We start from the raw sequence: 72089 nt of genomic DNA on the forward strand, positions 1-72089 counted from the left end.
TCTTTTTATTAGTATTATTTCATTTGAGCTACATTTTACACTGATATGGCATGGTGGCAACATAAACACAGCTAGCAACAGGGTTGGGTAGTAACGGATTACATGTAATCTGGATTACGTAATCAGATTACAAAAATCAAGTAACTATAATCAGCCCAGATTACAATAAAAAAAATGTGGAATCAGATTACAGTTACATTGTTGGGGATTACCTGATTACATTTTATCATGCAAACAATGCAACTTTTTTATTATAGCCTAGCTATCTTTTAATTTGACAAGCTTCGGGCTTGCCGATTTGATCCCCGACCAGTAGAAAAAATGTGGGCGGGGGAAGTGGTTGAGCACTGCTCTCCCATGCCCACATCCACGGCTGAAGTGCCGTTGGTGTGTGCTTCACCTCACTGTGTGCTCATTGTGTGCTTCATCTCACTGTGTGTTCACTGTGTGCTTCACTAATTCACGGATTGGGAGACCAAATTTCCCTCACGGGATCAAAAGAGTATCTATACTTACGTACTAACTTATTTACTATTGGGGCAGGTCTCTTGGCACACTGCCTGATCTTTTCCTCCTAATCTTAATGTAGCCTCTTGTTTTAGTGTTACCGTTTACTTTGAGAAAGTCACCAGGTCCCCCTGGTTGAAAAACATCCCAAAGGAATCATTTTCTCACCCCCACAATAGAAATGGACATGGTGTCATTCTATCTCAGGCCAAAGGGTCAAAAAAATCCAGCGAAAGCTAAATGCATTGTCCAGGTGTGCCTTTATAAAGGTTAAGCTGAGTTGTGCATGTTTGGAGAATAGTGATCCATGATCACATCCATGATGACTAAGTGATCAATTTTGGGATGGGGTGAAAATTTCAACCACCAAAACACCACCCCCAAAGTGGAGAATAGGTTTAGAAATGTATAAGTTTTGGGTGTTTTTCAGACAATGGGACCTGGTGACCTCAAAGTAAATGGTAACACTAAAACAAGGGGCTACATTAAGATTTTTGGAAGAAAAGATCAGTTAATTCACACAGGAATGCTTTACTCAGAGCAAAGAGATTTCTTAGATGTAATGAAATAATAAAGAGAAAAATAAAATGAGAATTCTTTCATCAATTCAGTGGTGGTGTCTTTTTCTTAAGGGACATATTTATTGAAGCAATCTTAAAGTAATCCTAAAGTAATCAGATTACGTTACATGTTTTTGGTAATCCAACTGATTACGTTACTGATTACAAAAATTGCCGTGTAATTTGTAGTCAGTAATGGATTACATTTTAAAGTAATCTGACCCAACCCTGGCTAGCAATGGTATTAAATTGCAGTAGCTTATGATTAAATGTAATGCAATTCAACTAAGGTAGACTGCTGTTGTTCACAGCACTAAGATATTTATGGTTGATATACTCAGAGTCTCTGGCCCTCTCTTAGAGCCAGGCATAGTGAGCTGGCCCTCGGAAGAAAAAGTTTGGGGACCACTGATTTAGAACTAGTAACGTCAGTTTGTCCTGCAAGTTGAGAAATTAGTTAATATGTTGCGGAAAGAAGTATAGTTCTACAAACAAGACAGTTTTAGAGGTTAAAACGTTTACATTATAACGGGTAATAAACACAACGAAAGTAGCAACAGTGGAATAAGCGTGATGATGGACTACACGCCGTACGACTATACAAAGTTAATACACTTTAATCCGCTTCGCGTCAGGCCGCTTTACCATCTAGAATGTGAAACTTTGTATAGACAAACAACGTTTCGTCCACTATCCCTTACATATACTTCACTGCCAAATCCAGATCCGTTCACATTCGTTCAGCCAAGCAGTGGTGACATGTCCACGTACAGTATGTAAACTGTGGTTGTAATTATTTCTTCATATTGATATGACATGGAAAAAGAGTTACTGCAAAGACAAACGAAGGTCACACAGTTCACTGAGATACTCGTCATTGTTAAAATCAAACTGCAGAGCTTTCTCGTAGCACTCCAATGCCCGGCGCTTCTCTCCCTTTGCCCTGTGGACGAATCCCAGGATTCCAAAGGCTTCTCCATCTCTGGGGTCTCTGGCCAGACGTTTCTCAGCCATATTCTTCAGGGAACGGGCACTCTCCCTCCCTGCAGTTGTATCCAGCCCAAGTGTCAAACACTCCTTGTAGTGCTTGGCAGCTAGTGTTTCGGATTTGTTCTGGTGCTGCTGGAACTCACCATAGTAAAGGTGTACTACCTGCACATTGTCGTGTTTCTCCTTTGCTGCTTTGAAGGTGTCCTGGAACATCTCTTCGGCCCGGGCAAATTCTTTATTCTGACCGTAGTGCAAGGCAAGATCAGCCATGGCTAATATGAAGTTAGACTTCAGTGTCGTGGCCAATTGCAGGTGATTGATGCACTGAGCGATAAGCTGTCTGACCTCACGTCCTTTGCCCCTGGCACCTTCTGTATGGAACAGGTTCGTCTTCTTCTTCTTGTAGCACAGAGCTAGCTGATGATGAAGGAAGGCCGAATTATTGGTACGCTCCACAGCTCTCCTGAGCAGTGCAATGGCGCGGTCAACATAGCCACTATTGCGTAAATATTTCACAATGTAGCGAATTACATGGGGGTTGCTAGAATCCATCTTGTCTGCTTCTTCGATCAGCCTCTTAGCCTCCTCGTGCTTTTTGAATACTATAGCCAGTCTCAGGCCAAGCAACACCTTTAGAACTACATCTTCTGGGTTAATCTCAATGGCTCGTCGGAGTTGCTTTACCGCCAGCGAGTCTTCTAATCTTGACATGTCATTTTCTGTGCGATAGAGAACAATGGCATAGCCAGTGTTCCAGTCACTATCATCTGGCTCCTGCTCTAAGGCTTTTTCAAAACACTGCTTTGCTCTCTCGTAGTACTTGTAGGCGAACTTGAGGTAGGTCCAGCCTTTCTGACCATAGACTTCTGGGTGAAGCACGGTCGAGGACCCAGTGGGGAACTTCTCTTTTATAGCCACAAGCTTTTCCAAGTAGCTCTCACACTGGGAGTATGATCCTAGGTGATGGTGTAGCCAGGCCAGGTTTCCATAAGTGACAATGAGAAACCACTCACAATCGTCACCATGGTATTCCCTTCCCTTCTCTTCTGATTTGAGCAGGTTTGTGAGGGCATCATCTGGGAAACCTTGCAGGTACCTGACATAGGCCAAAAAACAATATGATCGGATTGCCCCAGCTTTCTTGCCCAGGTCCAGCTCTATTTGTTCCTCCAGCCTGGTCTGAAGATCTGACAGGTCTGCACTTTCTTTGGTCAGATTCCAGGTGAAGTGACACTCCAGCTGCAGCAGCTTGGTTCTCAGAGCTATGTCAGAAGGGCTGAAAACAGACAGGACATGAGTGTGTTAATATATGAAATTCCTTCATCACTGTGAAAGACCAAGGTGGCTATCCCATGTTCCAGAGAGGTCTGCCACTAGATGAGATGGTGGTGGGACAAGAAAGTACAGGGGATGGCTTTTGGATGTCCCATTCAAAAACAGTTTTTCATTATTACAGGTTTTACTGAATGCTTAAAAACAGTGATTGTAGCACAATTACTGAAAATGTTGACACTTGTAGCCAATCCATTCACCAAGTTTTCCAAACCAAAAGCACATTCACTGCTTGAGACTCAGTTTGTAATTTTGTAGCACATCTTTTTGCAAAATTGCAAACAGAACTTAGCCTGGGTTTTCCCATGCTGCCTTACGCGCACAATTGTATTCACGCTGCTAGGCAGCCTGGATTCCATGTAGCAAATTTTAGCAGTTAGGGGACCAATCACAGAACGGAGGAAGGGCAGCAAGACGATGACGACACACCGAAGCCGTTATGAGCTTAGTACAGACTCATTTGATAGACATTCGTAGCGCCCAATAACCGGTTCTGGGCATTCGTAAACCACGTTTCAAATACGAGAAAATGAATGTCTAGTTCCCAGACCCCATCTCAATGAGATGAGGTCTGACGTTAGCCAGGCTAAACAGAACTAGTAGCAAAACTGTATGTATTCGTGTGAGTTCACTCGGCAATTGGAGCTTGAGCACTATAAATAAGCCATAGGTGAGCAGTTGGTCTGGATTACAATGTAGGACAATATTTGACAGAGAGTAAGAGGGGTGAGACTTAGAGGAGGGGTGGAGGACAGGAAGGTGAAGAGGCAAGAGAAGGAGAAAGACAAGGACCAGGAAATTAATACTGTAAGTAAGAGGAGGAGGACAACGACACCGCAATTCCACGGTGCTGGTCACTATAGTCAGTGGCGCCTGCAGGTGTACAGCCATACACATGGTGCGTACCATCAGGCTACTCAGCAACGAGTAGAGAGAGAATTTCCCCTGTGTGTGTACTCCAAGTTGGCCTTTCAGAACTTCCCAACTCTAAACAGTAGCACATTAACTGCATGATAGTTGTAAGTTATTTACATTTTTCTGTAAAATAAACAAATTTCTACCAAAATAAACTTAATGCAACAGAACTACGCACACATTTCGTTTCAGGAAAGAGAATGAGTGATTGAATAACTTGTACTTGTTGCTGGTTACTGGTATGGTGGTTGCTGGTTACTGATTGTTGCTGGTTGATAGTATAGTGCCACGTTTGCGTACCATCACATTTATTCCTGCAGGCACCCCTAAATATAGTAAGTATAGTAAGTAAATATGCCATTGTTGTTTGAACCCCCTTGTTTGTATTGAAACTAGATGTACCGCAGAGCGGTACAAAATATGACCGCCGCCCAGTCCAGCACATTTTTTCCACAAAAATAAATCGCGCTGAAAGGCCTATATGATTCTAACTGTCTCACTAAATTGCATTATCCACACGTACTCAATTCTCACTGATATCTGCTAAAACATGATTAGTTCATAGATTTCACATGTAAAATTCATTTTATACAACCCCACCTCCATCTTGCCTGTTCATAATTCTGAGAAATTCTTGAATTGTGTGCATGTGTGCATGTTCATGTTTATGTTTACGTGTATACGTATGATTACTGTGAATTTATGTGTGTGTGTGTGTGTATCTGTTTGTGCACATGTGTGTACATAAAATGGGTTAACATGACCCCTGGAGGCAAACATACGGAAAAAAATGGTCATCCTAGTCCCTACAGTTCTCAAGATATTCACAGAGAACAGTGTCTGCCCTACCCTCCTTTCGGGGGTCCAGTCCAGCGGGGGGGCTACAGATCAAAACGAAAAACGACGGTTCCATGCTATCCATGTGGGGTTACATGCCCACCAAGTTTTGTGTACCCCGGTCTTTCAGTGTCCCGGGAATCATTGTTGGTGTACGTCACTAAATGTACACATAAATTATTTTATTGTAAAGCCCCCCATGAATGAAAGTACACAAAACTTGTCTTTCAGTGTCCCGGGACTCATTGACGGAAATTTGGGCATGCGAAAAAGAAGAAAAAAAAAAAAAAAAAAAATATGACTAAACCTATATGACCGCCGCTTCGCTGCGCGGCGGTCATAATAAGCAGATACACAGAGAAACCAAAAGACATAAGTGCTTTTCATTTATTGTGTAGCTGGTGCTTGGTATTCACTTGAAGGTTGTGTGAACTGTTTTGACATAATGTTGGTATAGAGTTTTGTGATTGGTAACCTATGTTTTGCAAAGATATTTTTTTTTGCCAACAGTCAATACACAAAGGTCAAAAAAAGCAAATCGGGAATTCTGTACTGCCTTCTTCACCAAATATCCAATGCAACTTTCATCATTACCCTACGTGTGCCTCTTGCCGCTTTAATCTATGCTTGCAAATAGCAACAGAGATGGCATCTTTTTTAGACAAAGAGTGATTGTTGATTGAAGAGTCTTGCAAAGGAGTTTCACACAGAGACATTTCATATCAATAATTATGCAAACAATATCTGATAGCTATTTGTACATTTGTACAACACAGTTGAATAGAGTCTTTCTATGAGTGCTACTGTAGGTTTTGAAAAAAAGGTGTAAAAAATGTGTGAAGTACATTGGGAAGAGAACTTCTGCTAAGAAGGTGAAGATGAAGACCAAATTGATCCCAGTTTTATTAAATGCATCTTAGAAATTGAGAAAAACTGTAATTGTGCAAATTACAGTTTGCACCATCTGTCCCTTCTCTCCTGAGGTAGCTAGGACTAGTGTACTGACGTTTTTCTCGATTTCCAAAGATCGCTCACAAATATAACACTTTTTCATTGATTTCATACGTTTTCATAGACAGACTGCAGGTAATAGATATTACCTGCACCATGAAATTCACTGTGTGAAGCTCCTTTGCACAATGCTTCACTCAGCAATCATTGATTATCCATCTCTGTTCTGTGTTATAATTTGGTAGCAAGGATCAAAGAGGCCACATGCAGAAACTACTATATCAGCTCTTTGGTAAACGAGGCAGTAGGCTACAAGCTGACAAGTACAGGTGCTTACTGTAGGTCAGATCTATATTCAAAACTATGTTATGCATTTCATTCTCGGTTGTATAATGATTGATTCAAAGCACACACTGATGATTTGACCACAAGTTCTGTTGTTTGAAGACAGGATATGCTTTTTTTGTATGTTTTAAATGTCACTGTCACTCACTGTGCAAAGAAAATGTGCCATTTTGGCTATAGTGCTTCTAGCCAGTGTGTTAGTAGGCCTAATAATTGTTTTGAAAGAGTGATGTCAGAGTTGACAGAAGCAAGAAGGGACTTAGCAAGAGCAACCAGGTACACTTTTGCCAACTGGCAACTGAACTTTGATAAAATCACTAAGAGACATTTTCATATATTTTACAGTTAAATGTAAACTGCTAACATACCCTCCCATAGGGCATGTTCGTATGATGACTGATGTCAAACAAAAAGGCCACAACAGAATTCCAAAACTGAACATCATCCCATTAGTTCAACAGTGGTTGCAGCTGACAACTCACATGCGATTCTATTCCGCTCAAATAGTATGCCTTGTCAGCGCACGGGATGGAATGTTGTAACGAGGCTCAAGCGCACTAACTTTAAAATGAATGATAAATTGCAGTGCAAATAGCCTACATGTAGACTACCATTCCACCCCTGTTACAAACATTGATTTAAACACTGCTTTTAACTTCACTCTATAGTAGGTCTACTGTATGTATACTCACTTCATCCTGGAAATTCAGTTCAGTATAAGCTGTATCTCCGTTTCGTTGGTTGCACTTTCAAAGGATAGGCTACTGATATTCTATGCCTTCCAAAAATTGACAGGCATTCAGGTTCTGGTGTTTGGTGAAATGAAACCTAAACTGTTGCGTGTGAGTGACTAGCTCTCCGCGCTGTCCTGGTGCCATGGGGGAGGGCGGAGGTCGGAACCTAACAATAATTCTTGTCATGTCATGTCTGTGGTTGAATAGGTTAAACTTTAGTCTGAACTCCATCTGCTATGCCTATGTAGGCTATGTAAATTTGACCGACAGACCCAGAGCGGGGACTAGTAATTTAATCTAAAAACCTTTAATCTATAATGTGTATTTCATAACAAATCAGAAACATGAGCTCAGAACTTAAAGGATTTGGTTAGTAGACTATAAGAAGAGTAAATGCTTGAATCAGGGTTTAGGACCAGCTGTAGGCCTAGAACACTTCTGTGTGTGCACCAACCATGGTTAGCCTGCCTGTTGCTGACAAATAGAAGATGTATCTCACCTCGTTTTGTCTTGCTCTTGTAGCAGGCAGACCTTGCTCTTTCTTCCTGGTCTCTCCTGGCCCCTCTGCTAATGAGTGGGTGGGGCCAATCATTCAATTAGGCCCACCATGTGCTACTTTAGGAGCTCTACAGCAAGAGGCTCGGTAGGTTCCACTGTTTGTCCCTCGGCTGACACTGGGGTCTACCGGCCATCAGGTATGTTGCTGCCCTAATGCTGTAGACTAAAATGTGCTTGGTTTAGCTAAACTCCATTTCTCTGTAGCCCTAGATGGATGGATATGCTATCCTCATCTGCTGTCAGTGGAAAATTGCCATAGAGAAGAATATGGGTATGTATAGCTCTAAAATAAATTGATGTTTGGGGAAATGGTATCAGGTTTGATGTATTTTGTTTGTCTTCCAGGTAGCACAGCTTTTCCATCCGCGTTGCCCTCAGCGTAGGTCGTGCTGCTGTCTTGTTGTCTTAGTTTTGTTTGGTTTCTGTTTAGCTTTGCTCGCACTTGGCAACTGCTTGCATTGTACTTGTACCCTTTTGTTTTACTTTACTTTATTATCTTAGTTATACAGTGTCTGTTTATTGCATAGTCTGGGAGCAACAACTTTTAACTGTTTTGTTAATTTGGCAGGCAGGGTTCTCGCTGGCGGGAGGCTAGTCCGTCACCTAGTGGTGGTGCAGTAAAGATGCACATTTTGGTGTGAATTATCAGAATGTTTGCTGTGGTCTGCGGTGTCATGATTTGATCTTTCTTGCTGTGCGTGTGCATGTGTGTGGGCTCTAGGGCACGTTATCAGTAGTCTGCCTCCCCCAGGTAAGCCCCTGCCTTGCTCATCCTGCTCCATCGTGCCTCCCCTATGGAACCTGTGTTAGTTGTGATCATTTTAAATAACAAAAGTGCAACAAGAAAACATAATAAATATTTTTGTACTTTCCTAACCCAGACTAGTCTTCATGTCTTTTTGCAGCTCTCCCCCCTTCCTTTTCCCTGGCTTTAGTTAAATAAACGTGGTCATGTTTCCACTGGAATTCACGTCTCTGCCTCGTGTATACGAACCTGTGTGCTATGGTGCAATTATGTGTTCTCTTAACTCATTTCCCTGGGTGCTAGGCCCAGGGTGGCGTAGTCTGGCTAAAGTGATTGGCTGTTAGTGCCGCTTTCCCTCTTCGAAAACCTTACCCTGCTACACTCTGTTTAATATTTATGTTGTTTGGATATAGTTAGACCACTTGGGGTGAAATACAGAAAATTATTGTTTCTTTCGGAATCCTATAGAATTTTTTTGATAAGGCCCATTTAAAAACCTTGGAAATGTGTGTTCACAGTTCTTTTTTATTCTCCCTCTTGGGGCATCAGTAGCCTAGGCATAGGCCATTATTAACAAGGAGTTTCTAAACCTTTTTGGGGTCAAGGCACACTAATTTATAGTTGGTATTTACTGATAGCCTACTAAAGACCAACTGTAAAAAAGGTGAAAATCCCTGAGTCCCTAAAACGACTTTAATTAAGAAGTTGTGTCAATGATGCATTTAAATTTTATCCATTTATCCGATTTCATGCACCTATAGAAAAACATGGTTCCTCAAAATCCCTCCTTACAGTGGTGCAACTCATTGTAGCTTGGATATTTCATTTATGTCTGCATTCCACCATTTTTGTCAAATGAGACAAAAGTGTTTACCTATGTGGGAAGTTCACATAGGAATTATCATATGATCATATAAGTTCTTGACTTCATTTTAAAAATCACAATCACTTTAATGCATGTATAGAATAATCAATGGAATAGAAAAAAAAAACAGAATATGATTTCACATAGCCAAATCATTCAAGAGCACTATTGACCCTTTCAACAAGGCCAGACTCTGGGCACTCATATTTCCCTGCAGGAGAGCTCAGGCTGTAGGTGTACACGTTCTTCTCTGTGGAGACTTCAGACTCCACCTGGACCCAGTGGCTGGAGTCTGGAGCTTGAACACAGAAAAAGCAGCATAATGAGAAGTTTCTCCCTCCAAATATATGCAGAGTAAACAGATGCAAGGCGGCAGGTCCCAGAACATGTCCTCAGTCTATGTGCCGCAGAACTGATGGAAGTAGCGACAGACATTTTCCCTCACGCTCTTCACAGTCCCATCCTGTTTTTTGTTTTTGTTTTTATGCCTTTAATCGGAGAGGACAGTGAAGGGAGTAATAGGAAACGAGCGAGAGAGAGATGGGGTGGGACCAGGAAATGACCCGGGCTGGACTCAAACCCGGTTTCCTGTGGGAATATGGTACGGGCGCTGTGACCAGTTGCACCACAGTACATCCATTCCCATCCGTTTTAAAGTCCACTACCATCATACCTGTACCAAAGAAAGTGGTGGTCTCATGCCTTATTGACTACAGGCCAGTGGCCCTAACGCCAGCCGTGATGAAGTGTGACACATCCTGACCATCGTTCCAGCAAACCTGGATCGCAGTTTGCGTACAGGTCAAACAGATCCACACGCCATCTCACTTGCTTTTGATCCTGACTCACCTGGAGAATACAGCTCAGCTTGACTACCATCATCCCCCACTAAACTCATAAACAAACTGCACAACCTGGGTCTCTCTCCTGCATTGCTTAACTGGATACTGAGCTTCCTCACTGGCAGGCCACAGCATGGTCGCCGTGGAAACCACTCCTTCAGCACCCTAATCATGAACAATGGAACAGCGCAAGGCCACATACTCAGCCCTATGCTGTACACCCTCTTCACACATGACTGTGTTGCTGCCCAACAACATCATGATCAAGTTGGCGTACAACACCACAGTCACACACACACACACACACACACACACGCTATGTCATCATCCTCTCCACCCATTTTATCCTCAACCCTCTGCCTGATAACCTCATGCTCTGTGTGTTATCATGGTTACTGTTGTCATAATCAAGACATCCCAACCAATGTCAACTTGACATGAACATAATATTCATAAACACTCATACAGGCTCCTTAATGTTCATGACAGGTGTCATGTCATGGTTATGATGGTGTCTTGTCAGTCTTATACACACCTCTTCAAATAAAATGTTATCAAAAAGTCTAGCGTAAAGTGTTACAAAAAGTGTAGCGTAACCTCTTTTGTTTGTGTGTGTGTGTGTGTGTGTGATTTTGAAGGTGAAGGATTTTTAAGGCTTCTATTATGGAGCTGTCTCTCCTGAAGTATCTCCCAGCATTCCTGGTTACATGGGGTACATCTGGACACACTGTCAGGGCCTTGCTGATCAGCTCCCTACATTTTGAAGAGTCAAAGCCTTGGAGTTTCAGGGCTAAGAGGACCATCACTTCAGCATCTGTGGGGTCGAGATCCAAGGCTCTCTGTAGTTGTCTGGCTGCAGGGCTGTCCTCAGGCATGTCTTTAACATCCTTTCTGACAAGCTCCTCCAACCGATAAAGGACTATGGCATAGCCCACATTGTAGGACACGCTGCCCTTCAAGTCATTGATGTCTGTCATCTTTGTCCACGTTCCATGTGAAGAGGCACTCCAGATTCTTTAGCTTATCATCTCTTGTCATTTTGTCTGCACTAGGGCAAAATGAAAACACATGTAATTACATCGGTTACACTTTCCTTGACAGTATCGACATAAGACATAACAGGCAGGGCAGGACAGGACATAAGAGTGGCATGACGTCATGAACATGTCATAAACAAGTCATGAACATTTATGACATAACACTTCTGTTATTAAGTGACATTCGTTTTTTGTCATAACAAGTTAGGTTTAGGATTAGGGTTAGGGTTAAGGTTAGGGGTAACACTTTACTTGATGGGTAAGTTCATAACACATTCATAGCAGCTGTCATAAACTGCACATAAAGCATTCATGACTGTTTCATGAGACATGACTCAACATTCATATCAAACATTTCATGAATGTGGAAGACAGAATGGCGACAACTTTTCAAAATAAAAGTCCAACAATCGCAAAGCAGCATTGCCATTTTTGTTCCAAACCTCTTACCTGATCACGTCACATCTGAGTCAATGGGCTACTTCAGTGCCAAAAAGACAGAACATGGTCAGGCAAATCATTTTTGTTTCATAAAAATGTATTTGTTTTATGATGTAACTTTTGCAGATGATTTCTAATCTTTTGCTACTGGGAATGTCCAACCGTTCCAGGTTACACAAATACGGGTCAGCTGAATGTAGGCTAGGGTTTACTTCCCAGTGTTAAACTCAGTGATTATGAATACTTCACAACTTGTAGTAAAGTGACATTCAATGTAGACTTCATAAGATATTCATGAAATATTTACAAAGGCTGGAGAGATTAAATCAATGGTATCCAGGTTACACAAATACGGGTCAGTTGAATGTAGGCTACTTTACAAAAACGGCAATGCTGCTTTGTGATTGTTGGACTTTTATTTGGACAAGTTGTCATCGTTCTGTCTTCCACATTCATGAAAGGTTTGGTATGAATGTTGAGTCATGTCTCATGAAACAGTCATGTATGCTTTATGTGCAGTTTATGACAGCTGCTATGAATGTGTTATGAACTCACACGTCAAGTAAAGTGTTACCAGCAGGTTGGGGTTAAAGTTAGGGTTAGGGTTAGATGTTAGGGTTAGGGTTAGGGTTCATGTGACATGACAGTGTCATGTCACTGTTATGTCGATACTGTCAAGTAAAGTGCTACCATTACATCTAGTAAAGACATGCAGAGATTTAAGCTATTACTATTACATTTACATTTAGCAGACACTTTTATTCAAAGTGACTTACAGCAAGAAAACAACATTCAAGGAACATTGCAGAGGAGACCTTAGCTAGGAATTACTTCTGCATCTGTCAATACTAGTACTAGAGGATAAGAGTGGCAACATTATAAGTACTAGTCAAAGTGTGGTAGGAGGAGAAAGAAGGAGGTAGAGGAGGGAAGTGCATGGGAAGTGTATGGTAAGTGTCCATCAAGGGTGTCAGGTTGTCAGAAGCGTTAGGAGAGGAAGAGTTAGGTCTTTGGAAGAGTTAGGTCTTCAGGAGTTTTTTTGAAGACAAAGAAGGATACCCAGGCAGCGGCGGTTCCTCATATGGGCAATATGGGCAGCCCCCACCCCGCAGGGCAGCATCTTGTCGAGGGCGGCACGAGCGCCCGCCAATTTTTTTTTTTTTTACGCAAATCGGAATATTTGTTACCTTTCATTTGCGACAATCGGTTTTTCTATTGCTCATTTGCACGTCAAGTCAATAATATGTCACAGTACTCTTTAACAACATAACAACAACTAAATTAAATGATTTACCCCACCCCACCCCCCACCAATAATAATCATAACATCATAACATCAGAAACAGACTGTCACTGTCACTGTCAGTGCTCACTGTGGCTGCAGATGATGACTAGTCTAGTTCTACGGCAACAAACAGGTTGCCCAAAACAACTAAACATTAGTCTTGCTTAGTCTAGAGATTGCTGAATATTACAAAAAGTTGCATATTAAAAATCGCTTAGCATCACTTATCCTACCATTCATTTATTAAAATTGCTTTACTGAACTACTTGTAATTTATGAAGAGAATGCATGTTTGATCATCAAACAGTGGAGAAATAATCTCTAATACGCAAACAAACAGCAGGCTACACTTTCCCTTTATGAAAGTAAAATTTGCTGATTTAAGTTTTCTAGTGCATGTTTTAACAGCTGCAAGAAATAAAGGTTTCAACTGTATCACCCATGTTCTGGTTCATAATGTACTTTCACAAAAACTCACTGATCACTGCAAAAGGATGCGAACAGTGTTTTATTCAGGGCAAACATATCTGACGGTTTCAGCAGCCAAGCAACAATGGCTCAATCAAGTGTCTTTGTTATGGAGGGGAAGACAAAACGAAAATGTCGAAAAAGCAACCTCCCCCCCCCTTTTTTTCTTTGCAAATCACACCCTGCATGACCATCCTGTATGTATTTGTGTGTGTGTGTGTTTGCGTGTGTGTGTGTGTGTGTGTGCGTGTGTGTGTGTGTGTGTGTGTGTGTGTGTGTGTGTGACTGTGTGTTTGTGCGTGTGTGTGTGTGTGTGTGTGTGTGTGTGTGTGTGTGTGTGTGTGTGTGCATGTATGTGATTAAGCAGAAGTATAATTGGGGCCTACCTCATTTTGTCTTGTGTTTGGGGTTCAGCTCAAACAGTATTCTGACGTGATGCAGTGGCACAGTGGGGAGCTGCTCACACGTCCGTCCAGACCACCAGCCTACGCAGGAAATCATAACCGAAACTTAACATCAATGCTTTGCATTCACCTTGTGGGGCTTAGTATTGCTTCACCACCACATATGCGTGTCTGGTCTTGCATAGACTTTGCACTGCACCATTTGGTTTAGTAGGCCTATCCGAAATGCAAAGACGAAAATAAGGGGGGGAAACAGGTTTTAGTCTGCATGAATGCATGAATGTGTTTTTCTAAATCATGTTTTGATATCATTTCTAAATCATGAGGTAAACAAATATTTAGTTATTGCTTTCATCTGTGGTTGTTGAAATTTAGATCACTGTCAACTAAGACCACAAGGTTTTTAACAGTGTCCTTTTGGGTCACAGAGAGTGGCAAGTCTTTCCTCCTTTTTTTACCATATATATTACTTCAGTTTTTCCATTGTCCAGCTTAACACACACACACACACACACACACACACACACACACACACACACACACACACACACACACACACACACACACACACACACACACACACACACACACACACACACACACACACACACACATACACACACTGTACACTCACACAGTGGGCAGCCGTGGCCTACTGGTTAGCGCTTCGGACTTGGAACCGGAGGGTTGCCGGTTTGAACCCCGACCAGTAGGAAGCGGCTGAAGTGCCCTTGAGCAAGGCACCTAACCCCTCACTGCTCCCCGAGCGCCACTGTTGTTGCAGGCAGCTCACTGCGCCGGGATTAGTGTCTGCTTCACCGTGTGTACACTGTGTGCTGTGTGTTTCACTAATTCACGGATTGGGATAAATGCAGAGATCAAATTTCCCTCACGGGATTAAAAGAGTATATATACTTATACTTATATTCGTCCACTTAGTTCGACCACTTAGTCATCAGGGCGGTTTGGGTGCTGGGCTAACAGTGACTTTGAAGGTGACTCATCATGCCAATTTGAGCTTGAAAGGTCCTGGGATAATGGGGGTAGGGGATGATTAGCTCACAGTTTATGTGAGCACCTACAGTGAAACTGAATGAAAGGAGCTGATGTTGCACATACATATTGATATTAGCAAGCAGGCAAAGACATTTGTGGAGCACAACATAGATTCCTGTTTGCTCAACTACAAGTTTTTTTTGTGCTCGAGTTTCATTTTTCCTCAAAATAGAATTTGTGTGCTCGCTCAAAATATTTTTCTGCGCTCAAATTGTGCTATTGCTCGCTCATAATAGTGGAACAAATGTAACTCCATATTTCTTGGCTTTCCTCCGCTTTTCTGCTGCCTGTGCCCTGGCCATTTCAAAGGCTGCTGCTCCAATCTTTCCTAAGTGATGATCGCCACAGTGTACAGTCCTGGGCAGTGGCCTCTCAGGTGTCAGGGCTAGGGCTAATGTTAAAGTGTAAAAGTGTTTTGAGTGAGCACTTTAGAGAGTCTTTGAAGCATCTGAGCAGGAAAAGCCTATAGGATGAAAACCATTTAAGGAAACAAAGAGGGCCCTAGCCCTAGCAGAGCCTATCATTTTACATTTACTGATTTTATCCAAAGTGACTTACAGAAATAGAATAACATTTAAGCTCCAGTGCAGAGGAGACCTTAGCTAGGAATTACCACCGCATCTGTCAATACTAGTACTATAGGAGTGCCTACATTAGAAGTGCTAGTCAAAGTGTGGTGGGAGGAGAAAGTGGTAGAAGGAGGAGGTAGAGGAGAGAAGAGAGGGAGATAGAGGAGGGAAGAGAGGGAGGAGGATAGGAGGGAAGAGAGGGAGGTGGAGAAAAGAGAGGTAGAGAAGGAGGTGGAGAGGGAGGAGTGGGAGGTAGAAGGAGGAGGTAGAGAAGGAAAGAGAGGGAGGTGGAGGAGAGAAAAGCATGGTAAGTACGCATCAGGTGTGTCATGTTGTCAGAAGAGCTAGGAGAGGAGGCACATGCTAGCGACACGTTAAATAATCTCTTTATCTGTCCCACATACACCAACACGCACACACACACCATGAACCAAACAGGAAATTCTGTCCCACAGGATGTAAGCCTTATAAGGAAATGGGGGGGCCGGCTATAGGAAAAAACACTCTAGCTGCATGCTCACGCTGAGAGAGCTTCATACTTCTTTCGTGCACCGACACGAACAGTCATGTCTACACGGCTGCTCCAGAGTCTCTGGGACTGGGTCCTGACGCACGACGCATGGCTGCACTCCCCCTTCTTCCCCGTGCTCTTCTCCCTGGGCACCTACCTGCTCTGCTGCCTGCCCTACGTGGCCCTGGACCTCCTGTCGCCACATGCGGGGCTTCTTGTTCCGTGTGGGCGCACGCTGCACTGTGGTGTCCTAGATTACAAGGTTCACCACATGTTGCACAAGGTGCAAATTCAGCAAGACTTCAACTGAGTCGCAATTTCGTTTTTTGCATTTATTTTGAAGGGTAGTAATGTTTCTTTTTATTTATAAAAAAGACCCTGTGTGTTATTCCTTTGTGAAACATTATTCCTTTGTGGAACATCCCCCCATTGGTTATACCTTATCTGATTTCTTCCCTAAGTGTGTGTATACATTTCCTTGTCACAAGGGATCACACTCCATAAATCAAGCAGGGAGATCTGCCTGACAGGATGAAGGCCATTTAAGGAGACAAATATAGGGCTGGTCTTAGCAGAGCCACCCTCTATCTCCATGCCCTGACTGGCGTAAGGTGCCCTGGCTGTACTGCACGTTCCACACGGTGCAAATTCAGCTAGGCTGCCATTCTGTCTCCATGTCGGTTCTAGCTGTACTGCATGTTCCACATAGCTGTAATTGTGTTTCTATGTCACAGAAACAGAAGCACTCCACTAACATTGAGAGATGCCTATTTGTACAGTACCTCCTGCGGATGATGTTTGGCTAAATGAAACTGAAACCGGTGTGTGACTTTAGGTTTGTATTCTCTCTCTCTGTTTACACGTACTGTAGGTTTCAATTCTCTCTCCCTGTTTACACTGCAGCACAGTCATAAGGGTGAGGCATTTTACTCCTAAATCCTTTACTACAGTTTAATCATGCCCTTTAGTCACTGAGAAACTAAAATACTATTTTTTATAATTTCAAAAGTACATAATTGGATTGAATTGCAATGTTATCCTTAATTTTACACAGTAGATGACTGTATGTCCAGTCCATGAAACATAATTAATGCAATGGAAAAATAAATGTGTTTATTAAAATACAATAATAAATGTGTGGGAGAGAATACATTTTTTGAATACTATAGTACTATTTCTATATGCACTTCTGTATTAGAAATATATAACTTGTATGTTTTTAATTTGGTAGTCGTTCAGCATGTGCAGTCAGAACATCTCTGTTGTAGGTTATTTGATACAATGACGTTAACAGTGTTTCATTTCACTTAGGCTTATACGTATATATATCCTCACTGTAAAGCATGTTGTGGGTTGTTGTTGACATTAGCTATGGATCTTGCAACTTCACATAACTGTTTTATCCACTGATAATACAATGTAATACAATGTTGATGTAATTCAAAGTATTCAGAATACGTTATTCACTTTGAGTAATATACCGGAATATGTTACGAATTACATTTTAGGGGATGTATTCTGTGATCTGTAGTGGAATACATTTTAAAAGTACTACCCAACACGGATGGGGAAAAATTATGGGAGTGACATGATTTCCAAGCTAGGAAGGCCTGTTGGTAAAATTTAGACAATTTTAGAAGCAGTTTAGTAATATTGAAATACTGAATATTGAAACGAAGTGAAGACTGGCCAGTTTTCTAAATATTGTATGGGATAAAATACCAAATAGAATGTAGAGGGGTGCACGTGGGTGTGGGGGCAAGTGGCTACAGCATGCATACCATAATCAGGTCCAAGTGCCCTTGGGGAGACAGGTTCGCATCCGACCTGCGGTCATTTCCCAATCCCACCCCATCCTTCTCTCGCATTCCTGTCGATCTTCACTGTCCTATCTAAATAAAGGCAAACATCCCAACAATGTACTTTTAAATTGAGTGTGGATCTTTGAGGCATTCCTTCATCCATTTGATCTAAAATGTGTTATTTAAGTTAATACAATTTAATAACTCAAAACTGGCTTCTTTCCTGGATCCTGAAAGAATATAATTTTTTTTCGTGTTTTTTCTTTGTGTGTGTGTGTGTGTGTGTGTGTGTGTGTGTGTGTGTGTTAGCCTGGTGCAGCCAACTCAATTCTATTCAGAGGTGTCTTTCCCAAAAGCATAGTTGCTGACTAAGTTAAAAAAAACGAATGTCACTTAATAACAGAAGTGTTATGTCATAAATGTTTATGACTTGTGTAATAAGTGCAATTTTCCATTGCCAACCAACTCAGTTGCTAACAGGTTAGCAACTATGCTTTTGAGAAACGCACAGGGATGGATTACTGCACGGGCCTACCGGGCCCAGGACCAGGGGCCCAAGGGGTCAGGGGGCCCTGGAGCCCAAGCCTTTGCATGAAATCATTGCCTCAATATCAACAAATCAGGATGAAGGCTATGAATCTGATTAAATTTAGTATTGGCCATCCCCAAAATGCACCAGAATACAGGAAATCAAAAAAATTGAAAAATTTCTGGGGGAGGACCCCCAAACCCCCCCTCCCACATATACGACAATTAGTGGGGGGCCTTTAATACATCTGGGCCCAGGGGCCCGAAAGTTCATAATCCGTAAGTGCAAAATGCCTAACAAAGACCATTTTAGATGTCTCACACTGGTCCAGGGTTACTCACTGAGTGGTTAGCAAGCCTCACTAAAAAACGAATACTTTTTACTGTGTGATAACAAAACACATATGAAAAACATACGTTACTGACAGTCAAAATAGTCCATGAGCTATTAAGACTGTATTCTCCCATACGTCATCATGGTAGGCACATTCTTCTGGTATTTTTTGACTATGGATATAAATATATAGTTCACATGTTTGTATGATTACCATTGTGATAACCATTGTGAACTAGTAGCTTTATGGTAGTGCACAGAATAGACCCCTAGCAGAAGATGATTGTGTACAGTGCATTTCAGTATTAGGAGGCTTGATGACAACAGAGGGTTGTCTAAATCCATTCGATGTACATGTTTTCTTGTATCCAGATTCCAAAATTCAGACAAACCTCATTTGAGATTGAGAGTGGGTCTGGGAAGGCTTCATTTAGCAAATCCAAATATGCTAACAGGTTCGTCTGTGACTGGGTTCTGGCTAATGGTTTTCCATTGTGACTGTCAAAAAAAGGGTAAGGAGAAGACTGAAAGTAACTTTGAATGCTAGTCTGCAACTACAACTTCTCAGGAGCAATATCACTGATATTATGCATATAATAGTAAAATAAATAATATTTATTTAGGTCATTATGCTGACAGAGTTGTAACACACATGACATAATATCAGTTTATTTCTCTCCTTCTTAATCAAGTTCTCTCTCTTGCTCTCTATCTCTCTCTCTCAAAATGAACTAATGAGTTTTTTCCCTTATGTCCCAGAGAATTGACATATAAAGAATTTCCGCTGTGCGTCTGGGGCCTGTTTGTGTTGAGTCATTATGACCTTGCCTATCATTCAAATTAGGGCTATATACAGTAACAGTCTAATGTCTTTGAAAATCTTTGCTGTACAGGACACCGATATTACACATCAGCAGTTGCTTGGGTATTCAATGCTGAAACATTAATTAGGCATAAACAAAACTTAAGGCTTAAAGCATTAATGTGAATAAAGTTGAAATCATAATGCTTTTTTATTTCATACAGAGCACCCATCATTATTACAGTAACAGTCAAAATCAAAGATTAAGCTGATGCAAAAAAGGCCTGTAGACATTGTGGGCAAGACCTTAACTGCAAACATTCATCCAACAAGCCACACGATAGCTAGAGTTGCATTCACAAGAACTTTGCTTGTTGATACTTTGCCTACCATTGAAATTAGGGCCCTGTGAGTGTATTTTTGAGCTGGCTTGATATTGCCATCTTTCTTTTGAAGCTGTCATTAAGGTCATTAAGATCACTTTCTGCAGCTGTTGCAGCTCTGGTTAGCTGTCTGTCCTGCTGGTCAACTTCAGACAGAAAAGCCAAAATGCCGTCATCCTCCCGGGCTCTCCATGATTTAGCCATGTCGATCCCAATCTGCCGGAGATTCTCTCGAGCCTCCTGCCGGTCTCTGCTGTCGATCCTGATCCTGTACGCCATCTTAAACTGATCCACTGCCTGGGTGTTGCTCTTCATCTGGTGCCTCAGGAAACTGCCGTACTTGTTGTGGCAGTGCTGTCGCTCCGTGTCGCTCAGGGAGTCATCTGAAAGCAGCTTGGTGAAAATGGCCTTGGCGTCCTCCAGCTGTCGGTTTTCTGCGTAGGCTATTGCCAAGTGCACCCAAGCATATGTGTTAGACGGCTTCAGCTCCACGGTCTTGATGAAGTTGCGGATGCTTTCAGTGATGGCGGCCTTGACCTGCGCGGAGTCTGCCCTCCACTTTCCAGACTTCTTCATCGTAACCACTTCCTGCCAATGGCATTGTCCCATCTGGTGATATAGGAAAGAGGAATTGGGAGCTCTCTTGACAGCCTCTTCAAGGATTTTTAAGGCTTCTATTATGGAGCTGTCTCTCCTGAAGTATCTCCCAGCATTCCTGGTTACATGGGGTACATCTGGACACACTGTCAGGGCCTTGCTGATCAGCTCCCTACATTTTGAAGAGTCAAAGCCTTGGAGTTTCAGGGCTAAGAGGACCATCACTTCAGCATCTGTGGGGTCGAGATCCAAGGCTCTCTGTAGTTGTCTGGCTGCAGGGCTGTCCTCAGGCATGTCTTTAACATCCTTTCTGACAAGCTCCTCCAACCGATAAAGGACTATGGCATAGCCCACATTGTAGGACACGCTGTCAGGCTTGGCATCCAGAGCCTTCTGGAAGCTCTCCTTGGCTCGTTGATAGAACTTAGCCCCCATCCTTAAGAAGCTCCATCCTTTCTCTGCTTCCACGGCGGTCTCTCCACCCTCACCTACTCTCTTCACCTTGCCCAAGTAAGTCTCCATGTCTTCCATGTTACCCAGGTGATGGTGCAGCCATGCAAAGCTGGAGTAGGTGACCAGGAAGTCCGCCACGTCTTGCTTCTCCTCCTTCAGCACAGCTTCGGACTTGGCCAGGTATTCAAGGGCAGTGTCGTTCCTACCCTGCAGGTGACTCACAAAGGCCAGGATGTTGAAGTAGGTGGCGTGGTACCTGCGGGGACAGTACTTGACGCGGTCCAGGAGCTTCTCTGGGATGCCCTTCAAGTCATTGATGTCATCTTTGTCCACGTCCCATGTGAAGAGGCACTCCAGATTCTTTAGCTTATCATCTCTTGTCATTTTGTCTGCACTAGGGCAAAATGAAAACACATGTAATTACATCAGTTACACTTTCCTTGACAGTATTGACATAAGAGTGACATGACGTCATGAACGTGTCATAAACAAGTCATAAACATTTATGACAAAACACTTCTGTTATTAAGTGACATTCGTTTTTTGTCATAACAAGTTAGGTTAAGGTTAAGGTTAGGGTTAAAGTTAGGGTTAGGGTTAGATGTTAGGGTTAGGGTTCATGTGTCATGACAGTGTCATGTGTTCATGACAGTGTCATGTCACTGTTATGTCGATACTGTCAAGTAAAGTGTTACCATTACATGTAATAAAGACATGCAGAGATTTAAGCTATTTACTATTACATTTACATTTAGCAGACACTTTTATTCAAAGTGACTTACAGCAAGAGAACAACATTCAAGGAACATTGCAGAGGAGACCTTAGCTAGGAATTACTTCTGCATCTGTCAATACTAGTACTAGAGGATAGGAGTGGCAACATTATAAGTACTAGTCAAAGTGTGGTAGGAGGAGAAAGAAGGAGGTAGAGGAGGGAAGTGCATGGGAAGTGTACGGTAAGTGTCCATCAAGGGTGTCAGGTTGTCAGAAGCGTTAGGAGAGGAGGTGTCTTTGGAAGAGTTAGGTCTTCAGGAGTTTTTTTGAAGACAAAGAAGGATACCCAGGCAGCGGCGGCTCCTCATATTGGCAATATGGGCAGCCATGTGGGGAGTGGGCGATCAATATTCTTTGCAGGTGCGTGTGCTTTGGCTAGGGGCTGGGGGACGCTGAGGGAGGTGGTTGCCATGCCCAGGGCGTCATACATGCTCTGGTGGCACTTGGCAGGTCATTCTGGCTATAAATGCATAATTTATACTGTATACACAGACAGTATTGTACAAAAGCTTTAGACACCTGTCTGAACACAGTTACAGTATAAATAACTGTGTTCAGAAGGTGTCTAAAGCTTTTGTACAATACTGTCGGAATAAATATGTTGACAAGCTATGGTAGAATAGCTTGTCAACATATTTATTCCGATGTTTATGAATTATTTCTCAATGTATTTTGTATGCTATTTCATAATTAAACAGTACTCTTTAACAACATAACAACAACTAAATCAAATGATTTACCCCACCCCCACCCCCACCCCCACCAATAATAATCATAACATCTAGTTATAGTCTAGTCTAGTCTAGTCTATGACAACAAACAAACAGGTTGCCCAAAACAACTAGACATTAGTGAGGAGATTGCTGAATATTACAAAAAGTTGCATATTAAAAATCGCTTAGCATCATTTATCCTACCATTAATTTATTAAAATTGCTTTACTGAACTACTTGTAATTTACGAAGAGAATGCATGTTTGATTATTAAACAGCCAACAGTGGAGAAATAATCTCTAATACGCAAACAGCAGGCTACACTTTCCCTTTATGAAAGTAAAATATGCTGATTTAAGTTTTCTAGTGCATGTTTTAACAGCTGCAAGAAATAAAGGTTTCAACTGTATCACCCATGTTCTGGTTCATAATGTACTTTCACAAAAACTCACTGATCACTGCATAGTGTTAGAAAAAAAGGATGCGAACGGTGTTTTATTCAGAGCAAACATATCTGACGGTTTCAGCAGCCAAGCAACAATGGCTCAATCAAGTGATCAAGTGTCTTTGTTATGGAGGAGAAGACAAAACGTTCGAAAAAACAACCCCCCCCCCTTTTTTCTTTGCAAATCACACCCTGCATGACCATCCTGTATGTATTTGTGTGTGTGTGTGTGTGTGTGTGTGTGTGTGTGTGTGTGTGTGTGTATGCATGTATGTGATTAAGCAGAGGTATAATTTGGGCCTACCTCATTTTGTCTTGTGTTTGGGGTTCAGCTCAAACAGTATTCTGACGTGATGCAGTGGCACAGTGGGGAGCTGCTCACACGTCCGTCCAGACCACCAGCCTACGCAGGAAATCATAACCGAAACTTAACATCAATGCTTTGCATTCACCTTGTGGGGCTTAGTATTGCTTCACCACCACATATGCGTGTCTGGTCTTGCATAGACTTTGCACTGCACCATTTGGTTTAGTAGGCCTATCCGAAATGCAAAGACGAAAATAAGGGGGGGAAACAGGTTTTAGTCTGCATGAATGCATGAATGTGTTTTTCTAAATCATGTTTTGATATCATTTCTAAATCATAAGGTAAACAAATATTTAGTTATTGCTTTCATCTGTGGTTGTTGAAATTTAGATCACTGTCAACTAAGACCACAAGGTTTTTAACAGTGTCCTTTCGTGTCACAGAGAGTGGCAAGTCTTTCCTCCTTTTTTTACCATATATATTACTTCAGTTTTTCCATTGTCCAGCTTTTCCATTCCATTTGTCCACACACACACACACACACACACACACACACACACACACACACACACACACACACACACACACACACACACACACACACACACACACACACACACACACACACACACACACACACACACACACACACACACACACACACACACACACACACACACTCACACAGTGGGCAGCCGTGGCCTACTGGTTAGCGCTTCGGACTTGGAACCGGAGGGTTGCCGGTTTGAACCCCGACCAGTAGGAAGCGGCTGAAGTGCCCTTGAGCAAGGCACCTAACCCCTCACTGCTCCCCGAGCGCCACTGTTGTTGCAGGCATCTCACTGCGCCGGGATTAGTGTCTGCTTCACCGTGTGTACACTGTGTGCTGAGTGTTTCACTAATTCACGGATTGGGATAAATGCAGAGATCAAATTTCCCTCACGGGATTAAAAGAGTATATATACTTATACTTATATTCGTCCACTTAGTTCGACCACTTACTCATCAGGGCGGTTTGGGTGCTGGTCTAACAGTGACTTTGAAGGTGACTCATCATGCCAATTTGAGCTTGGAAGGTCCTGGGATAATGGGGGTAGGGGGGGTAGGGGATGCTGCGCTCTATCTTGGCTTTCCTCCGCTTTTCTGCTGCCTATGCCCTGGCCATTTCAAAGGCTGCTGCTCCAATCTTTCCTAAGTGATGATCGCCACAGTGTACAGTCCTGGGCAGTGGCCTCTCAGGTGTCAGGGCTAATGTTAAAAAGTGTAAAAGTGTTTTGAGTGAGCACTTTAGAGAGTCTTTGAAGCATCTGAGCAGGAAAAGCCTACAGGATGAAAACCATTTAAGGAAACAAAGGGGGCCCTACTGTAGCCCTAGCAGAGCCTATCATTTTACATTTACTGATTTTATCCAAAGTGACTTACAGAAATATAACATTTAAGCTCCAGTGTAGAGGAGACCTTAGCTAGGAATTACCACTGCATCTGTTAATACTAGTACTATAGGAGTGCCTACATTAGAAGTGCTAGTCAAAGTGTGGTGGGAGGAGAAAGTGGTAGAAGGAGGAGGTAGAGGAGAGAAGAGAGGGAGATAGAGGAGGGAAGAGAGGGAGGTAGAGAAAAGAGAGGTAGAGAAGGAGGTGGAGAGGGAGGAGTGGGAGGTAGAAGGAGGAGGTAGAGAAGGAAAGAGGGAGGTGGAGGAGGGAAAAGCATGGTAAGTACGCATCAGGTCTGTCATGTTGTCAGAAGAGAGGAGGCACACGCTGTGCTAGCGACACGTTAAATAATATCTCTTTATCTGTCCCACATACACCAACCCACACACGCACACACACACACACACACACACCATGAACCAAACAGGAAATTCCGTCCCACAGGATGTAAGCCTTATAAGGAAATGATGGGGCCGGCTCTAGGAAAGCACACTCTAGTTGCATGCTCACGCTGAGAGAGCTTCATACTTCTCTCTTGCACCGACACGAACAGTCATGTCTACACGGCTGCTCCAGAGTCTCTGGGACTGGGTCCTGACGCACGACGCATGGCTGCACTCCCCCTTCTTCCCCGTGCTCTTCTCCCTGGGCACCTACCTGCTCTGCTGCCTGCCCTGCGTGGCCCTGGACCTCCTGTCGCCACATGCGGGGCTTCTTGTTCCGTGTGGGTGCACGCTGCACTGTGGTGTCCTAGATTACAAGGTTCACCACATGTTGCACAAGGTGCAAATTCAGCAAGACTTCAACTGAGTCGCAATTTAGTTTTTTGCATTTATTTTGAAGGGTAGTAATGTTTCTTTTTATTTATAAAAAAGACCCTATGTGTTATTCCTTTGTGAAACATTATTCCTTTGTGGAACATCCCCCCATTGGTTATACCTTATCTGATTTCTTCCCTAAGTGTGTATACATTTCCTTGTCACAAGGGATCACACTCCATAAATCAAGCAGGGAGATCTGCCTGACAGGATGAAGGCCATTTAAGGAGACAAATATAGGGCTGGTCTTAGCAGAGCCACCCTCTATCTCCATGCCCTGACTGGTGTAAGGTGCCCTGGTTGTACTGCAGGTTCCACATGTGCAAATTCAGCTAGGCTGCCATTCTGTCTCCATGTCAGTTCTGGCTGTACTGCATGTTCCACGTACTGTATGTTGGACGTGCAACATTCCACATAGCTGTAATTGTGTTTCAATGTCACAGAAGCAGAAGCACTCCACTAACATTGAGAGATGCCTATTTGTACAGTACCTCCTGCGGATGATGTTTGGCTAAATGAAACTGAAACCGGTGTGACTTTAGGTTTGTATTCTCTCTCTCTGTTTACACGTACTGTAGGTTTCTGTTCTCTCTCTGTTTACACTTAGCTTTCTATTCTCTCTCCCTGTTTACACTGCAGCACAGTCATAAGGGTGAGGCATTTTACTCCTAAATCCTTTACTACAGTTTAAATCCCACCATGGTTTTTTTGGTGGGGTCACACAAATGAACCATGAAGAAAGAATTTAGGGCACATATTTACATGGACTTAAACGAGTGCTTGATATAATTTGATTTGAATTTATTTCAAATGTGCCAGTTATAAACACATATGTCATCAATTGGCAGAAAATAAATAAATAGAATAATCTCTTTTTAAACACATTTGAAAGGGAGTGGGAAGAAGTGAACACTTATTTAATCCCACCCCTGTCAATAAATCCTACAACTAAAAAGTACCTGTTTCCTTTTGTTACAGTTTTACTCAGTCACTTTGGTGCTTTTCTCACATCACTATTAACATTTGCACAGCAGTTAGTGCATTTCTCAAAACAATTAGTGCAAACTGCAAAACCTAGTGGATAACCTGCAAAAGCACGTCACTTGCTCAAAATGGATAGTTCACTCCTCAAAAGCAAGTATTTATGTCAATGAAACTGCCAGTGTCATCAAAATGAGAAGTCTTGACACCATCGTTTATGAACAAGAGAGTCAAATGGCTTTGTCATTTTTTCATTACGACAGTTTATGCTCTCAGTGTTTTCCCATGCAAAAAAAGGTCAGAACTCGGTGACACTACCTGAAAATGCTCAAGACAGCAATATACAGTACTTGCAGCCATTTGAAAACTACAGTAAATTTACAAATTGCTGTAGTTAGGGGAGTAAGTGAGACATTGAATATGTACGTTTCACAGTTTTACTGTATATGCTCTTTGCAATTCTACAGCATTGTGACAGAATTTGATAACTAGTTCACCAATTTTGTATGTAATGACTCAAACAATGAAATGAAGACTATTAGTTTTATTGGGAACGACTATTCAGCATCCATAAGTATAGTTAATTTTGACTGACATGACAAAGCAACTGATACATGTTCAAAAGCATTTGCAATTTGTTCAGATGAAGGAGAAATGTGCACTAATGACTAAATGTTGTGGAGGTTGAACTAATAGTTATGAGAATTTTCATTCTGATCTGATAAAAGCACCAAAGCGACTGAGAAAAACTGTAAATGAAACATGAATGAATGCAATTTATACCTGACAATAATATTATTAAAGTTGTCCCCTGGGAAGCACAAAACACATTTCCTAACAGTACATGCGTCCACATGAATTTATACACATATAATACATGTACACACAGCCACATCACCACCCCCATTTATCATGGGAGTGGCATCATGCCACTGTAGCAACGCCCACTATGCAAGTTGGCGCCGTCCCCACAGCAAAGCTTGACTTAGCTTTAAAAATAATCACAAGTACCACCATTTTTTTTTTTTTTTAAATCAAAGTCACCACTAAGGATTTTTTTGTTTTGTTTTGCATAACATAATATGATTTCTCTTCACATAACCATTCAAACAGAGATATGATCTGAGACACCAAAATTACACACCAGCAGTCAGGTAATCAGACCAGATATATTTTCTGAGCATAAACAAAACAAAAAAGGGTGATATTCCACATACATATTAAATTGCTTAATGCGTATTAATTAGCTTAGCTAATTATATTCTGTTAAATTCACAATTGGTGAAAAAAAGATGTGCTGACCTAAAACATTAAATGAGTAAGTGTATTTTTATGACCCTTTTATAACGCCATCTTTGTTCTGAAGCTGTCAGCAAGCCCACTGATATTTGCAGCCTTGGTGGCGCTCTCCCGCCTGTCCTGGTCATCTACTTCGGACAGGAAAGCCGAGATGTCATCACTCTCCCGGCCTCTCCGCCCAGACCTGCGGTTCCCAATCTTCTTGAGTTTGTCCCGAGCCTGACTGCGGTCTTTTGTGTCGACCCTGATCCTGTAGGCATTCTTGAACTGCTCCACGGCCCGGGTGTCGTCCTTCCTGTGGTACATCAGGAAGACCCCGTACTTGGTGTGGCAGTGCTGCCGCTCCGCGTCGGTCAGGCGCGCATCCGAGACCAGCCGGGCGAAAATGGGCTCGGCCTTCTCCAGCTGCCGGCTCTCTGCGTACGCCTCTGCCAGGTGGACCCAGGCGTGTGTGTTGGACGGCTTCAGCTCCACGGTCTTGCGGAAGAGCTTGATGCTTTTGGCGGCGGCGTCCTTGACTTGCGCAGAGCCGGCCCGCCACTCACCGGATGTCTTCATGTTGATCATCTCTTGCCAGTGGCAGAGCCCCATCTGGTGGTAGAGGAAGGAGGAGTTGGGAGCTCTCTTAGCCGCCTCCTCAAGCATCTCTAATGACTCAGTGGTAGAGTTGTCTCTCCTGAAGTATGTACCAGCGTACCTGATGACCTGAGGCATGTCAGCACACTTCTCGAGGGCCGTGAGGACCAGTTCTCTGCTCTTCATTGCATTAAACCTTTGATTTTTCAGGGCTAAGAGGACCATCACTTCAGCATCTGTGGGGTCGAGATCCAAGGCTCTCTGTAGTTGTCTGGCTGCAGGGCTGTCCTTAGGCTGGACTCTAACATCCTTTCTGACAAGCTCCTCCAACCGATAAAGGACTATGGCATAGCCCACATTGTAGGACACACTGTCAGGCTTGGCTTCCAGAGCCTTCTGGAAGCTCTCCTTGGCCCTTGGATAGAGCTTAGCCCCCATCCTTAAGAAGCTCCACCCTTTCTCTGCTTCCACGGCAGTCTCTCCACCCTCACCTACTCTCTTCACCTTGCCCAGGTAAGTCTCCATGTCTTCCATGTTACCCAGGTGATGGTGCAGCCATGCAAAGCTGGAGTAGGTGACCAGGAAGTCCGCCTCGTCTTGCTTCTCCTCCTTCAGCACGGCTTCGGACTTGGCCAGGTATTCAAGGGCAGTGTCGTTCCTACCCTGCAGGTGGCTCACAAAGGCCAGGATGTTGAAGTAGGTGGCGTGGTACCTGCGGGGACAGTACTTGACACGGTCCAGGAGCTTTTCTGGGATGCCCTTCAAGTCATTGATGTCATCTTTGTCCACGTCCCATGTGAAGAGGCACTCCAGATTCTTTAGTTGTCCCTTACTTGTCACTTTGTCTGAACTACAGGGAAAAGTGAATGCATATATAATTACAGCAATAAAGTAAAAAAGATTAGGCATATATAATTACAGCAATAAAGTAAAGAAAATTAGGCTATACAAAACGAGCAATAGCCTACATAAATATAGTTTTGGCTTGATGCATAGACAGGCTTATGCTCCACACTATAGGCTTAGCATTACAGAAACATACAGTGAGATAATTAAAACCATAAGCAACTACACGAATTAATGATCATACATTACTATGATATATACTTATACTCTTAGTCTCTCTCTCTCTCTCTCTCTCTCTTTAGCCTACCTCATTTCGTCTTGTGAATGGTTTTCAGTGTTTTCAATGTGAAGGATATTCCAGAGTGACAGCAAAGACTGTAGCTAGGCAGGTATTTATACTCTTTGGTGATACCGACCTAGGCTAAAGTTGCATTTCCTCAACATCAATGGTCAGTTTACTGGGGAAATCAAAACCGAAACTTAGCCTAGGCCTACTTCACTTTCTGGCTCTGCGCCTCTTATGCAATCATAGAGGGTAACTGTTGCACCCTTCATGAGCTGAACCCACGGAAAAAGTGAAAGTTTTTTTAATTCTTATTATCTTGCTTGTTGTAGCCTAACGACCTGTGTGTTTGATGTGTGCATCAGTGCATGGTGTGTTCTTAATTGTGTCCGTTATGTCTGACTGACCAGCTGGCAGACTAGCCGGAAGACGGGGATGCAGAGTTACCTATAAGAATTGTTGCAGTCCAGTATGTAGGAAATAATGGAAAAAACTGTAACCATTCCAAAAATGATCACCATATGTTGTCAGAGAGTAAGGAAACACGATGAATTGAAGTAATGTCTTATTTGACAACATTACTCTAACCCGTAAAACCCCGTAAAACCCATGAAAAAAAATGAGTTACGGGGCGGAATGTCTTGGAATTTTCGTTTATGTTTTGAACGATTCATTCTAGAATAGCGTATTAATAATGGGCTAGCGCGTCCTCCTATTTGGGTTGCCAAATTAGCAAAGGCCAACTGTCAACAGCTGTCAGTTGTAGTCATGAATGCCTACGAGAGGCAGGCAAATTTCCAAAATTTAAACAAGAAACAAATTAAGTGGACATCGGAGGAGCTTCCTGAGATGGTGACGTCTTCGTCAAACGAAGAATATCAAGTCTGACGCAGAGCTGGCCATATTTATCCACAACAGGTAGCCTAGGCTAAATTTCATCTGCATCGCTAACTTCAGCTAAATATGTTACGTTGGTTAGAGCGGTATTTTTTGTTTTCACTGTTTCCGTAATGTGTAGCTGGGTCATGGTTGGAGAAACGTTAAAGTAGCTGCAGGTCAACTAACGTTAGCTAAGTCTTCAGTACATCTGGCAACGCAGAAGTGTCTCGCGTCTGGTAGTCTTGAGAATGTTTCTTTAATGTTTCTTTAATGTTCTGCAACAAATGTGCTATTTAAATAAAGCTTCTATGAGTTTGATGCCTGGGTGACATCGAACCGTTCAGTTATGCGAACCGTTCAATATGCGTCACTACCAATAGGCTACTACCAATCAAAGATTCTAGAACAGAGCAGAAAATCTTTGCTACCAATATTCAGAAGTGATCATGAAATATCATATTATTTGCTCTGACCAATGAGTAGGCCTATAGGCTACACCAAACGAAGCCCTATAGATAAATATGCTTACACACGAAGTGTGGAAAATGTCTTTATGAAAAATAGCCTCTAGGCCTGCTGCAATTTTGCGTTTACGACAACCTCTGCCAAGCACTAAGATGAAACGAAAGTAGCCTGGAAATTGATTATTAGGCCTTGGGCCAGAGGGGTTGGTCGGTACCATGTGAGGGGAATCATAGTGGTTTTTGGTAAGATATACCACCCTAGAGTTAGGAAAAAAGATAGCATTGAATAGGTAGTAGCTTTTTGTGTGTTATCATATCACCCTGAATGTCTAGGCTATTACAGCCTACAGGAGGCCTACCTCTATGCTCTACATTACTGACAGAAAACCGAGGGAGGCCAAACTATATTGCAGGCCTAGCATAATAAGTGGCATCATTTCACTTCTTTATTTATGTAGCCTATTGTTTGTTTGTTGAACACTTGCTCATTGTTCATTGTTAGCCTATGGTTGTGTTTTGTTTATGTGTTCATGACCCAGCAGAAAATAAAATGTAATTAAAAATATAGCCAGAAGATGGCAGCCTTACCTAAGGACCACATGAAGGCACAGATGAAGTGCTGGTAAAAGCTACAAAAGCATTGACTTTGGAAGTTGTTCAGTAGTGAGGGATTTTCATTGATATATTTGGACATTAAAAATAATGCAACTGGCAGTGATTTAAATTGAAATAAATACCGAACTTTCATTGGCCTGATCCTGCTGTGAATTTGGCCTCTTTAATAAAACAGTGTTTTGATTTAGGCTACAATTTACCATATGATAGTGCCTTGTAATTGTGAGGTTAATCGAGGAGATACTAATCAGGGGTAGGCTAGGCTACATAGAATAAAAGTAAAACTAATGGATTATAGCTAATACTGATGAACTACAGTAGAACTACAATATTTTTGCAAGCAATTCCTTTTGGCATACCAGTAGCCTACACTTGAGTATATTTATATACTAGTCATACGCATCAGACAAACTCTTCTGGGGTGGTTCAAGCAACAGTTTCAAACACTTTTGCTGCTCTTTATCCTTATTTCCTACATTCCTTTGATCTTTGTCACATTCAAATAATGTAACAGTAATATCTAAATAGACCATTAAATGCTTATTATTTACCTTATCATGCACAAATAAATTACCGGTCATTCAGATTTCTATGTCTTGGAAAGTGTTAAGATGCTTCATCTGCTTTCTTCATTGTTCTGATTATGAGGCCTACTTCTTTGGCTGCTTCCATTTACACTGTCATTCTTTCACTTGGGTTTTTGTTCACTGTGAGTACCTATAAACTTGTTGTATGTGTGTATGATCCAGTAGCGTAGCCAGCAATGTTTGAATGGGTGGGCAGAGAAAAAAGAACAGGTGGGCAAAGCCAATTTGATTGAACATAAGAGAAGCCTTGATGAGATACACCATACAAACATTAATCAGCATGTTATATTTATGACATAGTGGAATTGAACGCATTTGATCACAGCTGACAAATTAGGCCTACGCAGAAACATTTTCAACTGGAGCAAAACAATGCATGAATGTAGGCCTAGCTTCAGCGCGTCACATGAAACACAATTGAGACAATAGATTGACCTTATCGTTGCCTATGACTACGTGACTACGCCTATGGTATGATCTGTGTCTATGATCACAAAGCGATAGCTATTATCAGTTAAAACACCAACTTTGCCTAGGCAGGATTGCCATGCTCTATGCTAGTAGACGCCCCCCTTTGTTTAGAGGTCAAAAGGTTGCAGCTACTACAGAATTCTCTTTTTTTTTGGCACCAATGTGCCTTTTTTCTAGGAGCAGATTAATTTATAAGGAGACTATATGCAAACCATGACCGCATGTTATTTGTTTGTAGAATATGCCTGCAATTCTACCACTGGCAGATTGTTCACTTATTCCCTGCGTGTGTAAACATTCCCCTGTGCCAATGGGTCACGTGACTAGAGATAACAGAGAGCAACTCAGTCATTACCTATGAGAGCCATTAAGGGGGATTTCTAGGGCGTTGATGGTGTTACAGGATAGATGAGGACAATCTGCTGTGTCATGCTGATATTTGTTTATGGAAAAGCATACAAATGTGTAATGCGTAGAAATGTGAATCCTCTTCCTCATCTCTTTATAGGTCAGCTTGACCCCTGTGACCTCTTGATCTCTCAGTCCTCTTGATCTCTTTCAGTCCACACTCCCCCCTCTCTCATCTCAGCTGGACTCTCCTTATTACAGTAGTTTGGGTTTTATATTGTGTTCAGTTTGCTTGAAAAACAATTGTTTCAAATATAGTTGCATTGCTTTATTTGGTATTTCCACGTGTCACACTAGTTAGGTTCAGCATGTAGTTAGGTTCAGCATGTAGAAGCAAGAGGACAATCTCACTTCATAAGAGAATCGAACTTACAACGTTCTAGCCCTATCCAAGAATTCCTCCACTTTCTCCACTGTTCTAGTAGCAGATAACCTAACTTTCTCATTCTGCTGCAAATGATAATTGAGGAAGTAACTAAGGACCTGCTGTTTAGAAAGCAGCTTTGCTCCTGTAATATTATCCTGAGTGGTTATCAAATACAACTTACAGGAATACAGGAGTGACCACTGAACACTCGGTGAACAGTTGTCTGAGTCAGTATGCAATACTATTCATGTGCTCAACCATGCTTCTTCTTTAATGAGAAAGCTTAACATTTGTAACTCAGGTTAGGACTTCAGAAAGATACAAACCTTAAGAAGACTTGGTAGCCTAAACTACATGTTTCGGATACATCGCATTGCGCCTGGTATTCATAATTGAATGTCAGTCGTGCTATAATGTGGTTACCGCAACATATTCATAACTTCAATAATTGTTCACAATTAATACAGGCTAAAGACAACCACCGCCTCTCAAAAATAAAAGAACAGTCAGCTGCAAATACTGTACATTGAAAGCAGAATTTAAAGCCTTCTCTAGGTGACATATAGAGCTGCAGAGCCGGCTCTGGCCACCCTGGAGGAGGCGCTCTCCGAAAAGGTCTTCTGAAAACGACGCTCAGTAGCACTCAGGAACTTTAGATGGACTTACTTTGCCTACAACACTTTCGCTTTACAATCCTTTTTGTTAAAATAATGACATAACAAATCCAAACCATATTAAGATTTATTAAATTAACATCCACCCTCTTGAGGAGGCAGTGAAACTAAAAGGGCGAGGAACTTTGCATGCATGCTTTATGGAGATAAACGGTCACCAAGAATGCGTCCAAAGTGTATGCCTAACCTATTGGAACATCTAACGACAGATCCCCACCGACATCACCATTTGTCTGCTCGAAGAAACAAAGAATTAGACAAAAGACGGGCTAGTTTGACATTGTTAAGGTTAACTTCTCACTCCATTTTTGATACATCATGTTGTTGGTCATTATGAGAATCTGATGGGGCAAAAGTGTGTGTGTGTGTGTGTGGGGGGGGGCATTGGCCCCTTGGACCCCCTGCTCCCGGCGCCCATGTTCCTTGTACTTTAATGAGAGAGCTGCATAGTTCTCTCACGCACCGACACGGACATGTTTCCAGAGTCTTTAGGACTGGGTCCTGACGCACGATACATGGCTGCACTTGGCCGTGTATGCCGTGCACCTGGCCGTGTGGTCACACGCTGCACGCTGCAATAGCTGCCCTACATCACCTGTTGCACAAGGTGCAAATTCAGCAAGACTTCACCTGTATTCAGCAAATTCAGCAAGACTTCACATTTCTTTGCTGTTTTTAAAGGGTAGTAATGTTTTTGTTTGTTTTTTTTAATAAAAAAACTGTGTTATTCCTTTGTGAAACATACTGGTAATTGTAATCCCCCCCATTGGTTGTATATACCTCATGATATTTGATTTCGTCCCTATGTGTTTACATTTCCCTGTCACAAGGGATCACACAAATAAAGCAGGGAAATCTGCCTCACAGGATGAAAGCCGTTTAAGGAGACAAATAGTCTGAAACTGGTGTGTGACTTAAGGTCTGCTATTCTCTCTCTGTTTACAATGCAACTCAGGGTTAGACATTTTACTCCTAAAGCCTTTAGGTCCCATCATGTTTTTTGGTGAGGTCACACAAATGAACCGTGATAGAAACAATTTAGGGCACAAATTTACATGGACTTAAATGAGTGCTTGACTTAGCTTTTAAAATAACCACCAAAGTTTTTTTTTTAATCAAAACCACCAAGGATTTTTTTTTTTTTTTCATTACAGAATATGATTTTACTTCACATAACCATTGAAATAGAGTTTATGGTCTGAGACACCAAAATTAAACACCAGCAGTCAGTTAATTTTCTGAGCATAAACAAAACAAAAAAGGGTGATATCCCACATACATATACATATTAAATTACGTAATGCTGATTTATATAATTTCTAAACTGCCAAATATGATTTTAAAACATATCTACCTTACTTCAGTAACAAAGCTTACACCAGCTAATTATATTCTATAAAAAATCACAATTGGTGAAAAAAAGTTGTGCTGACCTAAAACTTTCAAAGTCAGATAGCTTATGAGTAAGTGTATTTTTATGACCCTTTTATAATGTCATCTTTGTTTTGAAGCTGTCAGCAAGTCCACTGACATTTGCTGCTGCTGCTGCAGCCTTGGTGGCGCTGTCCTGCCTGTCCTGGTCGTCTACTGCGGACAGGAAAGCCGAGATGTCATCACTCTTCCGGCCTCTCTGTCCAGACTTGCGTCTCCCAATCGTCTTGAGTTTGTCCCGAGCCTGACTGCGGTCTTGGCTGTCGACCCTGATCCTGTACGCCTTCTTGAACTGCACCACGGCCCGGGTGTCGTCCTTCCTGTGGTACATCAGGAAGACCCCGTACTTGGTGTGGCAGTGCTGCCGCTCCGCTTCAGTCAGGCGCGCATCCGAGACCAGCCGGGCAAAAATGGGCTCGGCCTTCTCCAGCTGCCGGCTCTCTGCGTACGCCATCGCTAGTTGGACCCAAGCGAGAGTGTGTGATGGCTTCAGCTCCACGGTCTTGCGGAAGAGGCGGATACTTTCAGCGCTGGCGGCTTTGACTTGCGCAGAGCCGGCCTGCCACTCTCCAGATGTCTTCATCTTGATCATCTCTTGCCAGTGGAGGAGCCCCATCCGGTGGTAGAGGAAGGAGGAGTTGGGAGCTCTCTTAGCCGCCTCCTCGAGTATCTTTAACGATTCTGCTTTGGAGTTGTCTATCCTGAAGTATATACCAGCGTACTTGATGACCTGAGGCATGTCAGCACACTTCTCAAGGGCCGTGAGGACCAGCTCTCTGCTCTTCGGCGGATTATACCTCTGATGTTTCAAGGCTAAGAGGACCATCACTTCAGCATCAGTGGGGTCGAGATCCAAGGCTCTTTGTAGCTGTTTGGCTGCAGGGCTGTCCTTTGGTTTGACTCTAACATCCTTCCTGACAAGCCCCTCCAACCGATAAAGGACTATGGCATAGCCCACATTGTAGGACACGCTGTCAGGCTTGGCTTCCAGAGCCTTCTGGAAGCTCTCCTTGGCCCGTTGATAGAACTTAGCCCCTAGTCTTATAAAGCTCCACCCTTTCTCTGCTTCCACGGCGGTCTCTCCACCCTCACCTACTCTCTTCACCTTGCCCAAGTAAGTCTCCATGTCTTCCATGTTACCCAGGTGATGGTGCAGCCATGCAAAGCTGGAGTAGGTGACCAGGAATTCCGCCTCATCTTGCTTCTCCTCCTTCAGCACGGCTTCGGACTTGGCCAGGTATTCAAGGGCAGTGTCGTTCCTACCCTGCAGGTGGCTCACAAAGGCCAGGATGTTGAAGTAGGTGGCGTGGTACCTGCGGGGACAGTACTTGACGCGGTCCAGGAGCTTCTCTGGGATGCCCTTCAAGTCATTGATGTCATCTTTGTCCACGTCCCATGTGAAGAGGCACTCCAGATTCTTTAGTTTGCCATCACTTGTCACTTTGTCTGCACTACAGGGATAAATAAATGCATACATGATTACAGCAATAAAGTGAAAAAGATTAAGCATATATGTAATATATATATATATAATTACAGCAATAAAGTGAAAAAGATTAGGCTATACAAAATTAGCAATAGCCTACATAAATATAGTTTTGGCTTGATAGCCTACATAGACAGGCTTAGGCTCCATACTCAGGTAGGCTAATATTACAGAAGCATAGTGAGATAATTAAGCCATAAGCAACTACACGAATTAATGATCATACATTTCAACAATACTGTAGATATACTAGTGTGTTACTATATTCTCTGTGTGTGTGTGTGTGTGTGTTTTCAGATGTTATAATTTAGCCTACTGTACCTCATTTCCTCTTGTGAATGGTTTTTTTAGTGTTTTCAAGTTCAATGTGAAGGATATTCCAGAATGACAGGAAAGACTGTAGCTATGCAGGTATTTATAGGCTACTCTTGGGTGATATCGATCAAGGTGATAAGGACCTAGGCTAAAGTTGCATTTCCTCAACATCACTGCATTTACTCGGGAAATCGAAACCGAAACTTACTGGACAGTAGCCTCATTCACTTTCTGGCTATGCGCCTGTTATGCAATCACTTAGGCCTACTCTTGCACACTTCATGAGCTGAACCCACGCAAAAAGTGAACTTTTTTTTAATTCTTCTAATCCTGCGTGTTGTAGCGACCTGTGTGTTTGGTGTGTGCATGGTGTGTTCTTCGTAGTTGTGTCTGTTATGTCTGACTGACCTGCTGGCAGACTAGCCGGGTTGCACATTAAAGTCATACAGTGTTTGCGGTGGTTGGAAGAGCAGCGATTCTAAACGGGGTCCATTGAATAATGCCTTTTTATGTTCTGCAATAAATCTGCTATTTAAATAAAGCTTCTGTGAGTTTGATGCCTGCGTGACATTGAACCGTTTAGTAGCCTGCAAAGGCATACAGTATGCGTCAACTAGGCCTACTACCAATATTCATAAGTTATCATGAAATATCATATTTTACCATGTCCACCAAGAGTAGGTCTACACCAAACGAAACCCTATACAAATTCTTACACAGGAAGTGAGGAAAATGTGTCTTCATGAAAAAGTAGCCTTCCTATATTTAGCACTATAGGCCTGCTGCAGTTTTGCGTTTGCGACTGCCTCTGTCTGCCACACTAAGATGAAACGAAAGTGGCCTACCTGGAAATGGATTATTATAGTCCTAGTCCCTTGCGCCAGATGGTTGGTCGGTACAATCTGAGGGGGATAATAGGTAGCATGGTGATTTTTGTTATTATCTATTGAAATACATTTCAAATACAGAAATCTTTAACACTTATGCGCAGTTGTACCCTTAACATCAAGAATTTTGAACATGACCTTATCCAGTGTTAAGGTTTCGGTAAAATGTACATACAAATCTGTATTTCAGCAGATGATGGCTCATTTACATACTGTATTCATTCAGAAAAGTTTCAATCCAAAACAAAATATTGACTTACTGTAATGTAAATAATCAGCTGTGAAGGTATTGTGGGGATATGTATTAGTGAAAAATGTTAGCCTACTCACCTGTAAGACACCCTCCATAGACATACAGTGGACATATAGTAAGAGGCCGATGAAACACAAAAAGCTACCCCAAATGCAATGCTATCACATATTTACTAATTCTAGGGTGGTATACCTTGTGGAAAATCACCATGAGACTTTTTCTCCTTGAATGGTACCAACTAACCAAGATTAGGGGGTTTGGCTCAAGGAGGCCTACTACCTATGCTCTACATTACTGACAGAAAACCGAAGGAGGCCAAACTATATTGCAGGTCTAGCATAATAACTGGCATAATTTTATTTTGTTTATTTAGTTGTTATTTTGTTGGTTACTTTCTTATTGTTCATTGTTAGCCTAATGTCGTGTTTTGTTCAGGTCGCTATGTGTTCATGACCCAGCAGAAAATAACATGTAATTAAAAATATAGCCAGAAGATGGCAGCCTTACCTTAGCTTAGCTAAAAGGACCATATGAAGGCACAGATGACGTACTGGTAAAAGCTACAAAAGCATTGACTTTGGAAGTATATACCTATCGGCATATAACAGTACACTTAAGATTAAATGATAATGGTAAATGGACCAAATGGACCAGAGTGTAATACTTGTGGGTGTTATGTACCTTTACTGTGTCCTCTTCCTAACTGGGCCTGCTGTGTTGTGTGAGTGCATGTGAGTGTGTTTTTTTTACATTGTTTATAATTGAATTTGGCTGAGTAACAATTGAACATTGGCTGAGTAACAAAAATATGAACTCCTTACAAGGGTTAAGGTTGAAGGCCGTTTTGAAGTTTCTGTAAATTCCTCTTCCTCATTCACCACAGGGTGGCACGGTACACGTCAACATCAAGTGTTTATATACTAGTCATACGCATCAGACAATCTTAAACTCTTCTGGGGTGGTTCAAGCAACAGTTTCAAACACTTTTGCTGCTCTTTATCCTTATTTCCTACATTCCTTTGATCTATTTCACAATCAGGTAATATAACAGCAATATATAAATAGATCATTAGATATTTATTATTTACCTTAGAATACACAAATAAATGATCATATTACATCTTTGGCTTCTTCCATTCACACTGTGAGTGCTTGTAAACTTGTTGTCTGTGTGGACAATCTGTGTCTATGATCACAAAATAATAGTTATTATCAGTAAGATATGAAACACCCATTTTGCATATAGGCAGGGTTGCCAAGGCATGCTCTGTGAGCAGTAGACACGTCCCTGTGGTTAGAAGCCATAAGGCTGTACCTACTACAGAATTATTTAATTCCTCTGGGACCACTGTTTTTTTTTTTTTATCTGGGAGCAGATTCATTTTACATTACATTACATTACATTACATTTGGCTGACACATTTTTAATCAAAGCGACTAACAACATGGTAACAGTTTAAACTTTTTCAAGCAATTCAATCAACAATTCTAGTACAATTTAAAAAATGTGTAGTACAAGAATAAGTGCATCAGTGAGTGCTGTTTTTAAACCATCGAGAGTCAGTTCTAGTCAGGTGGTAAGTGCTAGGATCAGCAAGACTAGTTGTAAGTAGTGCTACGAGAGGAGATGTTCTCTGAAGAGCTGGGTCTTCAGGAGTTTTTTGAAGATGGAAAGCGATGTCCCTGCTCTAGTAAGAACTGGTGGTGCGTTCCACCAACGAGGAACAACAGATGAAAAAAGTTCATTTATAAGTAGAATATGCAAACCATGACCTCCTGTTATTTGTTTGTATCTAATATCTACTAGATAGATAGATAGATAGATAGATACTTTATTGATCCCCAGGGGAAATTCAAGAGTTATACTACTGTTACTACACAGTAAAAAAGCCTACACCAGCTATTTACATGGTCAAATTCATAATTAGTGAATAAGAGATGTGTTGACCTAAAACTTTAAAAGTCAGATAGCTTTAACAAAAAAATAGCTTAGGACACATTTTTTTTCAAAATAGCTTATGACACTTTTATAACGTCATCTTTGTTCTGAAGCTTTCCACTGACATTTGCTGCTGCTGTTGCAGCTGTGGTGGTGCAGTCCCGCGCCGGTCCTAGTCATCTACTGCGGACAGGAAAGCCGAGATGTCATCACTCTCCCGGCCTCTCCGCCCAGACCTGCGGTTCCCAATCTTCTTGAGTTTGTCCCGAGCCTGACTGCGGTCTTTTGTGTCGACCCTGATCCTGTAGGCATTCTTGAACTGCTCCACGGCCCGGGTGTCGTCCTTCCTGTGGTACATCAGGAAGACCCCGTACTTGGTGTGGCAGTGCTGCCGCTCCGCGTCGGTCAGGCGCGCATCTGACATCAGCCAGGTGAAAATGGGCTCGGCCTTCTCCAGCTGTTGGCTCTCTGCGTACGCCTCTGCCAAGTTGACTTGGGTGAAAGCGTTGGACGGCTTTAGCTCCACGGTCTTGCGGAAGAGGCGGATGCTTTTGGTGGCGGCGTCTTTGACTTGCGCAGAGCCGGCCCGCCACTCGCCGGATGTCTTCATGTTGATCATCTCTTGCCAGTGGAGGAGCCCCATCTGGTGGTAGAGGAAGGAGGAGTTGGGAGCTCTCTTAGCCGCCTCCTCGAGTATCTCTAATGACTCAGTGGTAGAGTTGTCTCTCCTGAAGTATGTATGTACTAGCGTACCTGATGACCTGAGGCATGTCAGCACACTTCTCAAGGGCCATGAGGACCAGCTCTCTGCTCTTCGGCGGATTGTACCTCTGATTTTTCAGGGCTAAGAGGACCATCACTTCAGCATCTGTGGGGTCGAGATCCAAGGCTCTCTGTAGCTGTCTGGCTGCAGGGCTGTCCACAGGCTTGACTCTAACATCCTTTTTGACAACTTCCTCCAACCGATAAAGGACTATAGCATAGCCCACATTGTAGGACACGCTGTCAGGCTTGGCTTCCAGAGCCTTCTGGAAGCTCTCCTTGGCCCGTTGATAGAACTTAGCCCCCATCCTTAAGAAGCTCCACCCTTTCTCTGCTTCCACGGCGGTCTCTCCACCCTCACCTACTCTCTTCACCTTGCCCAGGTAAGTCTCCATGTCTTCCATGTTACCCAGGTGATGGTGCAGCCATGCAAAGCTGGAGTAGGTGACCAGGAAGTCCGCCTCGTCTTGCTTGTCCTCCGTCAGCACAGCTTCGGACTTGGCCAGGTATTCAAGGGCAGTGTCGTTGCTACCCTGCAGGTGGCTCACAAAGGCCAGGATGTTGAAGTAGGTGGCGTGGTACCTGCGGGGACAGTACTTGACGCGGTCCAGGAGCTTCTCTGGAATGTTCTTCACGTCATTGATGTCATCTTTGTCCACGTCCCATGTGAAGAGGCACTCTAGATTCTTTAGTTTGCCATCACTTGTCACTTTGTCTGCACTACAGTAAAAAAAATAATGCATATATAATTACAGCAATAAAGTAAAAAAGATTAAGCTTAGGCTACAAAACGAGCAATATGGCCTACATAAATATTGGCTTGATGCATAATTATTTTAATTATCGAAACATGCGATAATTAAAACCATAAGCAACTACACAAATTAATGATCATACATTACTACTATATACTGTGCATATAGTCTTAGTCTCTCTCTCTCTCTCGGTGTGTGTATGCAGTGTTGGGAACGATACTTTGAAAACGTATTACGTTATAGAATACATGCCCAAAATTGTAATTTGTAACATATTACGTGACATTACTCAATCTGAGTAACATATTTTTAATACTTGGATTACCTCCACATTGAATCGCATTTTATAAGTGTAGGAATGCAACCATCAAATCCTGCTAACTAAACAGGTCTATTTTGGTGTGTTCTTTTGTTCCAAATGGCTGAATGTGGGCCCACATAGGAGAATGTAAAGTCAACTAAGCTACCTGATACAACTATAAAATAGCAAGGTGACCAGTAAAATAGCAGGTGACTACCCCAGGCTAATTAAAAAATAAAAAACTTAAATGGAGATCTAATTAGAAAAATTATAAGCCATAAATTATTTTTAGTTAGAATGAAAATGCAGTGCCTACGTAACACTAGTACATGTATTCTGTTACTCCCCAACACTGTGTGTGTTTGTGTTTGTGTGTGTATGTGTGTGTGTGTGTGTGTTTGTGTGTGTGTGTGGGTTTAGGCAAAACGGATGTTATAATTTAGCCTACCTCATTTCGTCTTGTAAATGATTTTAGTGTTTTCAATATGAAGAGTATTCCAGAGTGACAGCAAAGAGTGTAGCTAGGCAGGTACTTCCTGATACTCTTTGGTGATACCGACCTAGTTGCATTTCCTGAACATCACAGTCACTTTACTCGAGAAATCAAAACCGAAACAGTCTAATTGACTTTCTGGCTCTGCAATCTGAGTGCATTGGATTATCTGTATCTATGATCACAAAGTAATAGCTATTATCAGTTAGATATAAAACACCCATTTTGTCTAGGCGGAATTGCCAAGACATGCTCTGTGAGCAGTACACACTTGCCTGTGTTCAGAAGTCAAAATGTTGCAGCTACTACAGAATTATTTAATTCCTCTGGGACCACTGTGCTTTTATCTGGGAGCAGATTCATTTATCAGGAAACTATTATGCAAACCATGACCTCCTGTTATTTGTTTGTAGCATATGCCTGCAATTCTACCACTGGCAGATTGTTCACTTATTCCCTGCGTGTGTAAACATTCCCCTGTGCCAATGGGTCACGTGACTAGAGATAACAGAGAGCAACTCAGTCATTACCTATGAGAGCCATTAAGGGGGATTTCTAGGGCGTTGATGGTGTTACAGGATAGATGAGGACAATCTGCTGTGTCATGCTGATATTTGTTTATGGAAAAGCGTACACATGTGAAATGCATAGAAATGTGAAATGCGTAGAAATTTGAATCCTCTTTCTCATCTCTTTCTAGGTCAGCTTGACCCCTGTGACCTCTTGATCTCTCAGTCCTCTTGACCTCTTTCAGTCCTCTTGATCTCTTTCAGTCCACACTCCCCCTCTTTCTCATCTCAGCTGGACTCACCTTATCAGTTTGGGGTTTATATTGTGTTTAGTTTGCTTGTTGTTTATTCAATTGTCCACACAAACATGCACATACACACACACACACACACAGAGAGAGACACACACACGCACACACACAGACACAGACACTGACACACACACACACACACACACACACACACACACACACACACACACACACTGTCCTGGGTTGCTTCACAGAAACACAGACTGTGTACCAGAGCACCAGAGCAGGGGTCCGTTGCACAAAAGCAGAATTAAGACATCCGGGATAAGTTACTGAGCTGCGCTCAATGAATCCAAAACACGATCGTACAGGCTTAATTGGTTGCACAAAGAGCAAGCCAGGATGAGCAGACACGGATTCATCAAGCCAGGTGAAACCTATCCTGGATAAGTGCGCGCTCACGGCTCCCTCAAATAGACCCCGCCACCGATCACAGATTCACTGATTTACCATGGCAACTAGCGGCTTCATTGCTTCTTCTACGGTGTGAAGTAGGTAGCGATAGCCTTTTCACAACAGGCAACAAACAGCAACACCTCTGTTTAGGAGAATATTGCAACTAGTTCCGCGACCACCACGTGCGAAATGGTTAGGCACTACCGTGATGTCACATTGTCGCATGACAGGTCGGTAATGGCGAGTATGTAAAAGTTAATTAATGATCACAAACATTTAAATAATGACAATGGGTCTAGGTATATGTGATAACAATGTGTAGTGGGCAGTGGAATAATTATTGGTTTCCGTTTGTGGTGACTGCTGACTGAGATAAGAGATGAGATTAAATAGATCCTGGAACTTAGCCTGGTCTGGAGCAGGCTAGCTCCAAAGAATAAATCGCCATGGTAACTTATACCATAACATATCCTGCTGCCCCCTATCCCGCTTTTGTGCAACTGGATCACGGATAAATTGAGCCAGGATAACCAAGATATCCCGGCTTAATCCCTTATCCTAGTTTTGTGCAATAGGCCCCTGATCACCAGAAGATGACAACAGGGATGATGTTCAGACACACACACACACATCAGACAGAGGTCTGTTGATCACAATTATAAAAGTGCCTATCGTATAAGTCTTATTAATCCATATTTGATATACTTTTTACACTGTTAAGATCTAAACATCTCTCCTACCATACTAAGTCTTTTAAATAATCTCCCATTATCTGTCACCCACACACACCCACTCACACCATGAATGAAACTGGAAATTCCATCCCATAGGATGTAGGCCTTATAAGGAAACGAGGGCCGGCTCTAGGAAAGCACACTGTAGCTGCATGCTCGTGCTGAGAAAGCTTCATACTTCTCTCGTGCACCGACACGAACGGACATGTCTACGTCTACGCGGCTGCTCCAGAGTCTCTGGGACTGGGTCCTGACGCACGACGCATGGCTGCACTCCCCCTTCTTCCCCGTGCTCTTCTCCCTGGGCACCTACCTGCTCTGCTGCCTGCCCTACGTGGCCCTGGACCTCCTGTCGCCACATGCGGGGCTTCTTGTTCCGTGTGGGTCCAATTTGGGATATATGATCTTTTGGGCCCGCTACTTGGAGGTGGTGTCAGCGCTGCCTTGAAGTTGCTGATGGGGGCCCAAAACACAATCAAGCCCCTTTTGCACCTCCTGCTGATGATGTTTGGCTAAATGAAGCTGAAACTAGTGTGTGACTGTGACTTAAGGTTTCTATTCTCTCTCTGTTTACACTGCAGCTCAGTCATAAAGGTGAGACATTTTACTCCTAAATCCTTTACTGCAGTCTAAATAAATCCCACCATGTTTTTTGGCGAGGTCACACAAATGAACCATGATAGAAAGAATCTAGGGCACGAATTTACATGGACTTAAATGAGTTCTTGACTTAGCTTAAAAAATACTAAGCCTCTGGCTTTGGCTCAGAAGACAGGACCAAATGTGGGGAAGGCAAGGATCCTCAGGTTAGTTGCAGGGGGTGGTAAGGAGACGTCCCTGCCGTTGTTCCACTATCATGAGATGCTCCCGGATTAAAAGGAGCGATGACCCTGCAGCTACCCAAATAACATCGTCGGAGTTGCGACAAGCAGATGCTTATGTTGCCACCATTAACCATGTGGCCATTGGCTTTTTAGTGAGCTTACAAAGGAATGAATTGGTTGCTAAATGTTGTCTTTATTCTCACCACATGTATATGTTTATGAAAGATGTTAATGCTTTAATGTGTGTGTTTTAATTAGTTTAATCATTTTAATGTTGAGTGTGTCTGAACATTGACGGACATTTTTGATAATTTAAGTATTTATATTTAATGTTGAGTTTGTCTGAACGTTGTTGGATTGTTGAATATTTAAGTATTTATGCTTAAAGTATTTTAACTAATAAATGGAATGCCAGTGTGCAAGACCTGAACCTTGCCTTGTCTGTTCTCTTTGTATTTTAAGATCAAGCAAGGGAACGTGGTTGTGCCGTGCCCCAAGCTCCCCTAGACTTGGAAGCCGGTAATACTTAGCAGGTATTCCCTTACCTGTGCTTCCATCAAAAAATAATCACAATCACCACCAAGGTTTTTTTTTTTTAAATCAAAGTGATTATCCTGATCCTGTACGCCTTCTTGAACTGCTCCACAGCCCGAACATCATCCTTCCTCTGGAACATCAGAAAGACCCCGTACTCGGCGTGGCAGTGCTGCCGCTCTGTGACGGTCAGGCGTTCATCCGAGACCAGCCGGGCGAAAATGGGTTCAGCTTCCTCCAGCCGCCGGCTCTCTGCATACGCCTTCGCCAAGTTTACCCAGGCATGCACGTTGGAAGGCTTCAGCTCCACAGCCTTGTGAAAGAGGCGGATGCTTTCAGCGGATGCTTTCGGCATTACTTGCACAGAGCAGACCCTCCGCATGCCGGATGTCTTCATGTTGATTATCTCTCGCCAGTGGAGGAGCCCCATCTGGTGGTAGAGGAAGGAGGAGTTGGGAGCTCTCTTAGCCGCTTACCCATGCTGCTTGCACACCCAACTCTGGATGATTACAAGCACAGGTTCTGGATGATAACAAATATTGAAGGGGACTATAGCCTAATCTAATAGCATCTCTAAAGATTTTGCGGTACAGTTTTCTCTCCTGAAGTATGTACCAGCGTACCTGATGACCTGAGGCATGTCAGCACACTTCTCAAGGGCCGTGAGGACCAGCTCTCTGCTCTTCGGCGCATTAAAGCCTTGATGTTTCAGGGCTAAGAGAACCATCACTTCAGCATCTGTGGGGTCGAGATCCAAGGCTCTCTGTAGCTGTTTGGCTGCAGGGCTGTCCTCAGGCTGGACTCTAACATCCTTCCTGACAAGCTCCTCCAACCGATAAAGGACTATGGCATAGCCCACATTGTAGGACACGCTGTCAGGCTTGGCTTCCAGAGCCTTCTGGAAGCTCTCCTTGGCTCGTTGATAGAGCTTAGCCCCCATCCTTAAGAAGCTCCATCCTTTCTCTGCTTCCACAGCGGTCTCTCCACCCTCACCTACTCTCTTCACCTTGCCCAAGTAAGTCTCCATGTCTTCCATGTTACCCAGGTGATGGTGCAGCCATGCAAAGCTGGAGTAGGTAACCAGGAATTCCACCTCATCTTGCTTCTCCTCCTTCAGCACAGCTTCGGCCTTGGCCAGGTATTCAAGGGCAGTGTCGTTCCTACCCTGCAGGTGGCTCACAAAGGCCAGGATGTTGAAGTAGGTGGCGTGGTACCTGCGGGGACAGTACTTGACGCGGTCCAGGAGCTTCTCTGGGATGCCCTTCAAGTCCTTGATGTCATCTTTGTCCACATCAAATGTGAAGAGGCACTCAAGATTCTTTAGTTTGCCATCACTTGTCACTTTGTCTGCACTACAGGAAAAAAAATAATTCATATATAATTACAGCAATAAAGTAAAAAAAAAGATTAGGCTATAGTCCCCTTCAATATTTGTTATCATCCAGAACCTGTGCTTGTAATCATCCAGAGTTGGGTGTGCAAGCAGCATGGGGTCAGAGAAATGGCGCAGCTAATGGACCAGCATGTTGAGCTGTCACCCAAGGACTTCGAATCTTAATAAAGTAGTCTTAGCTAATGGCGATTATCTGCCTGACGTGGACCGTGAAGAGGTATACAAAATGAGCAATAGCCTATATAAATATAGCTTTGGCTTGATGCATACAGTACTGTATGTGGCTTAGCATTACAGAAACATGCAGTGAGCTAAAATCAAAACCATAACAGCAACTACACAAATTAATGATCATACATTATCACAATACCGTACATTTGGGTGATTCCTGTTTTGGATCAAATTTCCATGTCCCAATGATTTCCTTACTCTTATTCTTTAATAAAATCAGACAAATATTTATAACAAATCAATTTTATAATGTGTTTAGTTGTTTTCTATTGCTTTAACTTAAACTACAAAATTGTTATAACTTCAACTTATTCTTTATTGTTTTGATAGGCTATGGTACACTTCCTTTTGTCAAGGATGTAAATCTGGTGAAACTACATTTGTTTTCTGTAGTTATATAATGCATTATATGTCCCTGCAGTCCACCCTGTCTGTTCCAGTCTGTATTTTCTTGCCTCCCAAATAAGACTACAAATCCATATAGCCATTTGAAGGAAGTGACAACATTTGCTTTTGAGGGGAATTCAACTGGAAAACAGAGGAAAGCTCCAGCAGTCACTCTCTCCTTTATTTTTCTCAATTTCATGACACACAGGAACCCTTAAAGTTCCACCCTGTTAGTGTATCTTATGGAACATGTTTGAAAAAATATGAAATGTGTTTTAAAACATGTTATTTATGCTCACTCAAAGAGTTAGAGCTAACTTACCTAAAAAATCCACCCTGTTTAGCTATGTAGGCCTATGCCTACAATATATGATAGCCTACATAATATTTTCAGCCCCTGAGCTTGGCCAACATGCATTCCTCTATCTAAGCATGGCACTGTTCTGACAAAATCATAAAAACATCATAAAAACATCAAATACAATAACAGAAAATTGTAAGCCAAAAATCGCATCCAAAACAGGAATCACTCATTTAGGCTATTCATTTGGCAGACACGTTTATCAAAGGGACTTACAGCAATAGAATAACATTTAAAGCTGCGAACAATTAAGCATTTTAACATTTAGGCTACAGAGCTACAGCTACAGTAATAGAATAACATTTTATATGCGCAGAAGAGAGGTAGCCAGGATTTACCAACGCTGTCAATATCATTAGGCCTACAGGATAGGAGTGCTTACATAGGCCTACTTGTCAAGGTATGATAAGAGAAATGATAGAGGAGGAAGTAGCGGGGGAAGAGAGGGAAGTGGAGAGGATGGAGAAGCGAAGGGTAAAGAGGGAAGAGTGAATTAGGCCTAGTGTGTCCCTTTACAAAAAAATAACTGTTATACTGCAGTATATTCGAAGTAGACTATAGTGCAATAGGCTACGATAATATGTCAATGTCCAAAATATTGCATTTCTGCAGTAAAGTACAGTAGGCTACTGTGGTAGTGCAGTGCAGTTTTTTCACGTCCAAAATATTGCATTTCACATGAACTGCAAATAATAATAACCCTAAATAAAAAATAAAGTGTGTGTGTGTGTGCGTTTAAGCAAAACGGATGTTAGCATTTACCTCATTTCGTCGTGTGTTTTCAGTGTGAGTGGTATTCCAGAGCGATGTTTTACTCGATCAGGAAATCATAATCGAAACTTAGGTCTGGGCCTACTTCACTTCATGGCTCTGCTGTTATGCAATTACCCAGGCAGGCTAGCTCGCTCTACGCTTCATGAACCAAACCTCCGCAAACAATACGAAGTGTTGAAAATGTGTCTAATGAAAAAGTAGCTTTCCAATAGTTAACACTAGGCCTATAAGCTACTGCAGTTTTGCGTTTGCGACTGCCTCTGCCACGCAGTTGAGAAAGCTGAAACGAAAGTAGACTAGACCTAACCCACCTGGAAATGGAATAGGTTAGCCTAGGCTATGCTCTACATTCCTGAGGGAATTATGCCAAACCATATTGCAGGCCCAGCAAAATCAGTGTCGTCATTTTATTTGTTTATTTATTGTTTGTTGGTTGGTTGGTTACTTGCTTATTGTGCATTGCATTGCTAGCCTACGGTCGTGTTTAGGTAGCCTGGTGTTACCATCCTACGTACTTCCGGCCAAAATTTGATTTCAGCCTCGCACGTAGTCTGGCCCAACCCACAGTATGCGGTTCGCGTACGACCGCGCCAATCAGCGAACAGTTGAGTGATGATGCGGAACTTGCCTGCCCAGTTGCTTGTAGTCCAGCGAAGCTTGTAGTTCAACAGCATAGCAGCAATGGCGACGGAGGAAGAGACGCTAGAAGCTATCCGCGAAGTTGTCTCAACTCTCGAGGGCATCACGCAATTAAAGCAGGAACAAGAGGCTTGTCTTGTCAATTTTATAAATGGCAAGGACGTCTTATAACTCTCCTTCCAACTGGCTTTGGGAAAAGTTTGATTTATCAGATGGTGATAGCTAAACCTAAACGCACAAGTGTAGGCTACTACATGCATCACTACTTATCGTGTTTTCAAATAAACGTTTGCTGCTCGTTATTTTCCCCCCTACTCTCAAATTACTTTAACAAAATCAATAGGCCTACTTAAGGAATGGAATGTTAGCTACTAGCTACCCTACCGAGCAGAGCTCAAGGCGAGGCGGTGTGTCTTGACGTGAGCTAGCCGGATACCGAGCGGAGCTCGAGGCAAGGCTGCTGTGATTGTGCTTGACTGGGACTAGCGGTTACCGAACTGGGCTCAAGATAAACCGCTCCGTGTTTGTGTTTGACAGAGGCTAGCCTGTGGCCGAGCTGGGCTCCAGGCGAGGCTACCGTGCTTGTGGACAGTAATGTTAGCCAGTCACCGAGCGTGGCTCAAGGTAGGCTGCGTTGTTTTATGTCGAACAACTGTTAGTTAAACTGAGCAAGCTCCAGGTTAAATAACACGTAGGTCGTCAGTACAATCCAACTTATCCGAGAGTGTAGTCTGAACAGCCCATGGAGAACGAAGTAAGCTCCGACGAAGTCACCGGGCTGCGTAGAACAACAATCGTCTGATAAGCGGCGAGAAGAGATAAGAGGGAAAACTGGCGTGTGACAAGAGCTGATATAATCTCGGCGACGTGACGCTTTTGGTATACAACTCTCGGTCTGTGGCTGGCGCAAGTTAGAGATACAGTATATCCACTATGAAGAGACTGCCCTGGTGGTCAGGTAGCCTGCATACTAGCCAGCGGTCTGTTTACTACTGAGAGCAGAAGTGGGAAGCGTAAGAGCCTGAAGCGGAAGTGGTAAGCGTAAAAGCCTGAACTCCGGCGCACAGCATAAGTCATTACCAAACGTTGCTGATTGGTTAAGGGAACTCCAATGATTTTAAACCTCAAAATAAGCATCCGCCCATTACGGAGACAGATTATTACTTTGTTCCAGACTGTATGACGAAGAGAAACGTAGTCACAGGCGGTAAGGACCAGGCTAGTGTTTAGGGCGCGCTACAGTATGTGTTCTAACCTGACAATAGCCAGATGAATGTCATTCCGCTTAGCTCCGCCTAGCTTCACTCACATCCATCTGGGACCTCTTCCATTGAGAGTGATTTCTGCAACCGACTTTATGGTTCAGCCAATCAGGATGCAGGGTGGGAGTTTCATAGATGTGACATAGCGTAGAAGCGACTGTGACACTGTTATTAGCGTCACCGGTTGGCTTCGATGTAAGTGGTTGAAGTAGTACGTCAATAGATGACGGACAAGTGGCTTATTCAATCATATGCAAGCATTTTTTGATTAGGCCCAGCCTTCTGAAGCAACGCTTCAATGGATCGGTTCCAAATGGATGAGTGGAGCTAGGCGGAGCGAAATTCATCTGGCTATTGTCAGGTTATATGTGTTCACGACCCAGCAGAAAACCACGTGTAATTTCAAATGAAGCCAGAAGATGGCAGCCTTACCTTACCTTAGCTAAAAGGATCACATGAAAGCACCTAAAGCACAGAGGACATGTACTACATGCATGTGCCCTTACAAAAATGAAATGTTTGCGGCAGATTTGCAGCAAACTTGTGGGTGATTTGTGGGAGACAAATTAGTTCACTAGAAAATATCTCCAGAAGTTTGCCAGTGTTGGCCGCTAGAGGCAAACACAAAGTTTGGCAACAATGAAAAGTTTGCCACTATAGTGGCAAATGTGTTCGCCAGTGATTTGTCAATAATGGCAAACTTCCTGTGAACTTCTGGTGACAACCCTAATTTGCATAATTACATTGCTGCAAATAGGGCCTATGCTGCAACATTACCAAAAGTTGGCCGCAACTGTTTGCTAGAAACCTAATTTGCATGTGAAAATATTACCTTAAAGGTAGGCTATTGCTGGTAAAAGCTACAACAATAATTATTTATAGATAGATAGATAGATAGATAGATAGATAGATAGATCCGCATTGACTTTAGAGGGGGATTTTCATATTAAAAATAATACAATTATTTTCAAAATAATTATTTTGCAAGCAAATGCACCTGTCAGCATATAGGGCCTACCGGTACATTTAAGATTAAAGAGAATAGCCTACATAAGCTATATGACAACTAAAAACAAAGATCTGGAATTCTGGTAGGCAGATCTAGTTTGGATACCCCAGTCTTTCAAAGCTGTTCTATCTCACTCAAGATTGATTGATTATTTTTTGATCATTTTGTGATACCAATGACTCTGTTTTACTGTGAGTGCTAAAGTGGTAACATAGTGGCTAAGCAGTCGCAGTTTAGGTTTGCTTACAGAAGTCTGAAAGGCTAAGTGTTCGATTTCCAGCTGCCACCAAGCAGGGCACTTAACCCAAAGCTGCGGCAATGTCCTGCAATTACTTTTGGATGAAAGTGTCAGTCACATAAATAAATGAGACAAAGACAACGAGGGGTCATGATGACATATTCACTCATATGGCATACTCAGATCAACAATGAATAGCATAATGGTTTTCATCAATCTTATGTAAAGTAGTAAAACATTACAGGTATATCAGGGAATTCTTCTTCCACCACAGGGTGGCGCAAAAATGTTTGCTGCTCTTTAGCTTTATTTCCCATATTTCTTTCATCTCTGTCACAATCAAATCATGTAAAAGTAACATCTAAATAGACCATTATGTTTATTAGTTTACCTTAGAATGCACAAACACATCACCATAAGAATCATTCAGATTTCTATGTCATGTCTTGGAAAGTGTTAAGATGCTTCATCTGCTTTCTTCATTGTTGTAATTATGAGGCCTACTTCTTTGGCTGCTTCCATTTACACTGTCATTCTTTCACTTGGGTTTTTGTTCACTGTGAGTAGCTATAAACATTGTCTGTGTGGATGATCTATATCTATGACAATGTTATTAGAATGTTAGAACATTTTCTTCATTTTTAGAGTCAGAGATGACAAATAGACCTGTGTATGTGTCATTTTCACTGATGATATAAAAAAGAGGAACAAAGTAATAGCTATTATCAGTTAGATATAAAAACACCCACTCTGCCCAGGCGGGATTGCTTAGGCACGTGTTATGAGCAGTAGCAATGCTCATAGCAATTTTTGCTTAATTTCGACCCTCTTTTGTGAAATTTCACCAAAGATTCTGATACCATCCTGGCAACATTCTGGACAGTACCCTAATAAAATCCTGGATGCCATCCTCCCAAAATCTTAGATGTTGCTAGGATGGTATCAGAATCATAAGTTGGTAAAATTGCATCATGTGAAGGGTTTTCCCAGATCACATCACATATGCACACCATGACCTTCTATTATTTGGTCGAAGCATATGCCTGCAATTCTACCATTGGTAGATTGTTAACTTAATCCTGTGTGTTGACACTCTCCTGAGCCAATGGCTCAGTCATAAACTGGCCATTAAGGGGGATTTCTAGTGAGCTGATGACTCTCCAGGATGTGTGGGCATCTTGCTGTCACATCCCGATACTTGTTTAGGAAATAGCGTCTGTATAAGTAAGTATAAGTATATATACTCTTTTGATCCCGTGAGGGAAATTTGAAATGCATATAAATGTGAAATGCATAGAATTTTTCGTCTCGGTTTTTCTCGGTTTCATATATTGTGTTCAGTTTGCTTGTTCTTTGTACATGTGATCATCATTTAAACGTATGCTATTGATTAATATGCTTTTACAGAGTAAATATCCAAATCTATGCTGCTCTAAAATGGTCATGGTCTTTTCTCTATGCATTACACTAGCACACACACACACACACACACACACACACACACACACACACACACACACACACACAGTGTCCTGAGTGGAGCATCAGAGGGGGACAGGTGAGAGCAGGGTTGATGTTCAGAGGCTTCTAAAATATCTATCCTTTTGGGTCTCATCTGCAGGAAAACATGAACCCAAGAAAAAGAGGGAGCAGTAGTGCCCCCCCCAAACACACGGATGAATACGATTTATAAGATATATGATGATCAAACATAACTGTGTGTGTGTGTGTGTGTGTGTGTGTGTGTGTGTGTGTGTGTGTGTGTGTGTGTGAACATTGCTGCTCCTTCTTTTTTTCTTCGACTCCCACACAAACTGGAAATTCCACAGGATGTAAGCCTTATAAGGCGGGGGGCCGGCTCTATCGTAGGAAAGCACACTCTAGCTGCATGCTCACGCTGAGAGAGCTTCATACTTCTTTCGTGCACCGACACGAACAGTCATGTCTACACGGCTGCTCCAGAGTCTCTGGGACTGGGTCCTGACGCACGACGCATGGCTGCACTCCCCCTTCTTCCCCGTGCTCTTCTCCCTGGGCACCTACCTGCTCTGCTGCCTGCCCTACGTGGCCCTGGACCTCCTGTCGCCGCACGTCGAGCTGATCCGCCGCTACAAGATCCAGGAGAGGAGCCACGTCTCGTGGAAGGTGATGTGGAGCTGCCTGGTCCACTCGCTGTACAACCACGTCGTGTTCATCTTCCCGCTGACCGTCTTACACTGGTACTGGAGGCGGGCGAGCTCGCCGGCCGAGGCGCCGGGCGCGCTGAAGGTGGCGGGGGACGCCGTGGCGTGCCTGCTGCTTTTCGATTTCCAGTACTTCATCTGGCACACGCTGCACCACAAGGTGCCCTGGCTGTACCGCACGTTCCACAAGGTGCACCACAAGTACACGTCCACGTTCGTGCTGAGCACGGAGTACTCGGGGGCCTGGGAGACCCTCTCGCTGGGCTTCTTCGCCGCCGTCAACCCCATGATCCTGGGATGCCACCCGCTCACCGAGCTGCTCTTCTTTGTGCTCAACATCGCACTGTCCGTGGAGGACCACTGCGGATACGACCTCCCCTGGGCCACGCACCGCTTGGTGCCGTTTGGACTTTACGGAGGCGCACCGCATCACGACCTCCATCACCTCAAGTTCAAGTCTAACTATGCGCCGTACTTCACGCACTGGGACAGGCTGTTTGGGACTCTACACGAGGACTAAAAGGACTTAAAGACTCAAAAGAAAAGAAGGACACTTTATGCATTGGCCTAAATGCTTTTATTCTTTTACATTAAAAGGAATTACATTGTGCTGGCACAATTATGAACTCTAAGAACTCATACAAGCACATGCACAAACCAAATGTTGTATTTATTGAAAATGACTTATTGATCAGTTGTTTGCTATTATCAAATAATATATTTTTATATGCTGTTAAATTGCTTATTTAACATAATATTCTAATGTCCTGCAGATTTGGCAAGAATGATAATGGCCCAATTGGTTATGTTAATGATAACCAACGGGCCATATGATTGTGCACATTTGCTTTTATTTAATCTGCATATGAATGAAGTAGAGCTGAATTTAATAAAACAAAGGTCAAAACAAAGTTTACATTATGAGCTTCCTCTTGCAATGTGTTCAAACTGCACGTGTGACACTGGGAAAATTACAGGTGGATAAACTAGAGTGAGTTTATGACTGACGGATGTAAAGCATGTGGCAATGACAAAGCCTTAGGGCATGCAAGTAAGCTCCTACTTCCTTATTACAGAGACAGCTACTCACTTCACTGTGCTGTTTAGGTGGTGGGTGGTGATAAAATTTTGTTATTATCCAATGCCCTAAGGGATGAGTAACAATGACCTGGGTGACCTAGAACATTATGAATGTGTTGAAAAAAGCAGAACTTGTGTTTTTTTTTTTAACACATCTCTGTGTCAAGATAAGGACAACACAGTTTGTCACCCAGGTCAGAAGGGGACTGACAGACTGACAGGGGGAAAATCAAAGTAAAGTCACCGTAAATATCCAAAATGTCAAAAACTAGTCATGATTTTCAGAGTATCATCGCCCAGCTTAAATCAGCCATAGGGTCGACTAGGGTGCTCTGCTTTGCATCTTACTGCGCAGCATTTTGACCCTTTGTCTTGTTTCCCACAAATTCTGCTCTCCCTAATTTCAATGGGCAATTTGGAGTTTAATTAGAAATAAGAACACAAGAATGTTTTTTTTAGCGCTACATCAAAATCAGCAACCTGGCACATACAAATGTAACATAGTCAAACTTTTCCAAAAAGCCTGTCTCTCATCCAGTGACAGAGATGAGCTTTGAAGTCTATGTCACCCGTCAATCAAGTAGTGCAGATGGGGGGGAAAACACTAAAAAAGACGTATTATGTCACAAAAACCAAACCAAACCAAAAGACAAAAAAAAGTTTAGTTTATAGATACACATCAAATCAAAGTTTTTTTTTTATCAACTTTTTATTAGCATTGTCCCATATTTGGTCTACCTCCATCTGTTGACTTATCAATGTCAAGTGCTTAATGGACAGCATCAGGTGGTTTATCTATGAGAATCATAGGAGTTCAGAAGATACTTTTATCATTAGTTTATATAAGGAGATTAGTTATGGCAGGAGGCTATTTTGGTTTGTCAAAAATAGCACTTCAGGATTAGAACAGGTGCGGCTTGGGTGCATTATCATGTCTGAGTACATACCTGAATACCACCACATAACCCCAGTCAAAATGGTTGTGGTTAACCAGACTTTACTTTAAGCCTGTCTCCTCTCCCCTGAAGCCAAATTGTCACAGGTGCATTAGGTCTGTGACCTGTCTAGAACTGTCACTAGGTTGGTACCAGCTGTCTGTATAAGTCATCACTGTCAGTGAGTGTGTGACCGTTATGTTAATGTTTACTTAGCAGATACTTTTTCCCCACATACGAATGTCCTCCCAAGAGTGTATTTCATCCATGTGTATCTCTTTTTCATCTTAAAACCTTTGACAAGCATTCCTTCTTTCTCCTTTGTTAAGCTTTCATGTGTTGCTGCATTACTTACATTCATTGCTATCACTGTAACTTCTTTAGAAGATGAACATAATAGATAGATTGAGAGAGAGAGAGATCATAATAAGGAGAGAGAGATTTCATAACAATAAATCTAATCACAATAAAAAATAAATATAGTCACAGGTATAACCAGATAGACTCCTCTTTTCAGTGGCGTAACAAGCCAATGGTGGGCCCAGGTGCGAGAGCGCTAAGCGGGCCCCATACCGACGAACTTTGGCCCAGGATGAATTAGCTCTGATACATGCAATACACATTAAGGGCGACTTCAATTGTTTATGCAAAGGGCCTGAGGCACCGAAGTAGTTTAGTAGTTACAGATTACAATTTCAAATAAAAAACACACGACTACATATCCATTACATGTAAAAAATATTAAAAAATAATTTTATTAACAGCCTGCAGGCCAGGGTAATCTAATATTACTGCATTAACATCAACTCGCATGGAATTATGGGAACACTCAATGCGCTTCTTCAACCCTCTGCTGAAACTGCAAGCGTATTGCTTGCTTATAAACTCGCACTGCGCAGAAACAAAACTTAATGTAGCCTAACTTATTTAACCGTCCAGAAACCAAATAAAATCATTCATATGCATACAATCCCCAATATGCGTGAATTAGGCCATTAGAAGAAGGGCATCTTACGAGCCTTTCGTTGTGCAAAATCGTCAACGATGTTCCCAATATTTAATGCTCTGGCTCTCGTATTTTCAATGGACAGGATAGCTAACCCACGGAGCCTCTCCTGCCCCATGCTGCTTATAGGTATAGGTCTTAATAAGTTTGAGTTTGGAAAAAGATCGCTTAGCTGTTGCCACAGTCACAGGCAATGTCAGAAACAACATGAGCCCGAATGTGGATGTTACACTGTCAATCTACCACCAGCATTTTGGCAAGTTGAAAAATAGATGACTTCTGTGAAATCTCTGCTTTAAAGCAAGACCTGAATGAGAGGAGTTGTGTTTGGAATGTCGGTGCAATGTCCCTGCTATAATGGTCTGACAAACGTCTTGCCTTTTCAAACAGTTCATCATCACCTGCGAGTTGAAGGGTCATAGGACGTAAAGACTCAAACACATGACAAGTTTCCCGCATACTTGCAAATCTTTGGGAGAGCTGACTGATTATGATGTCCAGAGTTGCATTAAATACCTGCACTTTGAAGTATCTCTCTGCATCGGTTAAGCGCTCATCTTCCGATAGATCGTCAAAGTGACGCTTCACTCTCCGTGCTCTAACATTCTAAAGTTCTAAAAAGGGCGGGGGTAGCGACGGGCCCCGGGAGGTCACGGGCCCTGGTGCGACTGCACTTGCTGCACCTACTATAGTTACGCCACTGCCTCTTTTATTCAATGCTTAAGCAGTTGACAAAAGGATGGGCACAATTACTGTAGCTGTAATTAAACAAACACCTATAAAGATAAATATCTATGCACTGGAGGAGACAGATAGGTGAAATTCAAGCACTCAGTGCCTATGAATCGTTGCCGATTATAATCTCTTATGTATTTTCCCATAGCAGAAACCAATACAAACCCATATGCATGGTGTTAGTGAATCACTGTGACTTCTGTTATCACTCTTAAATCAATTGTTGTCACTTCTGGCAGCAAAAGATTGGTGCCTCTCACATGGTATGGTATGTGAGCAGAAGGAGGAAGTTGTTTTTTTTTTTTTTCCTATTTTCCATTCTCCATTTCCATTTCCATTTTTAATTTTCTCCTGGAAAGCCCAGCTTCCCCCAGGGCAGGTGTGTAACAGGAAAAGGGGAAAGGGGAAAGGGGGTGGGGGCTAATCTCTTCTCTCTACTATTCAAAGCTCCCTGAAGCTGACTCATACTGTTTCAGTCTCTTAAATAAGCACCTTAACAATAATGCTTGCTTGACATGGGGACTTCTGACGGATGCGCCAATCGAGAGGGCGAGACTAAACTTCAATCAGATGTTGAAGCAGATGCTTCCTGTTTGTCTGGCACAAGGAAGTCTCTCGACTCCTGAAATTAAGTGAAGTGCCGGGAAGTCATGTTCATTTGTCCATCTAGAGGTGCAGTTAATATATAACTTCCCAAAGTCACTAAACCTTTGTAAGCCCAAATTTCACCGAATAATAATAATAAAAATAAATAATAATAAGAAGAAATCATAGAAACACAATGGTTGCCTGCAGCTTCTCTGCTTGGCCCCCAAAAAATGTTGAAGAGTTGAAAGGTCTATCAAGGACAGATTGTTACACCCCACCTTTAGGTGGCTCTTTAGAGGTGAACAAAAACCCACCATTGACCCCAAATCCTAATAAATAACAATAACACCTTTTAAATTGTACCCAACCAGTCGGATTTATTACATCAAGACAAACATTGACACAACACAAAGTCTAAATCAAAAGATGAGACAAAATCCCAGGCTGAGAGGCAGCAAGACAGCCAGCAGTCCCCACACCAAAGGTAAGGTAAGGGTTCTGGGATGGGGTGGGGTGGGTGGGGTAGGTGGGGTTGGTTAGGGGAACATGGGGTTAGAGGTACAGTATGGTAAGGGTTGTGGGATGGGGTGGGGTGGGTGGGGTTGGGGTTAGAGGTATGGTAAGTGGGCAGACAAGAACAGGTCACAGGTGTTTGTGCACCTAATGCGTGAAACTGGAAGGTTATACTGTTGAATCCCACAAGAGAACTAGACTGCCTGAGGACATGTAGGACCAAAGTAGCCTTTTCAAAAGCAAAGTTGATGTATCTATTTCTTGATTTATTTACATATTGTACTTATGGATCATAAAGACATTTTTTTTATTAATTCAACTACTTTCGTTAACGTGTTATGTATGACTTATGTCCTGTGTCTTGTGTGTGTGTGTGTGTGTGTGTGTGTGTCTGTGTGTGCAGTCCTGTGTAAAACTGGGCTGCTTGTCTTTCCCGGCATGTGTCTCTCCTTCCAGACAGATTATTGTTGCCAGATCAAAATTAAGATACTCACGGGACTCACTCACAGAGATAGTGGGCAATCGTCGCTCAGACGCCCCAGTAGGAAGCAAGGCCATCCGGAGCAAACCCAGCACAAAGGGTCTACCTTCCCGAAACCCCTAACTTTCCCGTAAGCGTTGTCTACTCGCCTCCCTTTTGTTTTACTTTTTTATTTTTATGGCTATGTGAAAACACATGATGTGCTCAAACACACACATACACACACACACACACACACACACACACACACACACACACATTCTCCTACTACTCTAGGTTATTTATACAGTCCAAGGACAGTTGAAAATTAATGGGAGCACATTGCTGTCACACCAGAAAATAAAAACAGATAGTATCATGTTATAACATAAAAGTATCTTATCTGGTTAAAATGAGAAAATGTCGATGACATAATGTAAATGTATTATGTTGTAACATGAACATGTCATAACAGGAAATAATGTGACAATATCGAGTTAAAATGATGGCAAGACACTTTCAAAACATATAGTAATACTGATCCATTTGTATTTTTTGGCGTGACAGCAATATGCCTCCAGAAATATGTGAAATCATGGAAAGATTTTATGGGAGGATATTATGTTCATTAGAGCATCTCTGTATTTCTTACGACAGGCTGTGAGCTGTGAGTCACACTCCTTACAAACTGCTTTATGATGGGTCATGCTGGATATGAATTACTCTGAAAGGTGTGGATGCATACCAATCCAAGCCCATATCCCTGAAAAGGAAGTGGATGAGTTATGACACTGAGTTATGAGTGTACGTTATGACACACACACACAAAGACACACACACATACACACACACACACACACACATACACAAACCCTTGTTTTCAAGGATTTAATATCCTTATGTCGGTTCTTTGGGTCCTTAAAGGTATCCTAAGCAATGTTACACGGGTTCCTCTAAGCTTAAACATCTCTGAGGACCAGTGATGCCAGTAACGCGTTAGTCTATTTTTACCACTTTTTTCAGTAACAAGTAATCTAACGCGCTACTATTTACAAACCAGTAATCAGATTAAAGTTACTTATCTAAGTTACTGTGCGTTACTATTTTTGTCATTTTCCTTAATAAAAAGATATATTCTTTGCTTTCTTCTTGTCTTGGGGATTAATGTCATGTAGGCTATGCTCACGTTTTCAGCATGAGGACAATTCACGTGCAGCGACACAAACGTAAACAACAATGGAGGGAGAGAGAGAGAGATGCACATTTCATCAGTCATTACTTTGAGTTTGTGTCAGCTAAACATGACAACATTAAGGTACATTGTACATTCTGTGCTGGCGACAAAGTGCTGTCTAGCTAGACATCCCAAGTCTCCAGAAGTTTTGGGAGTCTCCCACATATTGATAGCGGCTTCCTGACGCCCGCAAATTACATAAAATCTCCCGGAACCTAGAGCGAACAAGAGCACGCAAGCCAGACCGGACTTCAAATCAAAGATTCTAGAATCTTTGCTTCAAATCGCGTGTGCATAGCTTAATGCGCACACAACGAAGAGGGAGAGAGAGAGGAGTGGTGCGTTTGTGCCTGAAGCGCATCCAAGACAGAGAGCATCCTGGTCTGTTTTGCTAAATCAACCAATCCGTTTTCAGTGTAAGTGCTTTATATCTCTTTTCTCCCAAACATAATTAATCAGTTCAGTCAGTGTATCTAGGAACAGAAGCGTCATGGCAGCGTCAGTGCCCCTCAAAAAGTTAGATTTAAGACCCATTTCACATCAGACTACACAAAAGTGTACCCATTATCTCAAAAGATTAAAACATAATGATAATCTTGCACACTGCACTGTTTGTAACAGCAACTTTAGCATTGCTCACAGCGGGTTAAATGATTGCAAAAGACTTGTTGAGGTGAGTTTAACAAGTGTAATTTCATTTGCATATTACTCAGGCCTATAGGCTACAAGATGGCTAGTTGCCAAGGCTACATGAAAAAAAATCTACATATTTTACTATAACAATTTCTATCAATAGGCCTTCCTTATTTGGTGTACTTAGACATTATTGAACAAACATCTGAATTTCAGTATCTAAGTAGGTTAGGTTGGGATGTCTGCTATACATTGCTGTTAAAATGCACTTCCAGTATAGTGAGTATTGGCAAAACCAGTTATCATTTTTATGTTGAGGCGTTGGGGGTGTTGTCGGCAGCTGCTGAAAGTAACTAATAAAGTAACTTGTAATCTAACTTAGTTACTTTTAAAATCAAGTAATCAGTAAAGTAACTAAGTTACTTTTTAAAGGAGTAATCAGTAATCAGTAATCAGATTACTTTTTCAAGGTAACTGTGGCAACACTGCTGAGGACAGCCCAGGCTCCTAAAATGGCGATGAAAACAACTTGGTCCAGTCTGGACCATAAAAACATAACAAACTGTTCCAGCCAATCTCCAACAAGATGCGCGTTTTGTTTGAACATATCTCTGTTTTGTTTAAACGTCAATAGAAGTGACATTGCCCAACATTGCTTAGAGCACCTTTAAGGTTTGCATTCTGCCTTTTCTAGACCATTATCATCATCTCTGTTTATTAAAAAAAAAAACTTTTTGTTAATGAAAAGATATAGCTTTGCTATTTGGATTCCTGGTTCTGTGAGATGTTCTACCTAACTGTAGTCTCAGTGAGGAACACAATAAGAGCCTCTCCACTGCAGGCAGCAGGCAGTAAACTGACCATACTCAAGGACAGCCACCAAAACAAGTCAGCCATATCAGTCATAAAACTTCACCCTCCAATCACACGTTTTACCCTTCATAACAAAAGTCCCCATTCAAAATTAAATATCTTCTTTTATGTATTAAAATCCTTTCTACAAGCAGAAGAGATTATTTTTAATAAACATAATGCATATATAGATCATTTTGATTATTCGTGGGCCCTTTTGAGTACCATATTCAGGTCTTATTCAAAACTACTCTGATTGCTCATTTTGGTCCCCAAGTTGACCCAACAAAAATTTACACTCGTTATCATCTTAGGTTGTTCTTAGACCGGACTACTCAGACTGTTAAGCTTGGATTGTTGCCACATGGTCATTGGGATTTAGCCCTGCCCTCCCACATTCTCCTCCCACCACTGCAGGGGAATTTCAGTCACGTTCTACCGTCTGCAACAGTTACAGATCTGTGAGAGTGATGACTCAACTAGTCACATTGTCTCTGATAACACTTCACTCCTACGGCTGTACACCCTTTACTTAATGAGAATATTTGCTTTTATTAAAGCTACACGTGAATGATCTACCTGGGTGTTATAATCTATGTTATTTCAGTTAGAGAATGACGAGACAGACTCAATAAAAGCTCTTTAGAACAGAGTCATAAGGGTGTAACTTCACTGTTGTTATAGTATTTTTATGGTGATGTGCAGTGTGCTAGTGGCTCTCAGGCTTGTATTCTGACTATCCTACTAACTCCAAGGACAGGAATCTTGCAAGCAGCTTCTGTTAGATTGTGAAGTTTTTAAATACAGTAAGTCTGTATCCAGTTCCATTGATATATGTTTTGCAACAATAAGGTTTGCTTTTAGCCATCATGAGATGTTTCTTGATGGGATGAGATGTTACTTCTTCTAGACTCTACCTTCTCATTTGAATCTCACATGAATAAAACCCGGCCTTCCTCCGATCATGGCCTCCTCACTATCCCCCAAACCAGACTCTGCTCCATGGGTGACAGAGCCTTCTCCTCAGCAACCCCCCACCTGTGGAACGCTGTCAACACGTCAGATCTGCTGCCAGTGTTGACTGCTTTAAGTCTCTCCTCAAAACCCACTTGTTTAGGAAAGCTTTTAATCCATAACTCTATACTTTTTAATCACTTTTTAATTGAATTGGCATGTCTGTTATTTCCACACTTGCATTTGCCTGTATTCTTTTATATGTGCCTGTTCATTTTTTGATCTAATTTTACTTTTTCTTACCATTTACTTTTAATCCTGTCTTGTCTCCCTCTTTTATCCAACAATGTTCAGCATTTAGAGTATATGATAAAGTGCTCTACAAATAAAATGTATTATTATTATTATTATTATTATTATTATTATTATTATTATTATTATTGTGTAACACCTTGGTAAGGATATTAATTTGCAAAGATCGCCGAGATGATTACTTTCTACAGATTTCAGCTTATACTAATGTCTGGTGAAAATGTTTTGCTTAGGGCCCCCAAAATCTTAGCAGCGGCCCTGGTTACCATCAACTACACAGTGAAGGTTAATCGGCAGCTGTCTTGACTTTTTCTTTCTGAAACCAAATGCTTCTTTACAAAGAACTCAGGTGGAACCAATGAGAACGGTGAAATAAACCAAATCTATTCCCAGTCACTTTTTATTATTTATTTTTCAAAATACAAAGCAGAGTTAAAATTGTTGAGTCTATGTAAATATTTAATTTTGTCCCTACAGCATATCAAATAAACATGAAGTGAATACAATGGGCAGAAAACAAATCTGGGGCACATACATACAGATGTAAGGATCCTAATTACCAGGCTGATGATAATCCTCTCAATCATATATGGACTCTTGATCAACTACTAAGTGTGGGCCTATTGTGGGCCTACTGTCACATGTCCACAGGAACAGTTAACTATAGGGACAGGGAATGTAATCAAATGTATACCTTGTCATGTCTTGATTGATTCACTCTCACTACAACAATGGTCTCAAGTCTCATCAAAGTACTCATGTGACCCCCAAATCAGCTGACCTCCAACCATGTGATCCATATCAATGTAACCAATCACAAACTGGGTAGCCTATTTAAGGGAGGTTAACACGTTGTTCTAGGAGCCATTCTGTAGTCAGAATCTCCCGCACCACTAAGGTGTGTAGTCATCATTCTCTGAGCTGGTATGTTCATTCTCTGATTGCTTCATATGGTTTCCTAAATGTTCCTTTAACCTGTTTTCGTAACTTTCACATTATTCATTTAGATGTACCTTCTATAATGTATTGGATGAATAGCTTGTACCTGACAAATAAATTGTTATGCTTTGACCCGCATAGCTTTCTAGAGTTTCTTTAGATATCCCTCAAGTTTAAGATGGGCCAGGAGGAACGGCTAGGATTAGTCTCCAGGGCCGTGGGGGCTAAATCAGTGAAAGTGTAGGCATGCTACCAGGAGAACTGGCCATCGTATTGTACTGTGGTAGGTCACTGATTTTATTAGTAGTCTGGAATTAGACAGCTAACCTTAGCACACCCTGAACCCTAGCTTCGGTAAGGTGTTCCGTCCAGATGAGCATAGTGGTCCAGGCCAGCACTATAGCCTCTGACCGACTTTCACACTAGGATCATTACTCAAGTGAAGGCGCCTCCCGAATTAATCAGCCGAGCAGGGCCTCGCACACTATTCTTGGGGAAGATGCGTCTAATTAAATAGCTAGAAGGCATTCTTGTAACAGCATTGTGGGTAGGCCCACATCGGCCTACTATGGATAGTAATATTACTTTGACCGAAACTTCTCCATATCTAGCGGGGTCAAAATCATTAGGTAACAGGGGTTCTATAATCAATTGTTATTTCCAACAGCGCGCGGACAGCTTCACGATTTCCTTCGACCACTCCCAGTTCCCTCATTGGTCCTGACGAGTGACGTCATTACACAGATGAGCCTGCATTGTGCTGTCTAGACCAGTGGTGTAGCCTAATTTGCTGTCGTGGGTAAACTGTGATATTGCTTAGGTAGCCTGTAGTGCTTAAGGTGATGAGTGTGAGTGCTGCCTTATTGGACAGCAGTGTTTTTTCCATCCAGTGTTGAAATGAACGCTGTATCTCATACACTATACCACTGGTCTAGATGAAACACAAACAGGCTTTTTTTGTTTTTACTGGAAAGGGAGAAAAGCATGACTATAGAGGAACTGAGACAAGACAGAACTTGAAGGCACAGACAAGCTCACATTTTTATCTGTTAGTGTATGACATACAGCACAGGTTTAAAATAACTTAATGCCAGCTTTATATTTACAGTAAACATTGCTGCGCTGACAGATTCATTAAAACTTCCCTCTAACTAACATTTATTTTATAACATTATTTTATAACAATATAATTGTCATTCTCATTTGATCTTTTCCCACCTGTTGGCCCTGACGCAACCTGTAGCCTGCTTTGGAGTATGAATCACCTCTTTCCTGTGTCATGCAATGGCGGCTGCTGGTCTTTCAAAGAGGGGAAGCTCATTTTCTGCCTACATCGTAGAAATTGTCCATTTATTTATACGTAAATTCTGCCCTACGTTCCTTTTCAAGAAAATGGTCGGTAACCCTGTCGTTGCAACAAGGCGTCTTATCCAGATACTTGACCAGTGTCCTTTCAATGGCCAGCAGAGTTAGGCTGCTTAAACGGCCTTGGGTCATTGTGTTACAGGTGTAGGACTTGAGTTGCTTTAAACAGGAGAAGCTCTTTGCCAGCATTGTGTATAATTTGATTGTCACTTGGAGGAGACTTGTAACGTTAGATAACTAACATTAGCATAGTTAGCTTTAAACAGGAGAAGCTCCTTTCTACACTGCAGATGTAGCTCCAATTGTGACACTAATGAGAACAGTTTGTAAAGCTGAGACATTGCACTGTCTACCTCCATGTCTTTAAGGAACACCAAAGATCCTTTCTCAACCGACTCTGGGAACACCAAGTAGTCACACAGAGTCATATTTAGTTAATGTTTCTGTGAACTCCCTGTAATTCCCCTTGTTGGATGATCACTACTCTCATCATGTCAGAATCAGAATCAGCTTTATTGGCCAGGTTTGCGTAAAGTAAACAAACAAGGAATTTGACTCTATACATTAGAGTAATAAGTTTAGGTGCAGGATGAATAGTATGAAGAGCAGTAGAATATGGCTATGTATAAGTATAAATACAGTATGTACATTTGTAAATATTGCTGGGGATGTCCGCCTCTTTGTCCCTGTCAAGGTGGTCATGGACACCTCAACAGGCACAGGCAAGGTACAATATACAATATAAATATAAAAATATACAATAACAATTGAAGAGAGGGAAGGAATAGTGCAATATCAGTATAGTTTGAGATTTAAGATTATAATAATCTTATACCTATAGATATATAGGACTACAGTAGAAGTCAAAACTCTTTATGCATCACTATATGCATTTAGCAGAGATAAGTAGTTCTGATGCATCATAAAACTGACAAGTGAGTAGGCAGATCTTGACATATTTATAATGCATTATTCAGATTAAAATTATAATCATTCATAATTAGCTGTCATAATCAGTGGTGGGTAGTAACGCGTTACAAGTAACGCAAATGAGTAAAAAAGTACTTTTTTCGGGTAACGAATACTTTCCACATTCCTTTTTTAAGGCTGTAATTTTACTCTTACTCGAGTAAATATTTGAACTAGAATTGTACTCTTTACTCAATTACATTTCCCATTGGGCCTTCATTAAAATGAGTATTTCCATAGAAGTAGGCTACACATATCTTCGTTGACTGGAATACAAGCATACACGTTAGCGACGTGCCCTCCCTAGGTTGCAACATTGTTGCGATTACACAGCAGAGGAGACGAGTCGGTATGGAGTCAAAATAGGGTCTTTAATATTGAGAGCTTGTGAAAAGATGTTCACATGTGTAATAAAGTTTTGCAGCTGTGCAAAAGGAGTTTTGCATGTGAAAAGAAATTTCGTACCTGTAGAAATATTTTGTACATGTGTGAAAAAATTATGTACCTGTAGAAATATTACGTACTTGTGTGAAAGAAATGTGTATCTGTAGAAATATTTTGTACATATGTGGGGGGAAAATGCGGATCTGTAAAAATATTTTGTACACGTGTGGAAAAAATATGTACCTGCACAAATACTTTGTACGTGTGTGAATCTCCTACGCGATGCTTTCCTGCGCAACACTGAAGTACGAGTGTGAAACTGAGATACAAGCTTACGGACTTTTGACCCTAATTTTACTGCCTTTCTGAAGAGCCAATCAACACATTGCTTACTGCCAACCAATCAGCGTTCCCCACCGACCACCTAGATTTTGGTGCTAAACAGATTGGCTTCATATCGAAGAGTATACCAGAGAATGTCTAATAAGACATTATTAGTATACTCAGAGCCCGTCTATAATGTCTTATTAGAAATTCTCTGGTATACTCTTTGATTGGGGTTGCAAAATTATAACTTAATTAAGAGTGACGTGGTAGCTCAATTTATACTGTGATCGCAAAAAGGGTTGAAGCGGAGCCTTAATGTTAACGTTAGCTAGAACTATCCCATCCGCTTTTTAGACTGTAACGTTATAGGTTAGCTTCTAGCTAGCAGTAATGTTGACGAAATAGTTGAATTATTCATTCCATTTCCGAAAGGGTGATTCAGTGGTGTCATTCATGATTAAAAACAGTAATACTGTACACACATTTATGTTTATCTGCTATTATTATTTGATATGAGAACACGTTTATTTTATCACCCTTTGCAAGCCTATAATAATAGCCTAGTGGACGGCAAAAAGACGAATCAAATGAATGGGTTGTAATGGGACATCCACAGCTAGGAGATTATAGTGAGTAAGATTATAGTAATGCCCTTCCAGGACTGTTGGTTTGTTGTTTGGAATACAACATCCCATTTTCTTACATAGTTTTGTTTTCTTTGTGTTTGGGGAGTATTTTAACCACACGGTTATCTCGTCAGTTTATGAAGCACAGCAGCGGTTGCTATAGCAACCATAGACTGAACAGGACGGTAGACTACCAAGCAAGCAAGCTTAGGCAAAGTCTATGGCAAGATCTGAATGTAAATGGATAAACCCGTTCAAGCGTTTTCTTTATTTCCTATTTCTTTCAATTCTTTAACTTAAGACATGTAAGAATTAAGCCTACTTATTCGCTGGGCAACGTAAAAAACTGACGAGTTACATTAGCCCTAGCACTATGAGCTACGATAAACGTCAGCTAGGATAGCTATGGCAGCTATCATACAGTTATTATTTCATGTTCTGGTATGATATTCTTAACGTTTTGACTATGTTACAACTGATAAAAGCATGACAAATAAAGTAACCAAATCGCTTTGCAATATTTTAGTCCAGAAATACTTATGGGTGTTCATTTACAGTAATGTTACGACCTATCTGCCCTTGCTGTTACCACCAGTTTTAATAACTAATCTAGATCTGTGGGTTAGCGGCAAAATCTGGGTGGTCGGTGGGGAACGCTGATTGGTTGGCAGTAAGCAATGTGTTGATTGGCTCTTCAGAAAGGCAGTAAAATTAGGGTCAAAAGTCCGTAAGCTTGTATCTCAGTTTCACACTCTTACTTTCAGTGTTGCGCAGGAAAGCATCGCGTAGGAGATTCACACACGTACAAAGTATTTGTGCAGGTACATATTTTTTCCACACGTGTACAAAATATTTTTACAGATCCGCATTTTCCCCCCACATATGTACAAAACATTTCTACAGATACACATTTCTTTCACACAAGTACGTAATATTTCTACAGGTACATAATTTTTTCACACATGTACAAAATATTTCTACAGGTACGAAATTTCCTTTCACATGCAGAACTCCTTTTGCACAGCTGCAAAACTTTATTACACATGTGAACATCTTTTCACAAGCTCTCAATATTAAAGACCCTATTTTGACTCCATAAGTCGGCCGTTACGTTGGTACTGAGGACTAGAAACGCCATGGATGCAGAGATGAACGTTAGTAGCCTACTACCAAAAGCAGCCCCCACTCCCATGGTCAACGTCTGGCCACATCTGCAACACTGTTCCGTCCCATGCAAAGGAAGGGAGACAACCGTATAATGAAAGGAATGTGTCAGCCTAAGCATAACAATATCAGCCTTCAAAATGTTGAGGTAAATTGCATTGTTTTCTATCAGTGGTTCTCGTAATGCTACTTATTAGCGAGCTAGTCCTAGCTGTATTCGACTGAAACAAATGCTATTTCTTGACATAACTCAGGGGTCTCCAAAAACGGTGCCCGCGGGCACCATAGCCTGCGGGATGCCTTTACGGCGCCCACAGCGCACTTTCTAAAAATAGCCAACAAGTCGCCTGCAGATCACGCTCTAAAACATCCTCCATTGTGTATTTTTAAATAGATATTTAATTGTAGACCATACATCTGTAATATTGGCTATATTAGCTTGCTCATCTGGTGTAGCCAATGCAAGCATATCTCTGCAAAAGTTCTGTGGCTATTCCGTGTCCGTACGGTTCGTGCATGATTGTTCAAGGACTGTAAAACAATTGCTTTAGGTCACGGGCCCTTTCTCCTCCGTAGCCTACTGGTGTAGCAATAGCGTTGAAAATCTTGTGGCATGCATACCAATAGGACTGTCAGATCATGGAGAGATTTCAGATGTGCAATAAGGCGTCTTCATAAGTTAGTCTGGTGTTGGTGATTGCTATTGAAATGTTACAACCGAATTGTTCACTGAAATCAGAACTTAAACAACCTCTGAATTATGAATGGTGGGCATGCTTTTTGTAATCCACATTATTAATTGCATTAAAGATGGCTTTTTTCGTTTAAAAAATTAGATCAGATTCCTCATGGAAACTTTGAATTGAACTAACTGAACAAAAACGGTCAGTGTTGCATATTGATATAGATGTATTGAAGAATCAGATAAAAATACAGTTGCTTAATATATAAAGGCTCATAGGCCTACATAATATTGATAACTTAAATGTAAAAATCACATAGGTCTATTATTTAGGAGGATCACCCTCGCAAAAAAGAAGTGAGGGTATGTTTGTCTCAAATGAGTAGCCCTATGATTTTGGATCCTTCAGGTAGCCCTCAATCCCAAAAAGGTTGGAGACCCTGCATGGTATAACTAGTAGAATGTATGCTTCAGGAAGGGTTGACAACTGATTATATGCAGCAATTATTGTATGGGATTTTGTAGATTGCTTAACCAAAATGTAATAGTTGGTAACTTGTTCCAGCTATCATCTCCCTGTACCATTCTTCCTCTCTCTCTCTCTCTCCCTCCTTTGGTAGTTGTGTTTCAATTTGATTCCTTCAAATGCGCCACTGACTATCAAAATACAGATGCGCTGTTTGAAGTTGCAGTGCTTGCTTCTAAAGGGAATGAAAGGTGTCATTTTGATTGGTTTAAGCACCAGGTGCCTGGTTTTTGCACCAGGCGCCTGACGTTTGATAACAAAACCACCCCGAGTGTGGACTGGACAAACCCCTAAATGTATTTAAGCTATCTGCAAGTGACCATGTGTTTTAGATCACCAAAATAGGGCCTGTTATGTCTTTTTCACTGACCCAAGCACATCAATACAAAAATGAAAAGTAACTTGTAATTTGAGTAGTTTCATAAAGAAGTACTTTTTTACTTTTACTCGAGTAGGTTTGTCCAATTCAATATTTACTTTTACTCAAGTAGATTTTGAAGGAAGTAAATATACTTGTACTTGAGTATAGATTTTCAGTACTCTACCCACCACTGGTCATAATGCATCATAAAGTTGGTTATGACGACTTGTGAATACATATAGATGGTGATAATGACCATTACAATGCTTTATAGACAGTAGACACCTTATAAAACATTATGAATGCATTCAGAGGGCGTTATAAATACAAGAAAGTGTTACCCAATATGGTAATTGTAAGATTGAAGCACATGAGGTAGATGAGCAGAACAGTGTTGATTGACTTTGTTCAGTGTAAGGGTCGGGGCTTTTTCTGAGCATTCAACAGAGTGACTGCTTGGGGAAAGAAGCTGTATTTGTGTCAGCTGGTTTTGACGAAAATTGCCCTGTATCGCCTACCAGAAGGAAAGAAGGTTGAACAGTTTGTGACCAGGATGTGAGGGGTCTGCAGAGACTTTTGCTGCCCTTTCTCCTAAATGACGTTGATCCTGCCCAAGCAACTTAATCTTACTTTACACCAAGCAATGTAATCTTACTTTACGTTTTTCAATTGGAAAAAAATGGATTATTCAATTGGAATGACTAATTGAACACAATAGTGTTGTGTTTCATTCAAAACTAGACTGTATTATGTAACAGTAATGTAATTTGGTTTATAAATTGGACGCCTGGACTTTTCCTTTTTTTACAGTGATAATGCACATAGAACATTGGAGTTCTTCATATTAGATGCTCAGATATGTGTGGGTGCCTGTATGTGTAGGTGCAGGGAGGTGGTGGTGGTGGCAGTGGTGTGTGTGTGTGTGTGTGAGTGAGTGTGTGTGTGTGTGTGTGTGTGTGTGTGTGTGTGTGCGTGTGTGTGTGTGTGTGTGTGTGTGTGTGTGTGTGTGGCGAGTGGAAAACATTTACAGGAAGGTTACGGGCTTCGGAGAAGCGGACCCTTTGTGCTGGGATTGCTCTGGATGGCCGGGCTTCCTACTGGGGCTTCTGAGCATCTGAGCAACTGGTGATTATGGGTGAGTGGATCACGTGAGAGTGTTTCAGAGACACACACCCTATCTGTGTGAAAAGACAGGCAACCAAAGAAAAGAAAAGATACGAAAAATAAGGGAATGTGGCTCTCTTTT

General features: G+C 41.9%; 6 protein-coding genes and 1 pseudogene across 7 annotated transcripts; 1 reads left to right on the plus strand and 6 right to left on the minus strand.

Moving 5' to 3' along the window:
• Nucleotides 1-1133: 1133 nt before the first annotated feature.
• On the minus strand, nucleotides 1134-7258 carry LOC143138462 (interferon-induced protein with tetratricopeptide repeats 5-like). Its single transcript, XM_076298919.1, has 2 exons — nucleotides 7130-7258; nucleotides 1134-3333 (listed from the first exon to the last, which is right to left on the minus strand). The coding sequence occupies exons 1-2, from the start codon at nucleotides 7132-7134 to the stop codon at nucleotides 1896-1898; spliced, it is 1443 nt and encodes a 480-aa protein (XP_076155034.1). The 5' UTR covers nucleotides 7135-7258; the 3' UTR covers nucleotides 1134-1895.
• Nucleotides 7259-19610: 12352 nt separating this feature from the next.
• Nucleotides 19611-23203, minus strand: LOC143137728 (interferon-induced protein with tetratricopeptide repeats 5-like). Of its 2 annotated transcripts, none has more exons than XM_076298026.1 (2): nucleotides 23088-23203; nucleotides 19611-21240 (listed from the first exon to the last, which is right to left on the minus strand). In XM_076298026.1, exon 2 carries the CDS (start codon nucleotides 21233-21235, stop codon nucleotides 19817-19819), a length of 1419 nt encoding a protein of 472 aa, XP_076154141.1. In that variant the 5' UTR covers nucleotides 21236-21240; nucleotides 23088-23203; the 3' UTR covers nucleotides 19611-19816. The 2 variants fall into 2 exon arrangements, with proteins under 2 accessions (XP_076154141.1, XP_076154139.1); XM_076298024.1 differs by having other exon boundaries at nucleotides 19611-21245.
• Nucleotides 23204-26127: 2924 nt separating this feature from the next.
• Nucleotides 26128-29506, minus strand: LOC143137729 (interferon-induced protein with tetratricopeptide repeats 5-like). Its single transcript, XM_076298027.1, has 2 exons — nucleotides 29351-29506; nucleotides 26128-29047 (listed from the first exon to the last, which is right to left on the minus strand). Exons 1-2 carry the CDS (start codon nucleotides 29353-29355, stop codon nucleotides 27664-27666), a joined length of 1389 nt encoding a protein of 462 aa, XP_076154142.1. The 5' UTR covers nucleotides 29356-29506; the 3' UTR covers nucleotides 26128-27663.
• Nucleotides 29507-34863: 5357 nt separating this feature from the next.
• LOC143138463 (interferon-induced protein with tetratricopeptide repeats 5-like) lies at nucleotides 34864-37135 on the minus strand. Its single transcript, XM_076298920.1, has 2 exons — nucleotides 37030-37135; nucleotides 34864-36673 (listed from the first exon to the last, which is right to left on the minus strand). Exons 1-2 carry the CDS (start codon nucleotides 37032-37034, stop codon nucleotides 35278-35280), a joined length of 1401 nt encoding a protein of 466 aa, XP_076155035.1. The 5' UTR covers nucleotides 37035-37135; the 3' UTR covers nucleotides 34864-35277.
• Nucleotides 37136-39264: 2129 nt separating this feature from the next.
• On the minus strand, nucleotides 39265-42459 carry LOC143138464 (interferon-induced protein with tetratricopeptide repeats 5-like; annotated as a pseudogene).
• A 3300-nt stretch (nucleotides 42460-45759) lies between these two features.
• Nucleotides 45760-47098, minus strand: LOC143138237 (interferon-induced protein with tetratricopeptide repeats 5-like). Its single transcript, XM_076298736.1, has 2 exons — nucleotides 46287-47098; nucleotides 45760-46184 (listed from the first exon to the last, which is right to left on the minus strand). The coding sequence occupies exons 1-2, from the start codon at nucleotides 47094-47096 to the stop codon at nucleotides 45783-45785; spliced, it is 1212 nt and encodes a 403-aa protein (XP_076154851.1). The 5' UTR covers nucleotides 47097-47098; the 3' UTR covers nucleotides 45760-45782.
• A 6804-nt stretch (nucleotides 47099-53902) lies between these two features.
• ch25h (cholesterol 25-hydroxylase) lies at nucleotides 53903-55114 on the plus strand. Its single transcript, XM_076298922.1, has one exon. It carries the CDS (start codon nucleotides 53957-53959, stop codon nucleotides 54716-54718), a length of 762 nt encoding a protein of 253 aa, XP_076155037.1. The 5' UTR covers nucleotides 53903-53956; the 3' UTR covers nucleotides 54719-55114.
• Nucleotides 55115-72089: the final 16975 nt, after the last annotated feature.

This window comes from Alosa pseudoharengus, unplaced genomic scaffold (assembly GCF_046254945.1).
Source record: "Alosa pseudoharengus isolate Yale_2024_CS ecotype anadromous, Long Island Sound unplaced genomic scaffold, YU_APseudo_1.1 YU_APseudo_1.1_scf_21, whole genome shotgun sequence".
Lineage (NCBI taxonomy): Eukaryota > Metazoa > Chordata > Actinopteri > Clupeiformes > Clupeidae > Alosa > Alosa pseudoharengus.

Coding starts and splice junctions, on each gene's coding strand:
- LOC143138237 (XM_076298736.1), bottom strand. CDS start 47,096: ATGAATTATTTTTTTTCCTGTAGTGCAGACAAAGTGACAAGTGATGGC. Junction 46,185..46,286: donor CAAAATCTTTAGAGATGCTA/TTAGATTAGGCT, acceptor TAAGCGGCTAAG/AGAGCTCCCAACTCCTCCTT.
- ch25h (XM_076298922.1), top strand. CDS start 53,957: ATGTCTACACGGCTGCTCCAGAGTCTCTGGGACTGGGTCCTGACGCAC.